The 70595-nt window shown below is 47.7% G+C and overlaps 2 protein-coding genes across 5 annotated transcripts in view; one reads left to right on the top strand and one right to left on the bottom strand.

Annotated features, from left to right (window-relative positions):
* MAP1LC3B (microtubule associated protein 1 light chain 3 beta) overlaps positions 1 to 12079 on the bottom strand; it is a 12620-nt gene extending 541 nt beyond the window's left edge. Inside the window, exons 1-4 of the mRNA XM_037040225.1 lie at positions 11912 to 12079; positions 5638 to 5693; positions 1881 to 1987; positions 1 to 1261 (exon numbers count right to left, since the gene is read on the bottom strand). The exon at positions 1 to 1261 is cut by the window's left edge and continues 541 nt beyond it. Coding sequence (XP_036896120.1) covers positions 1087 to 1261; positions 1881 to 1987; positions 5638 to 5693; positions 11912 to 11951 — 378 coding nt within the window. The 5' untranslated portion in view covers positions 11952 to 12079 and the 3' untranslated portion in view covers positions 1 to 1086. The remainder of the gene's footprint in view (positions 1262 to 1880; positions 1988 to 5637; positions 5694 to 11911) is intronic.
* A 6389-nt stretch (positions 12080 to 18468) lies between these two features.
* FBXO31 (F-box protein 31) lies at positions 18469 to 53080 on the top strand. 4 transcript variants are annotated; one of them, XM_037040226.1, is made up of 10 exons: positions 18469 to 18852; positions 31839 to 31910; positions 35695 to 35781; positions 39417 to 39493; positions 41437 to 41604; positions 42201 to 42275; positions 46188 to 46297; positions 46869 to 47022; positions 48142 to 48461; positions 50723 to 53080. In XM_037040226.1, exons 1-10 carry the CDS (start codon positions 18504 to 18506, stop codon positions 50943 to 50945), a joined length of 1635 nt encoding a protein of 544 aa, XP_036896121.1. In that variant the 5' UTR covers positions 18469 to 18503; the 3' UTR covers positions 50946 to 53080. The 4 variants fall into 4 exon arrangements, with proteins under 4 accessions (XP_036896121.1, XP_036896122.1, XP_036896124.1 ...); XM_037040227.1 differs by lacking the exon at positions 35695 to 35781; XM_037040229.1 differs by lacking the exons at positions 18469 to 18852; positions 35695 to 35781 and having other exon boundaries at positions 31882 to 31962.
* Positions 53081 to 70595: the final 17515 nt, after the last annotated feature.

The following is a 70595-nucleotide window of genomic DNA, read 5'->3' on the forward strand; positions in this document are numbered from 1 at the left end:
TTTGACATCATTATCTGTGAAGAGAATGTTATCTCCTTTTACTGCTTTCTTCACAATTGACATGCACTTACAGTGCGGGAATTTCGGCAGCTGTTTGACCTAACAGTGGTAACTGAAATATTCTTTAAAATGTGGTAGCTTTTTAATCACATTTAGTCACACACCTAACATAAAACATGGATCATCTGCAGCCTTAAGCCTAAATGTAGAGGAGGTGCATCTGAATTTTAAACGCCTTTAGTTTGAGGATTCTGTCGTTCCCAGCCCTGCCCTCAAGAATGAAACTGATACAATTGCTTGTTGAATCACCAAAGCAGGCACTAGTTTGAGCTTTTTGATCAGAGAATATCTGAAACAGAAAAAATGTCACCTTTTTTCTCTGGGACTTTTGAGAAACTAGACCAAAATAAATTATTCAAAGTTCCTACTGAGCAGTGATATTTTTCTGTGTGTGTTACCGCCTGGGGAACAAACCAAGTAAAAGCTTTCTAACACTCAAGAGCACTGACTTCGGGTGTACTCGCTAGGAATCAGGAGGAACCTTTAACAGCAGTTCACAGTTTTCTTACACACCCCTATTTGGCCTCCTCCTTGCCAACTATTCCGGCAGATGTGATTTTGGGGGGGGGGCTATGCTTGACAAGTTATGCTTAAAGATCCTCTTAGAGACCTCTCTAGTTGGGTACAAACCCTTCAATTAAAATGTTGGCAGGTTCTGTGCACCTGAAGAAAAGATTTATTGTCTCTGCTCAAAATGCAAGTTCCTGTTGTGGAAAGAACATTAAAATAACTGAAGGTCTATTTTACTGGTAACTCAGAACGCAAAGTATTTTATTTTTAAACTTCTAAATCTGAAAACAAGACAGCCTAGGTTAAATCATATAGTTTTCCAAAGATGAGTGCGCTCATTTGGAGCCAGGTTTTCTGCTTGAAGTACAAAAACAACTTTCTAAAACTCCCAGGCAGGAACACTACTGCTTTGATGATCTGTGTTAGATGAACTGATCAATCTCAGTTGGTAACATCCCTTTTTCTTCCTGTTGGTAAGGGTTTAAAACATTCTAGAGTGGATGCATTTTTCTAGTCTTACACCAACCATTTCATTCCAAATGTCTCCTGAGAGGCATACACCATATACAGGAAGCCATCTTCATCCTTCTCACTTTCATACACTTCTGAAATTGGTGTGGACACGCTCACCATGCTGTGCCCATTCACCAGCAGGAAGAAGGCTTGATTAGCGTTGAGCTGTAAGCGCCTTCTATGGAAAGAAAGTGTGAAAAAAATACATCAGTAAGTAGGGAGCATATGTAAAAAATATCACCCCAAATGATTTAAAAGCATAACATTTTCCAAATGCTGCTTCTGGCAAATTAAAGTGTATACCTTACTGATTATGATCACTCTAATATTCTCACAGAGCACAAAATATTTTCTATGATTATATTCATGACCAATATTAGTGATAATCCTTGACAAGTTATTTTTATTACCTTCTTGAGGCCAGTTTGAAACTAGTTTACTATCTGAAGAGCCATTAGTGTCTAAACTGTGAGAAAAACAGTTCAAAACATTTATAAACTAAGACCTGAGCGGGTACAATTTATTCCCATTGTACCAAGTCTACACTCTCTTTTATTCATGGTGCTATACAAAACTGGTAACTTTTCTGGTTAATGGACCACATCCACACTAGCTGTCACGAAAGGATCAGAAGGGACATGAGATTAAGCAGGTAAGAAATATTAAAAAACGGAGAAATGAAGCATCCTATAGTCTTATTAAGCTTGCATAATTTTAATCATAACTAAAGATCTGTAAATGGGATAAACAATGAGAAGTTACTGAAAGAAATAAAAAATAAAGAGAAGATTAAATACCTAATTATCTTGATGAGTTCACTCATGTTGACATGATCAGGTACAAGAAACTTGGTTTTATCCAGGACAGGAAGCTGCTTCTCACCCTTGTATCGTTCTATTATCACCTAGAAATGAAGCCAGAAAGGTGATTTTAAAATAGCCATCAACAGAGAAAAATAAACTATTTCCTATACTGTAACTGGCACATGCCAAAGTGGGGTTTAAAATAGCCTGTTGGTTAGTTTCCTCATAGCTCTCCTGTGAAGAGGGATCATTTATTAGCTTAGACTCTCCTATAAAATGGTCCATGAGAGACAGAGTAGCTGCCTCCGGGGACATGAGCAAGGTGGCTGCAGGGTGGAGGAAGAAACTGCTGTGTATTCTTTTGTTATTTGGAACTGTGTTGCAGCTGATCAAGGCCTGATAGGTTCATGGTATTCAGGCAAACACAAGAATATTCACAGAAGGCCCTGGCTGGCGTAGCTCAGTGGATTGAGCACGGGCCTGCGAACCACACGATCACGGTTCGATTCCCAGTCAGGGCACATGCCTGGGTTGCAGGCCAGTTCCCTGCAGGGGACTCACAAGAGGCAACCATACATTGATACTTCTCTCCTTCCCTTCCCCTCTAAAGATAATTAAAAAAAAAAAATCACAGAGCCATTGGGCTGTCTGACATGCCTTTATTCACCAGTGGGCCAGCCACGCACGCTGCAAGCCACATGTCCCCCTGCGTGTCTCTGTGTGGCACATGTTTTAGCCCTTGCTCCCCAGTGTGGCACAGGGAGACCCTAGCCCCCTTTTAATACTAGAACAAAGCTGCTTTTAAGACAGAAAATTATATAACAGCATAATTCTGTGTATGAGAGCCCACTTCATGTTCTGGGAACAGTTTATCGGACCCAGTCTCAAGCCTATGAGAACACCACTGATCAGGCCCCCCAGGGCTATGGGAACACTGCTTCCCTCAGCTCCCCAGACACCTGGGTGAGGAAGCCAGACTGCCTCCACTTACCCTCCAGGAACCACGAAAATATACTACCTAGTCAGAAAAAAGACCCTAAGTTTTAGAAGAACAGAGAGGCTGGGTAGCAGCTTCAAGTGTAAAGATCTGAATCTATCTATATCAATTGTAAAACCACCATTTCCTGTGACATGGAAAGGAACCTTAATAAAATTGTAAATCTTAATTACAGCAATAAACTCAGTTTTTTTAAATACTAGAGACATATTTCTCTATTTGACATGAAAATAATCCTGAATCAATATTGGCAAGTAGAGATCATGATTAGCTGGTTCCAGGGACAAATTTGTTACCTGAGGATTTCTTTCATTTTGGTAAAATATTCTTGCTATTCCATTAATGAGTATTAAAGTCAAGAATTTTGAGCTATGCAAGAAACAAAAATAGTTTCACATTATGAACTGAAATAAATCCATTAGCTCCTTGCCATACTTCCTTTCTACAGAAAAAAAAAAAAAAGAAATAGTTTTTTTTCCAGTTCTAAGCCATATAAAAGCTCTGACCACATGCTGGCGACTGCCTGTGAGACTCATTATCATCTCTTTACCAAGTACCACAGACATCCTTCTTCATGTACAGCAACTCTGACCTGTAACAGCATTGAGAAGTTGAGAGATACCAATAGAAAACCTTCACGTTTCTTTGGAAAAGGGAAAATGCTTATCTGTACTTTACTCTATGGGACCTACATGAGGTTCTGTGTCAGGGCCAGGTCAAGCTGTCATCACCTCCCTTGCCAAAATGAAGAGCTTATCCAGTACAGCTGTGTATTCAGAACATAACATCCACAGAGTATCAGTAGGCAGACTACCTGCCTGGGGTTAAACAGTAGCAGAAATCAGAGACAATACAGAAATCTGAGATTCCTGGCCCAGGAAGAAGCAGAAATAGAGAATGGGAAGAAAAAATTCAAGACCTTAGAATCCTTCCATTAAAGGAACACACCGCAGCCTAGGAAAAATGCTGGATAAGATGACCTCGGGTACCCGCTGCTCTCAGTTGTGAGTCTGGGCTGTTGGGGAGAAGCTACTGTAGCTGCTCCTACTCACCTCGTGCCGATCTCCATGAAAATACAACCATCTATAAAGGCTTGGTTTAGTTTTCAATCTCTAAAAAAAATTTTTCCCTTTAATTCTTCTAATTTGGGAAAGCAGATGTATAACCCACCCATAGAATAAAGTATCTGACTAGATCTGAAAAGTGCCTCCTTGATACTTCATTTAGATGGTGGGGCTATGGACAGGAACACAGAAGAAAAAGCCACCACTGGGGAATGGAGAATAGAGGGCCGGGGAACTGCCTATGTCTTGTCTGTCCCCCTGTCCGTTGTTTGTCTGTGCACCCATCACCTTCTCAACATGTGAGTGGCTATGAGTCTGCTTCTCAAACTTGTTCAGCATGTCATAAGCACATGCATGGAAGGACAAATATGTGATTTCTGCAAAAATAAGTAAATAAGTAAATAAATAAAAATAATCCCTGAAACTACCAGCAGAAGGTATGGTTTTTAATGTACACATAAATTCACATTTCAGAAGGAGTCTGTGGAACAAGTCCCGGCAGCCTGTGGGGCTGGCCGTTCGTTTCTGGGGGAGTGCCTTTTCTGGTTGAAGGACAACATCTATGTGTGCGACACCTGCTGTAGCAAACAGATACAGTGGGTGCTCCAAAGTAAAGGCAAACCTTAAAATTAAGGAAATTCCCCAGAAGGCTCACCTCTAAGCCATATGTTGACCCCCAAGGCCAAGGACATACTGGGACATTTCCAACCAGTCCAAGCAAAACAGAACGTGTCTTACTAGGGAATCCTACAGGTGGGAAAATGCCGAGCAGCCCCATCTTATTCTCTTGTCCGTGTACCTTACAGCCCCAACCCCATGGATCTCTCATCTTCTTTCCCCTACTTCAGTACGAGATCACCAGTCTCAAAGCCAAACACGGAAACTTCTGCAGTGTTTAGCAGTGCAGCTTCTTTGTAAGTGGTCTGTAAAAGTTGCAGGAGTTAATAACCACGTACCCAGAAACTTGCAACTCTTTCCAACAACCATATGCTATGGGGTTTTTCTTCCCATTTTACAGATGAGGATATGGCAGGTCCTCTCAGAATTTTACTAACTAGTCCAAGATCACTTAGCAACCTTGACCCTAGGGGGCCTGAAACCAAAAGTTCCTTTTGACAAATTCTCTCTAGACCAGTTAGTGTCTTAGCAGAAGCTTATTTAAGGTCCACCACGAAAGGACTCAGGGAGAGAACACGGCTGCCTAGGCACGACAATGAGCATCTGAGGCCCCTACACGTGACAGGAGTGACCAGTATCTTTCCTCCGTCTCCTGCAAAGAAGCCAAATATAAGAAGAGACTTCTCCAGGGCATCAGAAGTCAGGCAGCTTAGAATACAGTCACACTTAAATCCCGAGAGCTGCTAATCTGCCCGCAGCAGTCGTCCTTGCTTTCTGTAGAAGAAAGTGGATATATCCTTCCATTGATAAAATACTAACAGTTCTAGCCCATCTTGTCCTGTCCCCCCAAAATACATTTGATGTGTGAAGTGTGTAACATTAAGACGGCAGACTTAGGAGGAAACAGAATATGATTATATTAAAAACTAGGTTAAGAGATTTCAGAAGTAGGATTCCTATCAGGCAGTTGCTGCAGCAGCACCGCATTAAAGCCACACTTCAGCAGGGCTCTCTGCTTTACACGTCGTTAACCAATGAGACACACATAACACAGGTACCTGACACTACCTACCGGGATTTTGGTTGGATGCTGCTCTCGGATAAGTCGTACGTCTTCTACTCTTTGTTCTGCAATGAAGAGACACAGGTGTTATTGGGGCCCAAATGCAGCTTCTTGCCTGCACTTCTTCTGGTGACTTTCATATCTGAATTCATCTCACCTTAGCTGTGGCAGAGCAAAGCAGTCAGTAGACACATCTTTCCTAGAACTGAGAGAAACCAAGCACTAACACTTCGTATCTGGCAAAGCTTAGTATGTAAGGCCAAAGGCAATTATATGAAAACTAATATGCAATTACATGGCTCTATCAGCTGGTATGACATAAGACCAGGGGAAAAAGAATGCCCTATTTAAGTTTTAAATGGTTTCGTACAGTGCCCAAAATAAAGGTTTAAAGCATAAAGCCTACTGTTGAATACTTTGAGAATTCTCTGTATTCTGCCCCTTAATATAATCACTTATTAACATTTTCAAATAAATGTACTAAGCTCTCTGGGGAATACAGGAAAAAAAAAACCCCAAACAAGCTAAGTCCAGTTCCCAATAAGGTGTAATTTGAGATATGTCATATATAAAGCGATACATGAACATATATATGATTAAGATGGCACTAATTAAAACTGAAAGCCCTGGCTGGGTTGCTCACTTGGTTAGAGCATGGTCCTGATACCCCGAGATAGGGAGTTTGATCCCTGGCCAGGGCACATACAAGGATCAATTAATGGATACATAAATAAGTGGAACAACACATTGATCTTTCTCTCCAGAATCAATATATATTTTTTTAAAACCTTCTAAAAATCACCTTGATTTACCATGGTAGAACTCATTCTCATGATATTTGCAAATAAATGATCAATGTCATGAACTTCCCGAGAAAGTGCTTACGCTGGCGGCTCCAAAAACGGCACCAAGAACTTATTCTAATTCTGTTGCCAATTTGGTGTGGATTCAAAAAAACATTTTAGTAGTCTTCACAGAAACTACTGAAGTAATTCCCATATTCAAATACAAACATATAAGTTCTATTTCTATTCTCCCATCCAACATTTCTAAACCAGCTGCTAAGATAAATTATTAAATATATGCTATAGACAAAGAAGACTGCAAGCTCATGGGTTCCTACCAGTTAATTCTTCTTTTTTTAACCCTTACCCGAGAACATTTTTTCATTGCTTTTTAGAAAGAGAGGAAGGGAAAGGGGAAGAGAAAAAAAAAACAAAACCCACAGACTGATTGCCTCTTATAGGCTCCCCAGCTGGGGATAGAACCCACAACCTAGGTACATGCCCTGACTGGGAATCGAACCTGCAACCTTTTGGCGTATGGGACAACACTCCTACCAATTGGGCCCAGTGCACATTTTTATTCAATACATGAGAATAAACAAATTTAGCTATTGTTAATAATAAACTTAACCTAGTAGTTTTCATCTGTTATATTGTTATTTATAACAAGAAATGTATACTTGGTCCTGGCACAGAGCTCCCAAATCCCTTAGAATTCCCTAAGTGATAACAAAAGGTCCTTCCTTATTCATAGCAAGTCCCTTTCAACCACATCTGAGTTTATTTTAATGTGGTAACTTTGGGAAAGCCTTAAGGGTTGGGGCTAGTTGCCAGGGGCACTAACAGTGATTAGAGGGCTGAAGCTTTCAGACTCACTCCCTGACCACCTGGGAGGAGAAAGGAGCGGGAAGAGGCTAAATTACAATGGCCAAGACTTAAATCAGCTGTGCCTATATAATGAAGCTCCATAAACATCCAAAAAGATGGGTTTGGACAGCTTTTGGGTGGCACACACCTATTCACCCCAGAGAATCTCCTGGACCTCATTCTGTGTATGTCTTCATAAGCTTGTTCATTCAAATCCTTTAATATCCCTTGTCATAATTTGGTAACCTAATAAGCAAAAGGTTTCCCTGAGTTCTCCGGCCATTCTGGCGATTTAACAAAAAGTGAGGGGGTTGTGGGAACCTCTGATTTGTAGCCAGTTGGTCAGGAGCACAGGTTAAAACCTGCACTTGCAATTAACGGTTGTACCGTTAGTGGGGGAGGAGCAGTCTTGTGGGACTGAGCCCTCAATTTGCTGGATCTGAGGCCCACACTGGGTAAATTGTGTCAAATTGAGTGAAATTGTAGAACACCCAGCTGAACTGCTTGATGTGTAAAAAACCCATGTGTGTTGTCAGCAGTGTGTAGGAGGGTACTCAGAGTAGAGGAAGCATAGAGGAGGAGGAGCATTTCCTCTGCATCATCCTTTGAATCCTGTTTCTGAGGGTGTGGATGCTTCTTCATTGCTTTAAGACCTGTCCCCATGACTCTCCTAGCCTAGAAAAGGTGCTCGACTATCCAGACTTAGCTGTCAGCCCTCTTTACAATAAAAAGCTCCATTTTGTCAGGGTAGATTCTTTCAGAGGCTCAGGGAAATCAGAATTTATTTAATTTACTCCAGCAAATGGATGGCAATTCTTTAATACACCCTGAAGAATGTGCCATATTTAAGTTTATCCTAATAAACTTTAACTAAAAGGTAAGCAGAAACATTTAGGTACAAGAAGAAGATTTTTTTTTACATAAGGAAACGGGTTTATTTTGGTTAATGAAGAAGGAAAAAACAAAATAGACTCTAAATGTGAAACTTCAAATAAACTATAGCATCAAGTCTTTTTTATCTTGATTTATCCCTAAAATATGGCCCTAAAAAGAAGCCAAAAATGATTGTTTTTATTAAAGACAAGAGATGTCTTAAGCTGAAAAGAGTAACATAGGAATGTCTTCAGTGTCTTGGCCCAGTGATGTTGAAGCAATTAAATATGGTACATGCCAATCAATACCTTACTCTTTTTGATTAATTATCTTCAGCAACCACGGGTACATTGGACAGGAGCATGCCAACAACACACGTCAAAGACACATAAAAAGAGCAATTCATTTACTCAATTATTTTCTTAGTGCTTTAAAGATCTGCTTATCATTTGTCTTCCTCAACAAACTGCCCCTGGCAGTCGAGGACCCAGCTCTAGTCATGTCTGTATTCCCTCATGGCCCAGGCTTATACATAGAAGATGGTTAATAAACACATGCAAAATGAAAATACTGCTCCAAATGCACATTAAGATATGCCTCCTCAGATTCCTTTTCCTCCTATCTCTGAGAACCCTTATAAGCCTTACAGAAAGATAAGAATAGGAATCTAAGGTATGTTATTTTACCAACACATTTGTCCATGAAGTTGCTTTGAGATTCCCCAGAGCAATTAAAGTAAAACTTCACATATGCATTTTCCAGGATTTATGTCACTGAGTGAAAGAGAAGCATAATAAATATTTCCCCAATATGTCTATAAATCGTAAACGTAACATCCAACCCATCAATGAGTGCCACAGTTTGCTAAGTTCACGGAGCGCTGCTATCTAGCTTTTGGCATAAGTCTCACTCTCCAGTCTACCTATTAGAACTGTTTATTCTAGACCAACACATAAGCTTCCCCTGAGATGTTCAAGCCCTTTCCTATCAGTGGAGGAGCTTAAGATCTAAGTTTACCATCGAATCTCAGCAGAACAGTGTCTGGGAAACAGTTCTGATTTTGAAGAAACTGGCCAGCCCCAGAAGAAAATGGAGTGAAACTATTATAACATTTGAGAAGACCAAATCCAAAATTGTTCGCTCAAATAAACTTTTAAAAAGATTGTATTTATTTCCAGAGAGTGAAGGGAGGGAGAAAGAGGTGGAGAGAAACACTGATGTGCCAGAGATACATCAGTTGGTTGCCTCTCATACCCCTCCAACCAGGGACCTGATCCTCGAGCCAGACATGTGCCCTGACTGGGAACCAAACTGGTGACCTTTTGGTTCACAGGCCAGCACTCGATCCACTGAGCCACACCAGCCAGAGCACTCAAATACCACCTTTTAAGTTCATTATATTTCTCAAATCATCTGCAAGGATACACTACGCATCTTGACTGAGAGTGTGGATCCACTTCATGTATTGGAAATGATGGCTCCCTATAGAGGATAGAAGAATTCATCTCAGAAGGTCAGAAGTGCAAGTCCAGACTCTGCCACTAGGTGGTCCGCGATCTTCACCTCTCTGGGCCCCACCCAGTTTCTTCAGCTACAAAGGAAGGGGTTATTTGGGAGGGGCGCTAAGATCCATTTCAACCCTTTCAATGACCGTCTATCAAAAGAACTATATTCAACTTTAAATGTATGTAAACTCACTCACTTGGAAAGAAAGAAATGCTTAAGCTAACTGGGATTGGTCTTAGATTCTACAAAGAGGTTCTCCCCAAAGTGGAGAGAACTGGTTCCCCTTAGTATGCTACAAATTTCTGAAAACTATCAATTGCCAGCGCTGTTAACGATAATCAGGAGCAAGGGAAGGCAGAAATCATGAAAAGGTATCTGATACTTTTCTGCAACATTACTACTAAAGATATCTTAAATGGTGGGGAGGAATGACAAGCTTAGGGGAAAGCCCATATACAATAAATGGAGTGGACAAGAGTAGGTCTACAGTTGCTCATGTGAAAATGCATGTGGGTTATGAGTATTACGGTAATTTTGTTAGCTCAAAAGGCTGTCACAATGGCACAGTAAGACAGCACTACTGGGGGACAAATGGGACATTGCTGCTTGTTTACTCCCAGAGCCATAGATTCCTGGTGAAATCCTCCTAAGTTATCAGAAAGCACCTTTTCGGCGTACCGTAAAGATACCTTCAGCAAAGGAAAGGATCGCGGTAGTCATTGCAGTCATGAGAAACGGACATCTCTGCCACACAAACGTGCCCAGTTAACACTCGAATGCAGGACTAGCAAGGACGGAAGCCGCTACAGCCGATCTGCTTCGAATGCCGCTCTCAGGGTTGCACAAAAGCTAAACAGTATGAGGAGTTCACCAGGGCCACCGAGGAGAAAATGCCTAACAAAAAAGGCACATCCAAGTCTTGCTGACCAACTGCCTCAAGACGTTGATTGAGGACATGCTGGGCAGGCCGACGCGAATTTCGCTTACTGAAACTCCCCAACTCCCCAGGCACGAGAAATCAAATACTTATCGATAATGAGATCTGGAAAACCACATCCACGCTCAGATGAACGCGCACCTCTTCCTAGAGGCCCGAATCTGCACAAGGGTGCCACTGCTTGAGATGGCGCACGAGCGTCGCACGGAAACCCGCCGAGCGGCGGGAGGGACCGGGACCCCTGCTCCCCGGTGCTCCCCAAGCCGCTGCAAACAAGTCCCACACAGACATCCACGGAGGCCGCCCGTCACTGCAGAACTTTCTTGCTTAAAAGGAGCACTGATCCCTCCTTTCTTGTCATTTCTGTGGAGGAGCCAATATCGCGATGCTACTTTCACGGTCCACCAAGTGCCGGCGAGCCCACCCGGGGTTTGCCGTCCAAAGCGGAGGAGACCTGCCCTGAGGCACCCGCCGCGGAAGAGTAAGAACGTCCTCGCCGGCCTGGAGAAGAGGCGACCCCGCCCGCCGCGGCTCTCCTGCCACCAACCGGCACGAGACGTCCCGGCACGTCCTCTGCGCAGGGCCCGCGCCGGGACGCAGAGACGGCAGATTCGGGGCTCACCCGGGTTCACGCCTCGGGGTCACGGCGCTGACTTGCTTACGGCCCTCAGGCGGTGAGGACAGCGCACCTGGAGGTGACTCACGTGCATCCCGGAGCCACCAGCCACTTCGGAGGACCTGGCACCGCCGGCGTCCCGGACGGCTTCCCCAGGAGTCCGACATTTCTTACAAGGACTTGCGCTTCTGGGACGGACAGTCACCCCCGCCCCTTACCGGGAGCACGGATCGGGGGCGCTGGGCGACCCCCACCTTTGCGCAAGCGCGCCCGCGGGCCCAGGTGTGAACGCCCCGCCCCCCACCCCCCGCAGGCCCTCCCCGAAAACCCTCCGCCCGCCGGGCCCCTCGGCCTTTCGCCACCCAGACCGCAGCCCCGCGGCCCCTCGCCCCCGGCACCTCGGCCTGCGGTGCCTGGCCCTCCGTCAGCCCCCGGGCCGGCCCGCCGTCTCGGCTCCTCAGCCCTTTCGGGCGCCCGGCCCTGCCGGGGCCGGCCCGCCGTCTGGGCCGTTCAGGTCTCCCGGGCCCTCCGTCAGCCCGCGGCCTTCAGCGCCGCTCCTCGCCCTCCCTGGCCCCGCCAACCCCCGGCCGTCTCGGGCCCGGCCCGCCGTGTCGGCCCCTCAGCCCGCTCCGGCCCCCGTCAACCCCGGGCCCGCCGCGTCTGCCCCGCGGTCCTTCCGGGCCCGGCCGCGGCACCCACCGAAGGTGCGACGCTGCTTGAAGGTCTTCTCCGACGGCATGGCGCGGGAGGCTCAGAAGGGACGGCGAAGCAGACGGTCCCGGCAGCTTCAGGTGGCGGCGGATGCGACAGTGGCGACAGCGGCGACAGCGACTTCTCTTGTGTCTCCTCAGCCCGCAGCCGCGTCAGGTGACTAGCGCACCGCCCCTGCAGGCTGGGCGGAGGGCGGACTCTGCAGCCGCCATGTCGTGCGTGGCGGAAGCGGGGCCGCGCGCGTGGCGATTGTCTGTGTCGGCAGCGCCGGGTGGGGACGTGTCCTCGTGGCCCGCGGGAGGGAGCGCGGAACGCGGCCCCGCAGCCCGCCTGGCCCCTCGCCCCACGGAGGGGCGGGGTGCGACCCCCGGGGTCCCTGCCGCGCCGCGCTGTCCTTCGTGGCCCGCTGCTCTGGTCCGTGCACCTATGTTTCCAGCGCCCGGTGCTGGTGACTCTCAACGATTCCGCCCGAAAAACAGTCCTTTCGCGCTCCTGCTCTGCGAGTATCGCCCATCCAGGAGCTGCTGGTTATTTCTGAGGTGTAAAATCTTTGTCTTCATTGGCCTTCCGGATCCAGTATATTCGGTTGTGTGTGTATGGGTGTGTTTAATTTTAAGAATCTCCACTGGTGACTTCGGTCACACGTTGTCCGAACTAGGAAAGACCTGCAACTGGTTATTTCAGGTTTTGTTTACTAGAATTTACCCTGGAAGAAAGTCTAAGGATAATTGTGTGAGCGTAAGACCTTCCCACTGGGTGAATTCCTCTTTGGACCGGACGCTGCAGCCCTTGGGTGACTTCGGGAGGCCTGGGCGTTTTGGGGTCTCCGTGTGCCTGCCCCTGCTTGGGGCAGAGGGCCTGCCCAACGTCGCCCCAGCGCTGGTTTCGCTTAAGGGGGATTTTCCAGTCTCTCAAATGCTGAATCTTACTCACTTCAGCCATTAACGAGCTGAGCAACCTTGAATAAGCCATGTTTCTAGTCTCAGACTCGGGTCAAGGGGCGATATTTTAGAACTCCAAGTGATTTTTGAGGAGCAAGTGAAAGTCTGTAGAATCCAGATCACTGTGCAGCGTTTAGTTGTCAGTTCAGTTACTGCCCATCTCAACATCTGATGCACATACATCTATCTCATCAGCGCTTGATTCTTTGGCTGATTTTGCTCTGTATTATCTAATACTTTGTAAGATCAGCATTTTTTCCAGGCCCCCCCCCCCAACACTTTAGTTTGGAAAAGCCTGTCTTATATGCCTGTTTAATAAAGACATTGGATTGTGCTAATACACATTATTATACAAACGTACACAACTTTCTAAGATGCTTTTCTCCAAGTGATTTTAATACAACGGGGTTTCTCTCCTTATAGAGAAGCAAGTGTGTTGGCGATCCTTGTGTAATTATTTATCCCCCCCCCCACCCACCAGAACAATGATGTTAGTTGTGGCTCTTTATTCTCCCACTGCCCACAACAGGATAGTACATCTGTGCATGCATCACTTTATTTCCCAGGTGTTTTTCCCTCTTTCTGTCACGGTTCTTTACTTTCAAAATCTGATAATACTTAGATTTCAGCTGGTTTCCAGGGTTCCAAAGGAAGGTTCTAAGCTCCCAAGTGTACTTTGTTGTTTTGTGTTTATTCTGTGAGGATTGGAAAAAATGTCTGTGAGATCCAGTAAGTGCTTATTATGTACCTATCTTCTACCAAACATAAAATGATCAGTTTAAAGTCAGAAACGATTTTTTCTGATATTAAGTATTGGTGAGTAGTTTCTTGGCTTCGTACTGTTTTTTAAGAAATGGACTTCTTGTTCTCTTGCTGGACAACTGTCTCAAATGCAAGAAGGAGGGGGGGATCCATTATCTGGCATATGGAGGTGGGGAGAGGGGCAGGAGGGCTTCCTGTTTTCCTAGTCCCTTGGGCATCCATACCAAATTACTAGAGGCCTTGGGTTCACTGTCATAGCCTCAGGGGATTAGCCTCAAGGCCTGTGCTAGTGATGGGACTCCATTACTCGTGAGTTTCAAGCACTGAAGTCCACATTCACAGTGGCTGTGATAGCCCTGCCCCTAACCTTAAATTCCTACTTTAGTCTAAAACTACAGATCCCTACATACTTCTCAGAAAATTATCCTGTACAGTTGATGTGTAAAGGTGTCTCATAAACATAATCTCCATTTTAGACTAGCATATTCAACTAAATAACAAATTACATTTAAAGTGTATTACTTTAGGCCCTGGCCGGGTAGTTAGGTTGGTTGGAGCATCTTCCTGACACACCAAGGTTGGGGGTTCGGGCACATAATAGAAGTAACCGACGAATGAATGCGTCAATAAGTGGGACAACAAACTGATGTTTTTCTCTTTTTCTCTCCCCTTTCCTCTCTCTAAAATCAGTAAAAAAGAAAGTAACTTCATGTAACTTTTGAAAACAAGTGTGCTTTTAAGCATATGGTGAAAAATTTCTTGTGTCCCAGATTGCAATTTAATGGAAGTGTGATGTAGTTAACAATAGTCAGAGTGGTAAATTAATTATTCATGAATTATTTTATGCTAGCTAATATAAGTGTAATATAATTAATTTTTAGAGAAATAAATGATTGTTCCTTAAAACAATCCACATAAAAGGGAAAATGCAAAGCACATCTTTCATTGAAATTTATTTAGTGTTTTTCCAGGAATCTCATGGTGCTTTTAAACTATCAAATAATCATTGTAGAAAGCCAAGCATTATCAGTTTTAAATAACTCTCACCCTATTCTTTTTTTCATAACATTAAATGACCATAATTGTGGGGGACATAATTTAACTGATAAAAATGAATATGACATCCCAGAGTTAGTGATGTCACATGGCTTAAATCATGCCATCTAGCTATTTCTAAGAATCTATAAAACGGGGCATGAGACATTAACCTGCAGTCTAGAACACATGAGCTATTTTTGCCACACTCAATATGGAGGGCAAGTCCCACTGAGAAGCAGTTCACCTCCTCAGGCTTGCCTGGCCCATCCCACCTCTCCTCTGTGCGATTGGAAGACGTGTTTCACCCTGGAAGTTGTCTGGACCACTATTGGCCAGTTGTCCAATCAGTCTTGGTGTCATCCCTTTGCTCTTTACAACAAGTAAACAAACAAGTATTGCTCAAGAGGAGTGCAGGAGCTATTCTCAGAAGGGATTCGGTCAGGAGGATTTGGGAGTTGGCACGCCAAAGGTGCAGCGCTGTGGGAGTGTCTGCACTGCCCCCGGGAGATGTGGGGAGGCCGTGCTTCTCGCCCTGAAGCTCTGCCTCTGGGGCTCAACTTCAGAAAACAGCAACCTAGTGCTCGCAGGAAAGCCACCATAAATCCCATATAACTTAACTTTATTCTTAAATAAATGAGTAACTACTGATGGAACGGGGTGACTTTCCACAGGTTTTTTGTTATTGTTGCCTGTTTAATTCTAACATACTTCAAAGGATTGCTGTTTTTTTCAGCCTTTGCCCATATAAGGGATGTAACTGTTCAGACTCTCCTTTTAAACTATGAACCTCTTGTTTAGCCTTTGAATGTGTTCCCTTCTTTCTAGTCACCTTGACTGTTTCTGCTGAGCAACGATAAAATGGCACTTTTCACATCTGGATTCTGAGAAACAGCATGAGTAACGTGAACATTGTTTACTACCAATTGGAAAATGCCCTCCCCTGTATTCTGCTTATTTCCTTAGATGTTATCAGTTCTCACTAATAAAGAGATGATCATTGTAGTCTCATAGTGTTCAAACAAATGATCTTTTCTACCTAGTTTTTCCTCACTTTAGAATGAATGCACCCTCCTCACTGTTCTTTGTAAAGGATACAGTTGTATATAAAGGATTATAAAATTGTTCAAGGGCAAATAAAACTTTCAGGGTTCAGCCAATAACAGTTCTCTGCTGTGTGCAGAGTCTTTCCCTCTGGTTCCTCTGTGCCCACGTGGATCACCCAAGCTCTGACAGCTGTCTTTTTCTTTCTGTTCTGGTGGTCTGCACCAACTGAGTCCTTCAACACCTTTGTGAGTTATTGTACACAGACTTCCTGCTGTAAAGAATACATAGGTACACTTTTTAACTGTATAGTTGTATATTTCAAATTATCAGCATATAATAGTTTAACGATTCTACTAAAGATGGACACTTGAGCAAATTATTTTGGACATTTTAATATACTCTAAGCTCCTCTAGAAGAAAATGGTATTTTATTAATAGGGCCTAGTAGGGAATAGATATATTTTTTAAAAAACTGACTGAAATGTAATAGTGGCAAGGATCATGCTTTAGAATCTATGGATCCACACAGAACATAGCACCTAGGCTTGTCAGGCATTCTGTAAGTGTTTGTTATGTTAGTTGATACAGTGCTGAGATACTTCTTAGCTTAGATGGTGATGGTGGTAACCCACCAGTCTTCTCTACATCTGTTGGCTCCTGTTCTTCCCTGCATAATCGTTTACCCAGTTTGTTTTCATTCAACAAACATTTAGTCAGTAAACATTCCTTTATTACATGAAACGTTAGTATACCTATCATGTTACAAAGGATACATTAATAAAGCTGGTTCCAAAGGAAGCAAATGTTTTCAATAAAATATGATGGTGCTGTAATAAAGGGACTGGCCTTCCTAGAAGGGGGTACCTTAGAGGACAAGAGGAAAGAGGATTGGTTTTAATGACACAGACTGGGGAGATGGGACTTCCTGGCAGAGGAGACAGCTTGAGCAAAGTGACAGAGATGTGACAAAGCATAGTGAATTATGGCTAAGGAATCTGGTGGCTCCCATTGAAAGATGTGTGTGGGGAAGGAGGTGAGTGAGGTCAGCCTGGGAAGTTAGGACCAGACAGTAAGCTACTTGGTGTGACTCAATCAGTCAGTGGGCCTGCTAAGTCCTTTTAAATGGGATGAGTCAGCTTTTGTTTGTTACTATTTAGTGAGTTCTGATAACAGCACAGGAGGGACTGAAAAACCTAGTTGCAGGGAGGTCACTTTGCTGTTGTTTTTCAGTTATGTGGACCTGAGAGGGTCAAAATTTGAATTAACATACTGTTAGTTTCGTCAGAAGATGTACTTCCCGTTTATGGAATTCTGTGGACTAGAGTAGGCTCCCCTCTTTTCTGCTCCAGATTTCTTTATAGAGGTAGTACTGGATAGCCAGGACTTTGTGGAGACTGGACCCAGGGGAAGTGGCAAGCTTCCTATTTTTTTTTAACTAGATTAGCAAGACCCCACACTTGACCAGAAACGCTGGGGTGGCCTGTGGATTCTTGGCTTCCATTTACACCAGGGGTGTCAAACTCATTTTCATGGGGGGCCACATCAGCCTTGGGGTTGCCTTCAAAGGGCCAAATGTAATTTTAGCACTGTATACATGTAACTACTTAACTAGGGGCGAGGAGCTCAGCGCTGCCACTGGGTGGAAACAAGGTGGAGGGTCGCCTTGTGTTTGCCACCTGTGCTTTAGATTCTGGGCAACTTCTCCAGCACTTCAGGTCATTGAAGTAAGTCTGACCAGAAAGGAGTTGGGTTCACACCCCCTGGCCCTTCTCTCTGGAGACAACTAATAATAACAGTTTCTTGTTATGAGCAATGTAAGGTGAAGCCACTGTCACAGGTGGCTTTACAGATCCTCTAGAACGCACCTGCCCTGGAGCACAGTAAACAAGGTAACCAGGGTATAACAAGGTCCCTGAGAGATGACACGGGATTTATCAGCTAGCATGATTTCCCCTTTCGCTGTAATGAATGAATGTTAGTTGTCAGATAAAAGAGCTGAATTCAGGGTTCTATTTTGCTTACCTAGTTTGTAGGGCTTTAACAGTTAGCGCTGGTTCCTCCTGCCACTTAATCACACCTTATGCATGCAACAGCCCTTGGGGGTCATCTAGAACTTTCCAGGGGGGGTGGGGTTTCCAGGGGAGGAAGGTGTTTCGGGGGAATCCTGGGGGCCAGTCCCAGCGGCTGTCCTCAGGGGAAGTTGAGGTGGGGGGGGTCCTCGGGACCATGGGGGTTGGGCCTTGGGGCTATCCTCGGGACTATCCTCAGACGGCAGACACATCTGAAGGCATTCCAGGTGAGGGGTGGCTTCCGCGAGCCCGGTCCATGCAGCGGGGAGCGCGTCAGCCCCAAACTCTGGAGGTGGCAAATTTGGTCTTCACGTGCCGCAGCAGACAGTGCGCTGTCCTGCTGCCCACCAGCAAGCATGTCTTCCGTTGGGAAGGGACAGCCATCGTGCATTTGTGGGTGACATTCTTTACCTGTGCTTGGTCCGGGAGTGGGACAGGAGGCCCTAAGACCTCAGGTGGGGCGAGGCCAGGGTGGCTAGGAAAGGGCCCCACAGATGGCCCCCCTGGGCAGGCGGGGCTTTCGGGGGCTGGTACTCCGTGGGTCCCTCCTAGGGGGCGGGGCCGATACTGATGGAGGGGTGTGTGGGGGGGTGGTAAATGAGGCTGGGCTGTAAGTGGGCGTGACTAGGCCCTGGGGGGCTGGGTGGGCTAGCTGCTGGGGTGGGGCGGGGCGGCTCACAGCTGCGCGGCGCACGCGCGGCGGCAGCAGCTGTTACTCTGACCGGCATGGCGGTGTGCGCTCGTCTTTGCGGCGTGGGCCCTTCACGGGGATGCCGGCGACGCCAGCAGCGCCGGGGCCCGGCCGAGACGGCGGCAGCGGACAGTGAACCGGACACAGACCCGGAGGAGGAGCGCATTGAGGCTGGCGCGGCCGCGCTGTGCGGTGGGGGGAGCGGTCGGAGCGCGAGCCCCTCGCCGCCCCCGCGCTGCTCCCTGCTGGAGCTGCCTCCGGAGCTGCTGGTGGAGATCTTCGCCTCGCTACCAGGCACGGATCTCCCTAGCCTGGCTCAGGTCTGCACCAAGTTCCGTCACATCCTGCACACCGACACCATCTGGAGACGGCGCTGCCGGGAGGGTGAGTGCGTTGTATTGGGGTAAGGGCCTGGAATGGGGGCTCGGAGGTCGCCCAGGGCTCTCGACGGGGACCTGCCATAGTTCGGGGCCCCATAGGCGGGATTTCGACTGGGCGAGGGGTTCGGCCTGGAGGGGACTCGGGGTCTCGGGTCCCATGGGCCCTGAATGGGGACCTGCCACAGATGGGGGTTGCAAGGGACTACCCGGCTGTGCGGAGCGGGGGTGGAGGTGGGTGGGGGGCAGGGGTCCCGCAGCAGATCCAGGGCACGGGGTGTGGGTGAAATATAGTTCCTGGTGGGCATTGGTGTGCCCAGAGAGGGTGGAGTGGTCTTTCAGCTGCCAGGACTGGACGCAGCGGAGCCAAGGGAAGTGACGCGAGCTGGGGTTGGGGTTGAGGGGTGGTCTCTGTAGGTGTGAGACCCTAGAGGTTTAGGCTGGCCCGGATAGTAAGGTGACGTCCGCTGATGTCCGCCCGCGCCCTCCGCGTCCCCAGCCTTTTGGGGGTGGGTGTATGTGCGGGGGAAGCTGAGGAGAGCCTGAGGGTGAGCTTGAGAAGTAGGGAGCAGAAGGGGCCCAGTGTTTGGAGGGTCTCCTGAGGAAAGGGGTGGGTCTGCGTACAGGTGAGTGGAGCAGGCAGTGCTGGAGGGGTTGCTGTCCCACTCAGGGGTGCTGGTGGCAGTGGTGAGGATAGTGAGTAGTGAGTCTTGTAACAAACCCTAGAAGGAAAGGTTCACTTAATTCAGAGTAGAAGGCTCTCTGCGATTCAACGGTACAAGATCTTCGATATTCAGCAAGCTCTCATATATTGGTAAACGGGATAGGCAGGAAAAAGTCTGAACAACGCAGAACTGCAAAAGGATGAAAGCAAGAATCATCAGGGAACATTTGAAGTCTTGCTTCCTTGGCATATATCATCAAGTTGGCTCAAATAAACTTATTTTTCTTTTAAAGTAAGAATCATCAGAGTCCCTACAATCACAGATAAACTCTTAAAATTTTGGAAAACATCTTTCCATATACAAATATAAAGTCATGTATGTGTTTTTACTTAAATGCAATCATACCATATGTATTTTCTTAGAGACAGTTTAGTATAAAAAAGCTTCATAAAATTATTCCCTTGCATACATAGGCCACAGACCCTTACTGGTAGGTTGTTGGATTTGCAATTTTTTCTTGTCATAAACAGTGCTATCAAGACTGCCTTTGTGCATTTCATGGGAATTTATGAGACTTCCATGTATCCTCTAGGACTTCTGAGATTATTTTCTTAGTGCACATTTCCTGAAGTGGGGTTGTGGGTAGTAGGATGTGCACATTGGTAGTACCTTAGGTACCCATTGCCCAGTTGTTGGAATTCGCACCCCCAGGGAGGCTATATAAGAAGGCTTCTTTTCTCAAATCCTCCCCAACAAGGGGATCAGCTAGTCATCTCTCTTCTGTAAACCTCAATGGCCCACACTCTGGATTTAGAGTCATGGGGCAGGCTGTGTATCCTCCGAGAGATCCTGGATAGGCTGCTTCACCTGCCCGGGTGGTAGTGGGAAGTGCTGTCCTGTATGATTCAATGAGATGAGGCCTTGGAAGCCCTCATTCTCTAAATGGCAGGTGTTTAGTTATCATGGCTTTTCGCCATTTTTATTTCACCTCCTGTGAATTTATTTGTGGGTTGTTTTTTTGTTTTCTCTCTTGTCCTCTTAGGGATTCTATTATCACTTTCTTTTTTATCTTTAAATAAGGACTTTTTTTTCTATTGCTTTTTAGAGAGAGAGAGAGAGAAACATCGATGTGAGAGAGAAACATTGGTTGCCTTCTTGTATGTGCCCTAACTGGGTATCAAACCCACAACCTGGGTATGTGTCCTGACTGAGAATTGAACCCTTGACTTTGTGGTTCATGGAATTACACTCCAACCACACTGGCCAGGGCAGGGAGACTGTTGTCTTACAAATTTGTAAGAATTCTTTGAAAATTAGCAATATTAACCTTTTGTCATATATGTGGCAAGTAAATTTTCTTTGGCATTTTAAAATAGAGGCAAAAAAAAGTACCATTTTCTCTTTATCTGTGAGTTCCAGTTGCTTTGTTTTGTGTTTTGTACACCTGTAAGACCCAGATTCAGCCCTGCCTGGTGTGCTTAGCGGATGGAGTGCTGGTGTGGTTCCCCAGTCAGGGCAGGGCACACACCTGGGTTGCGGTCCAGGGCCCCAGTTGGGGGGTGTGCCAGAGGAGACAGATCCATGTTCTCTCTCGTGCATTGCTGCTGTTTCTCTCCCTTTCTTCTTCCTTTCCTTTTCCTCTCTCTAAAAATAAATAAAATCTTAAAAAATAAAAGACCCAGATTCATTACAGATGTTCCATTGTGCTTTGAGGAGTTTCTCTATCAGTCAAGCAGACCTGTGTTGTGGTCTCTTGGGAACTATAATGTATGTGTGTGTGTCATTCAGCTCTAGGAACAAAGGTAACAGAAGACTTTTGTGTAATTAGAAAACTCAAAGGCATGTCTCAGGGTAAAATTAACTGGAGTTATAATTCCAGGTAAATTCCTAGGATTGTTACTGGAAATATAAGAAGTGCAGATGAAGTTATGGAAGGAAGTGGAGCAGACACGGAAGGACCCTGAGTTCCTCCTTCCTCTCTGCTGCGTTGTTCGGCTCAGCTTTCTTGGGACAACAGACATGGTGGAGGAATCCCACCATCTTGTTCATCCAGGGAGTCTGACATGCTGGGGGAATTTCCACTTTGAGAAATTTAAGAAATGAAATATAAAAATAATAAAACACGCACATTCCTAGCCACCTCCCCCAGAAAAGTCTTGTCATATTTACTTTTGACTCCTCTACCTTTGTTAGGAAGACATCTCAGCTGAGACTCAAGTCCCTTCTGATCACCACTCTCCTTCCCTTTCTGAGACGCAGCCACTGCTGTGGGTTTAGTTTGCCTGTATATACACGTGCCTGTGTACATCCCCAACATTATATTGTTTGGTGGTGGTTTAAATTTTAGCACTATATCATGCTGTATGTATTGTGCATCTTTTCCCCCTGTCAGCCTGTGTTTATTTAAGTTCTATCTATGTTAACACACTTAAGTCTGGTTAAATCTTTTTAAATGCTATGTGCCAGTTCATAATTTGAAGAGGCTACACTTTCGTTCCTTCCCTTTTATAATTTTTTTTATTATACCAAGAGTGCCAGTGAACAATCTCTGATGCATTTCTTGGATGCAGATAAGTTTGGAAATTTCTCTATGTCCAGGAGTGTGGCTGGGCAGTGGGCTTTGAAGTTTGCAGTTTTACTAGATACTATCCAGTCATTTCTGGAGTGATTTTACCCCTTTATATACCTGTCACTGGAGCATGAATAGGCAGGTCACAAAATGTGAAATACGAATGCCCAATATGCATCATTACAGAGTAGCTGCCTTCTGTGGTCCAGGTTATTTCATTTAATCCATTATCTGCCAGCTACTCTCTAATGTGAATGATACGGCTTTAAAAATGTGTGCCAGCACCGGCCAGGTGGCTCGGTTGGTTGGCGCATCCTCCTGTGCACCGAAAGGCTGTGGGTTGAATTCCTGGTCAGAGCACATACCTAGGTTGTGGGGTTGTGGGTTTGTTCCCCCCACGCCCCCTCCCTCTTTCTCTCTCTCTTAAATCAAAAAACATGTTCTCAGGTGAGGATTTAAAAAAAAAATGTGTTCCAATCTGAGGGAGAAGCAACATCTCATTTTAATTTGTATTTGCCTGATGACTAGTGAGGATGCACATTTCAAAAATATAATTACTGGCCATTTGGATTTTTTTTGTTTGCTTATCCTTAATCTTTGCCCTCTTTTTCTGTTGTTATTTTTCATATTGATTTGTGGATTTTATTAATTTAATCTGGATAGATTTTTGCTTAATATATTGTAAAACATTTTCTTGTAGTCTGTAGTCATTTGCTTTTTGACTTCATTTATAGTGACTTTTGTGCACAATGTAAATCAGAATTACAAAATTTTAACTATGTAATAATTGAGTAATAATTAAGTAAAAATTGTCATTCCAAGGTTATGAAGATGGTTGACAGCTAGGTTTCAGTTTCACTCTTTTGTTCTAATAGCTTTAATTTCCAGTTTATCTAGTCAATAATTGGATAATCCCATGTGGCACTCATAGATGGCTCATAGAGATAGTGTAATTGTGTTTGGATTAATATATAAGAATAGTTGTGTATGAGACAAATGTAGTCTTATTTCTCTGAGCCTCAAACCTTCATCTTTCCTGAACTAGACATCTGGTTGTAGTGGGTGTGGTGAGGCCAGAGTGAAGCCCCTGTGGGCACAAAACCAAAGCTCTCCCAGCCGTGGCGAGTAGGAGACCAGATCTCTGGCTGGTTGAGGAGGTGGATGGTCCTACCTCATCAGACTTTTTGGAACAGCCTTGGGGTCTGGCCTTGGGAGGGGTATAATGGTGGCTCCAGTTTTCAGTGTCTTGAAAGGGTGAGTGAGACTAAGTAATGAGTTTGAATGAGTTTCAGTGTTCACATGTTTGCTTTCTACATTTATATAACTGGATTTTCCAGAACAGGAAATAAACCACAAAAAAATGGGAGAGGGGAAAGAGGATACCGTGTACCTGTGTAACCGCTTCAAAGAATTTGGGTTGTGATTGCCTTTCAAGGTACCAACAAGGCACGTATGTTTAATAGCTCTTCCTAAAATGATGGGATGATTTGGGGGCAGTGTGGAGGGAGATACACCAGAAACTTAAAATGAGGTGTAATGTTTGGGGAGAAGCTCACAATTTCCAGTGTTCTAGCAATAATAAGTTAGTGATAGTAAATCAGTTATTTCTATAGAAACTTTTATAGGGCCTTTCTAGCCCCCTGCATGTAGTATTTTCTAGTGGTATTTCTCTGAGCAGGTAAAAGGGTTGCTACTGAAAAGCCAAATCTGTTCTCCTGATTTGGGGCAAGTATATGACCAATAGGCGATATTTTTTCCTCTTACAGGAACCCAAACCAAACCCAGTCGTGCAGGCAGGGCAGAGAGATGGAGGGTAAACACTTTTTGATGCATCATTCCTTTGGCTACAGTCCTCCTGCAGTTACTTGCATGTGGAGCTATAAATAAGTCATCATTTCTCAGAGTACCCAGGGTGGAAGCCAAGTGCGTTATTTTGCCTTTGACCCGGACGGGGCTTTTTCATTTAATACTTTACCATTTAGTTGGTGAATTTTGAAATGCTTGCCAATTTTAACACTGTTCATTTATGTAATATTTTACGAAGTTTACCTAAGGCTAATGAGTTTACAAAATCCAGGCCATAGTTCTGAATCAGAATATTTAAGTAATAACAGAAGATAAATTAAAAACAAAGGAAATACTTATACACATATTTTTCTGTTCCACACTAAGCTCTAAATATTGAGTCACAAAAGTTTTATAGTTTTCAGTTCAGTTCTTGCTGCCAGCACCAGGTTTTTAATTAATATATAGTTTTTCCATTTCTTTCTTTGATGGTAAGTGGTTTTTTATGGTGAGTATCTTTAGTGACACCTAGAATAATATTTTGTATAATAGTTTGATCAGTAAGTCTAAAGTGGATTTACTTTCCACCATACTCAGAAATATCTTTTTCCCATAATGTGTGGTCTTTATGACAGAAAGGCAAATTAAAATCAATATTTAATTGTTTTGTGCATGCAGAAGAAAATGCTATTTCCATTCTGTTTGATGTGTTGATGCAAAATTTGAGTAATGTGGCTTTTGTTAAATATGGCTGAAATTGGAAGAGCCATCACGGGAAGAGGGGAAATGATCAAGTTGTCGGCCACTACCATTTTTTGGTTTTAAGGTTGGCTTGAGAAATATTTTTTGATTCCTGCCGTGTGGGTGCTTCTAGAGCCTACCAGTTTTGGTGTTAGGGAGGGCAGGTTGGCAGTTGGGTAAACAAACTGTCCAGGTCATAGAAACGTGTCTCAGCCTTGAGAAGAGGAAACTAGTCCACCTCCTGGACATACACCAGGATCTAAAACTCTAGGGAACACCTTTATTCTTTTCTTCTGCTTTGCTAACTGAAAGGACAGCAGTCCTCTGTTATATTTGCAAGTTGAATCTCATGTGCTGCTTCATGGAGAAGCCTATGAAGTAAAGTAAAAAAGGATAAAGAAAAATGGTGTCCCTTAAAACTTCCTGTTATTTAACTTTAAAAAAGAGAGCTGGAAAGTGAATCTGGTACCCAGAAAGCATTGCGTAAAGATTTTCCCTTGGCCCTGTTTAATTGGTCAGACACTGGTGACTTGCCAAAGAGAATTGATTGGTTGTTAGAGGTCCAGGCACTGCCATTTTTTACTGTTGTTTATAAAGTGGTTACGTAATGCATTTGAGGATCTGAGTTTGTCTCTCTGGCTGTAGAGGGCATGCAAATAAATACAAGGGTGTCTTTGGGCCTTTGGAGAGGAACAAGTGTCCTCCCCCAAATCAGGCCCTTTCGGGAGATGGCTTGGGTTCCAAACTCATGAGTCAGCATCCTTTGCAGCGATGCCATCACTGTCCACCCAGTGGCAATGGAGAGTAAACCTGGAATCGCCAGGCCTGCTTGTCTGGTATTAGAGGAATAGGGATGTGTCTGGAATATTAGAAAAAGGCCAGTGTGAGATGATTGCAGTCAGACTCGTGGGCACATCTGGTCTCAAAACGGGTACCAAGAGAGAGCAGGTGTGCGTGCACTCAGGAAGAATGGGTGTCTGGGATGACAGATGGGCCTTAGCCTGACTAGGTCTCCTGTGGCTAGGGGTTGCCTGTCATGGGAGCCGGGTGAGGATCAGAGTCATCTAGCTGGAAGAGTGAAGTTTCTCAAGGTTCCTATTGGCACTGAGACTGTTTATCTTTGCAAGGGTGGAGCTTGTTGGGAATGAAATCACATTGATAACGTACGTGGTTTCAGCTATCCTCGGGAACTGTTTGTTCAGCATCCTTTACACAGTACGGGCATCATGGGACAGGAAATGCGTGGTGAGGGCTTGGCAGCCCCAGCAGTTTGGGGCAGCTTCGGTGTTGACTTGACTCAGGCGAAACCACTTGGCAAAACATCTTCCAAGTAGCGTTTTGAAAAATTCTGATTGGAATATTCAAAGTGGCAACTTAATTGTTTGTTGTGGTAACATAGACCTAAAATAAAATTTACTGTTTTAATCATTTTTAAGCATACAGTTGAGTGGCATTAAGTACATTCACGTTTTGGGGCAGCCCTCACCCTCCATCTGTCTACATAGCTCTTTCCATCTTCCCAAACTGAAACTCTGTTCCCATGAAAATTAACTCCCCATTTTCCTTCCCTAGTCCCTGGCAACCACCATTCTCCTTTCGGTCTCCATGAATTTGACTCCTCTAGGGACCTAAATGTAAATGGAATCATGCAGCATTTGTCTTTTTGTGATTGGCGTATCTCACTCAGCATAATGTTCTCAAGGTTCATACACATTGTGGCATGTGTTGAAATTTCCTTCCCATTTAAAGACTGCATAATATTCTGATTTATGAATGGATCACATTTTGTTCATCCATTCATCTGTCAGTGGGCACTTGGGTTGCTTCCACCTGTTGGCTGTTGTGAGAAATGCTGCTGCGAACGTGGCTGTACAGGTATCTCTCTGAGTCCCTGCTTTCCACTCTGTCGGAAGTAGAATAATAGCTGGGTCATGTGGTAGTTCTGTGTTTTGTTGTTTGAGAAGACACATCAGAATAAGAGCATTTAATTTTATAAATTTCCTCAAGTCCAGCTCACCCATTTTTCTCTGCCTCCCCAACTTTCTGATACTTCGTTTCCACCTTTTTATGTGGACACTTTCAAAAAGGAATTTCGTCAGTTGCGTACTAGATTAACAAGGAAACGTTTGGAATTGACAGCCTGCAACAGGAAATCCCATACTTAAACAGCAGCAATATGCAGCATGGTTTGGTGTGCTTTTAATCATTTCAGATAGGTGTCTACCGAAGGACGGAGTTAACACTCGCTAGTTTTTCTGGAAGGAGGATATGTGGTACTGGCAAGTAAATTGGCCTTAAAGCTATTTTCAGGGCATTTTCCCTTGATGACTTATGGGAAGGTTTGTAAAACAACCAGATGATGTAGAATTGTTCTTAGCCACTCTTTAAAAAAAAAAAAATTCCATCAAGTGGAAAATACCGAGCATTTCTTACAGGAACATTGGGTCAGAGTGACATTATTTCATTCTGGTGGATTTATTGTGCTCTTTTGGGAACATTAAGGAACGTCTACTAAGGATTGCTATATTCACTAGCACTACATAATAACTTTGCTCTTCTGATTGTTAATGGCGTGTTTTGTGGATACGTTATCTGATCGTGCAAGTTCATCTCCTGTATAATATTAGCAATACTATTTGTTGACAAAGTATACAGAGATTCATGATTTGGTCATCCTGGCTAAAAACCTTAGAGTCAGTCTGCCGCCTAAGTGATTGGTGAGGGGTACTGGTATTTTCTGTCAGGTTAGAGTATCTGTTGGACTCATGTAGAAATCATAAAGCAGCCCTGGTTGGTATGGCTCAGTTGGTTGGAGCATCATCCTGTACACCAAAAGGTCATGGGTTCGACTCCCGGTTAGGGCACACACCCAGGTTGGGAATTCGATCCCCTGTCGGGGTGTATACAAGAAGGCAGCCAATCCGTATCTCTCTCCCCCCTCCCTCCCTCCCTTCCTCCCTCTCTCTAAAAAGCAGTGAAAAAAATGCCCTTGGGTGAAGAATAAAAAAAAGAGAGAGAGAGAGATCATAAACCAAGTCACCAGTCTTCTGCAATCTGAGCGCAGAGGAATGCCCACGAGACAGTCCCAATGCCTCACAAAAGGCCTGGATTTGATTTCAGGCACCATCAGCAACAAGAGCACAATGTATTTCCAGCTCTTGCCCTGTATGTAACTGTTGGTCTGCACTAACACATTTAAAAAGTGTGCAATTCAAAGGAAGACACCCTCCCACATCCCCTGCCCCACAATCAAGCTACTTTGCTTTGTCAGCAAGGCAGGAAGAGGATGACCCTTGGCTGCTTCATGCATTGGTAGCCCTCTGGAACTGAGGAAAGGAACTGGCCTTTCTTTTTTTAATATAATTTTTATTTAATTCTTGTTCAAGTACAGGTTTCTGTCTTATATTCCCAACCCTGCCCGCCCCCCGCCCCATGCTCCCCGCCTCCCTCCCCTTTCCACCCCCCACCCTTAGTTATTGTCCATGTGTCCTTTATACTTGTTCATGTGAGTCCATTCCCTTTTCCCCTATGATTCTCTCCCCTCTCCCCTCTGGGCCCTGACAGCCTGTTCCATATTTGAGTGTCATTGGTCGTATTTTGCTTGCTTGTTTGGTTTGTTTAGAATCCTGTTAACGGTGAGATCATATGATATTTGTCTTTCACCGCCTGGCTTATTTCGCTCAGCATAATGCTTTCCAGTTCCATCCATGATGTTGCAAAGGGTAGTAGTTCCTTCTTCCTTTCTGCGGCATAGAATTCCATTGTGTAAATGTACCATAGTTTTGTGATCCATTCTCCAAGGAGGACATACAGAGGATACATAGACACATGAAAAGATGCTCGATATCGCTAGCTATCAGAGAGATGCAAATTAACACCACAATGAAATACCACTTAACACCAGTCAGAATGGCTATCATAAACAAAGAAACAAACGACAAGTGCTGGAGAGGTTGTGGGAAAAAGGGGACCCTAGTTCACTGTTGGTGGGATTGCAGACTGGTACAACCACTATGGAAAAACAGTATGGAATTTTCTAAGAAAACTAAAAATGGACGTGCCTTTTGACCCAGCAATTCCACTCTTAGGAGTATATCCTAAGAATCCTGAAACACCAATCCAAAAGAACCTATGCACCCCAATGTTCATAGCAGCACAATTCACGATAGCCAAGAGTTGGAAGCAACCTAGATGCCCATCGGTCAATGACTGGATCACAAAACTATGGAACTGGCCTTTCAAAGCCACAGAGAAAACAGACTGAAGCACAGATATTGCTATGTGGGTGACAGTTTTGAAGTGCATCGTTTGTACAAGAGAAGGACAAAGTGTGTTTACGGAGAGCTGGACAAAGTAGTGAGGACAACTGGTGGTGTACTAGAGGTGCCCCTTGGCATCACAGAGCCACAGGCAAGTGTGAAGGTAGTTAATATAGAGCAGAGATCTTCTCAGTGAGAGTGGGGTAGACTAATTGTTCCTGTTGTTCCACCGACCAACGGTGATCTGCAAGCATTTTGATGAACTGTGCTTTCTCAGGTTGCTGGTAACTCATGTGACATTGTTACATGCCTGCATTATTTTATCCCTGCCCTAGACTCTCAGACAGTGTATTTCATGATTTGTGTTACTTTACAAATGCTTATAATCTCTCTAATTCTCTAGAGTAGAGTCCACATTCCTCTTGGCATGAGGATAAAGCGGGTGTCTTTTGCCTGGAAATGAGCAAGGCCATGGTTTTAGGTCTTTAAACTTTATGTGTGTTCATCAGTAGTGGAGTAGGGGAAGCAGGGCCCCCAGGCAGGCCTTATCAGATTGGTGTGCAGAGAGAGGAGTAACCCCCTCGCTGCAGATAGCTTCTCCAGCCTGCGTGCATCTTGGCTCTACTTTATGTACTGTCAAAATCCTAATAGTGATGGGAGCATTTGAGGTAATATCATCCATTTTATTGAAAAGACCGTTATGCTTGTACATACAAGTATAATGGTTGCCTCAAGGAAAATAATGTATGGTTGAGTTAAAAAAAAAGAAAGAAAAAAAGACCAGATTTTAGGGAGATTCAGGCATGATTGAAAGCGGTGAGGTGAGGGACAGTGCTGTATGGTTACTGGCCAAATGACTGCTGAGTCACCAGTGTTCTCAGGCCTCAGTCCCCCCTACTATAATGCAGGCACAGTACTGGACTTAGAGGTAATTGTCAGGATTTTGTAACTAGGCTGTTCTGTGAAGCCCCAGTTGAATGCCTGCACCTGGGATGAGCACGGTGAGAGTCCTGGTGGTTATTACTGTGTGATCCCAGGGCCCCCTGTTATCGTCATTAAACGCTTGCTGAGCACACACCTATACCAGGGCTGCGTTCACTGCTCTGAGATGTTCCCACATCCAGGCTTTGATTCTGGGTCTGCCATCACAAGCCCATGCTTCTTTCTTCAGAACAGTCACCTCTCTTCCCCTATTTTTTTATTTGTTAAATAATTTTATTATTTGTTAAATAATAAATATATATATATATATATTTATTTATTTATTTATTTATTGTTAAAATGAGATGACTGTAGTACCTCTCTCATGGGCTGCTGGTGGAATAGACTGCATTGGTGTCTGGCAGGAGCTTGGCATGGTGCCCAGCATGCACAAAGGTTGGTATCAGGCAGGCATCGTCATTATTAGCTTTTGGCCAACAGGCAGTTCTGTATTAGTGTGGATTAGTTCAACTACAGTTCTTTCCTTCCAGTGCCTTGCTGAGACCTGAACAGAAGGACCCGAGGTTTTGGTTGAGAAGTTCCGGCATGGTAGAGTGGGGGGAGGGTGATTTTGAAAGGTGGGGCATGGTGGGGTGAGATAAGGGGGAGGGAGGAAGATGTAGGGTGTTGGAAACTACCCTTCTTGGTTTCAGAAGCTCTAATCCCCCTGGCTAAAGCTGAGTAAAGGACCTTGGACCATAAGCCACTTAGGAGACAAAGCTTATCTTCCTTGCAGGCGCACTGCCTCTGTGTCTATCCGCTGCCCTCCCCCCCAATCCACCTCACCCTGCTTAGCCTTGGGCAGATGACTGGTTAGCCAATGACAGGTAAGATTCCTCAAAAGAGGGATGACCTAAGACAGGCATGGTTGAGAAGGGGCCCTCAGGGAAGGACTTGGGGGCTATAGAAAAAGGGGGTGATGGACCCTTGCCCCTTGCCCCTTGGCTTTGACGTAGCCTGAGTTCTCATTCTGTCTGCAAGAAGTCCCCTAATCTCTTGGCTGCCTTACTTCCCCTGCTTGATTTAAGCCTGAAACAATGCCTGAGGTGGGTGTGGCCCTGTTCTGGAAAGGGCAGGATCCCTGGGTCCATTAGGCCTAAGAAAGAATATCTAAAATTCTAAGAAACCTACTTTGCTAATACTCTCAATTTAAATGATAAGGGTTTAAGCTTGAAGTGAGTTTGTTCCCCAAAGTTTTATGGCCCTTTAACTATTGACCCTGACTCAGAATAAGCCCTCAGAGTTCTTTGAATGTTCTCTATTGTGTAATCATTTCCGCCTGACAATGACTGATGAACTACGTTCACTCCCTGTATTCTTATACAAATAAACCCAATAAAAGCCTATTGAGGAACAGGTTACTGGTCTTTCTCCTTTGAGAGATGGCCACCTTTCCTCCCCAGGCAGATCTTGTCTTGATACACTTCTTTTCATCCGAGGGGATGGGGACTCTGCGGGCCCCCTCCACAGTAGAGGAATGTGTGCTGTCAGCCAGTGAGGGGGGAAGACTGGGAGGTAGGGGGGTGTCAAGGATCTCTCCTTACCAGTTTTAATTCTAAGGTAGCTGGTGCAAAAGGGCAGAGAGGGTCCAGTCTTCCTTGCAGCATCTTGCCTAGGTCGTTCGTCATAGGAACTGCTTTTGTTTAATAGAATTAGTAGTGTGGTGAGCCAAACTGAGGGTTCAACAGGTTTTTGTGGAACCCTGACACCAATGACAATCGCATTTTCATGGGGACAAGCATCGTTCCAGACCATTGAATTTCTGCCAAACCATATTCATAAGCTGGGGATTGTCTGATTTTGGGATTGTCTGATCAGATTAACCAAGGATTAGGCATGCGCCCTCCCTCCCTCCCTCCCTCCCTCCCTGTTTCCCTCCCCCAGTCTTTCCTCCCTCTCCCTCCCTTTTTTCCTCTCCCATCTATCAGTGTGTCTATTTCTGTTGCTTTGTGATTCCTTTACTGTAATGTCTAGCAAATGTCTCTTGTTACAGAGTACGGAGTTTGTGAAAACTTGCGGAAGCTGGAGATCACGGGTGTATCTTGTCGAGACGTCTATGCGAAGCGTAAGTTAACCTAATATCATCCATCATTAACTTCGTTCCAAGAGCAGACAGTGTGAGTATCAACGATGGATCATAAATTCATTTGACCCAAACCCAGTCTCCTTCTCAGACACCTTAATTTTAATGGCATAATTGAACTTTAAAGACAGCACAGGGTGGGGGGCTCTCCTCTCTCCTGTTCTGGCCAAGGCAGTACCCTTACTTTCAGCCCATCACAGGTGTCGGGACCCTTAGATCTGAGAAACGTGTCTGCCCTGGGAACAGACTCTGGGGTGCTTCCAGGGGTCCCTTCCTGGGGATTTTGGGCCCACAACCTGGTCGGACGAGCAGCTGGCTGATAGGGAGTGGGACACGAAGCCATGAACCTCCTGGCTGCCTGTGGGGACCCTCCTCCCTCCAGCTGGGCACTGGACTCCAGCTCTGTTTTCAGTCTTCTCTTCAGTTTCCCCTAGACGCGGTGACCCTCCTCCACCTCCTCCGCCTCCATTTCTGAACCTTGCTGTGTTACTGTGCAGCATGTCAGCAGCACTCGCTGGGCGCTCCAAGTCTCCCTGGCCCGCCTACCTTCCCAGCTGGCCTTTCTCAGTGCCCCTGTGCAGGAGGCCGTGAAGGCTCCGGTTAGCACCAAGGTCCCCCAGGAGCAGTGGAGTCACAGGGAGCAGCCTGCTCATTCACCACCCCAGTGGGGTGTGGCAGGGATTGTTAGCACCCAGGACTGGGGATCAAGAACAGAGTGAGAAAGACATGGTGACCCTGTTTTCTTTGGCCTAAAGTTGCCCTGTTGACCTCTCTGAGAAGGACCTTACATGCTCATCTTAAACCCATCTGAGAAGACTGGTTTGCCCATTCTGCAGCACTTTTCTACCCAGGTCTGCATTGAAAGCAGAGCAGGGGATGTCTTCCTACCAAGTGCCTCACCCAGGAACTGAGGGCCACGCTTCTCTATGGAAACCTCTGTGTTGGGGCTGGGGGTGGGGGGGCAGGTGAGAAGCAGGCAGGCAGGGGAGTGGGGCTTCGCTGTGGGCCAGGCCGCGGCCTGTGGGCTGAAGTGCTGCGAGCTTTATTCCAGGTCCGGGGGCTAATGGGTGTCACCGTCTGCATTCTGTCTTTCCGTGAGGGGTCTCTTCCTGTCAGAGTCCCCTTCTGAGGGGCCCCTCCTCCCGTGTCTGCACCACCAGCGCAGGCAGAGGGCAGCATTTCTGCAGAGTGGCTGATCCGTGGGGAGACCCCGGGTGGTGTTCAGTCCCTGAATCTGGGCCACGCTCATCTTCTCCTCGTTTCCTCGTCCCATCAGAGACTCCCCGCGAGGACCCCACGGCCATTTGCTGTGCTGGATTGGCTAGTGTTTCTGGGTTAGAGTTTGTTCACCTTTGGGGCATTTCCTGTCAAAAGTCTCCAAGATCTTCACAGGCCTTCTTCTTCCATCACGATTCTTGGTGGCTCAGCTGTGCCCTGCAAGCTGTTGCCCCTCCCTCCTGCCTCAGGGAGCCTTGGAGGGGACCCAGGGTTGTAGGGACCCCTCTGCCCTGCCTAATTTCTGCCCCAGTTCTGCCAACTCCCAGCAGCCCTGGCCCCTCCTGTGGGCCTCAGGCTTCCCCTTGCCCTCAGGCACAAGCCTCACACAGGCTTCTGCCTCCTGCACTGCTGTCCCAGCCCTGGGCTCCACTGCAAGGCTGCTCTGCTAGGGACCCCCCGCCGCTCCTGCCGCTGCAAGTCCAGACTTTCGTTTCTTCTCCTGCTTCTGCTTCCCATCTCACTGACCCAGGAAGACATGCGTCTCTCCAGGGAAGTGAGTCGGGGGACCCGAGTGGTGGCATTTCCCGGAAATGCACCCTCCCTACCCTCTTGGCTCACTGGTGAGAACGGTGCCTCTGTGGTTCTGCCAAGCCCAGAGTTTCAAGGCAGGTAGTTGGGTGCTCCCCCGGTCCTCCCCACCCCTTTATCCTGTGGGAGCCCGCATGGTCTGGGCCGTACCCTCCGTTCCTCCATCGTTTGCCCAGAGCTCAGTGTCTTCACGCTCATCGGAATGAAGCAGCCTTGCTCTTGGCGTTGGGGTCGGAGTCAGAACCAGACTCTCGCTGTGACGGACGGTCTCTGTGCACATGCGCTGGAGAAAGGCTTCATGGCCCTTGGGGGTGGCCAACTGGCTTTGACAACTATCTAGTGGGACGAGTGCTTATCTTTGATAACTGCTTTTTGAGTGTTCTGAGGCTGTTTGATAACATTCTCCTAATGCAGCATGAAGACTGTTCTCTCTTTAAGAGTTGCGAGCACTCGAAATAGCGTCGTGGAGGGAGGCAGGTGCTCACACGTCCTGGGCGTGACAGGCCGTGACACCCAGAGGACAGCACGTGTGGTAAATGAGGCCCCCACAGCTCTGGGTGAGGGTGCTGTCCGGGCCCTCTGGCAGCTGTCCTATAGAGGGGACATCTGGGCGCAGGTGGGCAGGCACGTGGTGTTTGTACACGCAGACCCAGGGAGAAGCCCCGAGATGGGAAAATTTACCTCTGTAAGGCAGGGGTGGAAAGAAACTGAAGAGAGAGGCTGTCCACTGCAGTCTGGTAATTAACGGGGTTTATTGGGGGAAACTGAGGTACCTGGCATGTCTGGGGCAGCTGCAGGATGAAGTGGATCCCCTCACCATAGGACAGGCACCAAAGAATTACACAGGGAAGAGGGGTGCTAGCCAGAGGAACTAGTATGTGAAGGCTGCCAGGTGGGGGAAACGATGTGCTTGGCCTGGGGCGGCGGGGAGAACCACCTGTTCCAGGACCAGTGCACAGCAGGAGGCTGATTTATGTCTGAACAAACATTTTTGATAAGCCAGTTTGTAAAAGGGTTTGCAGAAACAGCCTGTGTTTTGGCTCAGGTCCAACTTGCAGGACAGACACAGTCGTATCAAGGGAACAGTCTCTTCTCCATAGGTGTGTAAGGACTGCCAAGGAGAAGGGGCTGGTGTGGCCAGTGGGAAGTCAGGAGGTGGGCAGCAGACTGGGGATGTGGGCTGCGGGGGGTGAGCACACACGTAATGGGGGCAGGTGGGCAGACCGAGGGGGGTATCTAGAGATTTCTTTTGACTGGTTATTAGTCACCCTGTGAAAATGGTTGGGAAATTCAGAGAATAATTCATACTATCTTTATTTAGTACCCTAAAGAGTTTCATTTATCACCAGCTAAAGCAGTTTTCACTGTTCAGGAGCATGTTTTTCTAAGTTTGCTTTGAGGGCCTTATCCATGAGAAAACTACTTAGCTTCTTGGCTAGAGAGTACAAGAAAGTCAACCTAAGCTGGCATAGGTGAGAGTGAGCCAGCCTTGTTTCAGAAGGGACGGGTCTGAGTTGAGAGCTGACAGATGCTGTCCATAGTCTGAAGCAAAAGAAAACAAACACAAGCGAAGGAAAACATTAGGCGCACACTATACAAGCTGGGTATCCTAGCTGGGGCACCAGGGCTCCCAGAAGAGCCACTCCGAACATCCCCTGCCGCCCCCTCTGCTCTCCTGCCTCAGTGAGCTCCGGTGATCCCTGACAGCTGTGGGATGGGTACCATGGAGAGGGCCCCAGGGCTGCCTGCCGCCCTGAGTTCCTGGTGTGAATCTGTCGATTCAAAGGGAGATACAGCACATTTCCTCTCTAGCCAGGCCTCTCATTTTGGCCAGTGTTTGCCTCTGAAGGGGGTTGCGTGTGATGGTGGAGAGGGAAAGAGTGTTGAGTCACATGAAAACTGTTCATACCGTTGTGAAAGCGGAGCCATCCTTAGCCCTTTCCCTGCTGTGTCTGTTCAGGCATAAACCCTCGTGTGAAGTCGGGACCTTTCATGAAAATTCCTCCCGATTACGAGCACGTGGAGTACAGAGATGTGTGCACCTGCCGCATGTCCCCCCAGCTGCTTTGGCTTTGGCGGGGGAGCACGGGGACAAGTTCGGTGGAGAGGGACCTCTGACTCGCAGCACGCGGATGCTTTGGTCCTAAGAGCAAGCTGACCTTGGCTTTTGCTGTCTTTTCAGCTTTCCTCAGCATCCTCTGTGGCTCGGCCATGGCCAGGATCACACCTGAGCAGTGGCCTGGGCCAGGTTTCCGCAGTATCTCTTGTGTTTTGGGTTAGTGCCAGTGCGATCACTCTATTGACACACATTTCAGCACTTAACCATTTATTGAGGCTGAGAGGAGAGAATAGAGTTGAGGCCATCAAACCTTTGTATTCCAGAATGAAATGTAAGTGGTTTACTTCTAGGCTTCAGTAGCCAGTCATGTTTGGACAGCTTATGTGAATTTGAAAAAAATGACATACACCTGTACCTGTATACACATGAGACAAAACTATGTTGGAACAGTTGATTATTTAGAACTTGATTCCTCTTGATTGGCATTACTTGGGCTCTGGAAATTTTCCTAAGCCATATTCCGTTGTGGTTAAGGGTATCCCCACTTCTTACTAGGTTGAGCTGAGATGGAGAGTGTGAGTTTCAGTTTCCAAGAAAGACGTTAGAAATACCTGCTTGCAAGGACCCCCTGCTGCTTATTACCTCATCTCTGCTGAGTGTGCCCTGTGTTGGCATCCCCTTAGTGGACCAGACCCACTTCTAAGTCTTATAAGGGCACAGTTTCTAACAAAACCTACTTGGAACACAAGGAATAGAGTTATTCATGGAATTTCTCCTTACTCCTGCCAGGCTCTGGATGTATAGTTTAAGTGCTTGCTGGTCCCATTTTACTTACTCCAGAGAACCACCATGGAGGCCGTGTGGAGATGCCAGGACTGGTCAGCGTGCCTGGGGTGGTGTCTGAGCCCTGTGCACAACTGTGAATGTTATTCACAGTGTTTGTGTCATCAGGCCCAGAGCTGAGCTGCCTGAGTGGAGACAGGGTCGCGGGGGGAGGGGGGTGGCGAGGGGGCTCGTTCGGAGAGTGTGAGCAGTCAGAGGAGCCAGGTGGCTGCAGTTGGGCGGCAAGGGGGTGAGTGGGCCAAGTCTGAAGGCATGAATTCTTCTGTTCTTTTCCAAACCCCCTTGCAAGTAGCCTCTCTAGAACATCTTGTCATAGACCAAACCCCGCCTCCCTGCTTGGTGGGCCAAGTCAGTGAGCCAAGGTGCCTTCTCCGGGCTCATGGGAGAGAACGTGATGTAGCACTTATTGATGAGAACCATCAATCAATCGCCACGGCTGTGCTGACGGGAACAGCCTGGCGTGGGCTTTTAAAGACAAGTGGACAAGCACTTAGAGGCTCATTAAGTCATACATTTGCGGCAGGATTCTTCTAGAACAACAGTCTATGTGAAACTTTCACCTAAGACTGAGAATGGAATTCTGACCCACCTCTGGGAGGGTGGCTCAGTGACTGGGACCTAGGAAGTGCCTAGGGCTGTGTCAGGGGTGTGTTCTTTTTGTTCCCAAGGGCTGGCTGGTCAGAAACTTTCTGCAGCTTGTAAGGATGTGTCTTGAGTCCAGAGTTTTCACAACTTGCAGAGCATCTGCACTGTAGCCACGTATTGGATGTTCCCCAGCTGCGGGTAGCTGGCAGCTTAGAAGAGACTTGCTCTAATTGGAGACTGCTGTCCTCTCTAAGGTTTGAGTGTAGGTATAAAAATGTAGCAGTCCTTGTAGAAAACTTGGAAGATCCAGAAAATATGTGAAAATATAATGTAAGCATTGGTTGCATTTCTCTGTGGACATATTTAAACTAAGTGGTCTGTTATCTCCATGACTGTAAGGAGAAAAAAATTACATGTGTGAAAAAAGAGAAGTCATTTCAACCCCAGTTTCAAACCTCTGTGCTCTGGTGTTTGGTATTCCAGTGCCCCTAGAATGTTCTCATGGAGTGCAGCTTAGAATTTCTTCTCTGCCGTTAGCCAGACTTCCCAGAAAAGTCTGCTGTGACGATTGGCTTGTGAGGTGCCTGGGACCTTGCACTTTCTTCCTCATCCATTCATGCTATTCCTGGAGCTTTTGAGAACTTGTGTCCCCTGGTCTCTTAAAAGCCTCTGGGCCATGTTCTGTGGGAACAGAGGATCAACAGTCTAGAGTGCACAACGCTGTCCTGGGGAAAAGCAAGTCAGCATCGTCTGAGGATGCAGAGTCTGGCTCTTAGGGGTGTTGTGACCTCAGATTATTAGCAGTTTTTGCAGTGTCACTTTTGTTTATTTTTCTCAATATTGGGCCATACGTTGCTTTGTATTCTTGATAATTCATGTCTATAAGAAGTTGGAAGCATCATAGGGGATGTATTGTCCTTACGACATGTCTAACACATGCCCCTGTGTGCAAATTGATAGTGACTGTTGAAGCTCATTTTGAACTTAAAAATAACTAACTCTAGGGCTCTGGGTTTTGAGGTTCTGACCTAGAACCCTGGCAGTTCTCCACATCGCTCTAGTGGATGCGAGATATTTGGTAGAAGGTCACTCACCACACAGTGAGGAAGTGAACAAGTCACTGTTTTACCCAGTCTCCAGCTAAAGGTTGTCAGGCAAGAGGAAATTCCCTCGTTTGCAGGAGTTAGCCTCCTACTGTAGTCAGGGAGAGCCCACATTTAGAGTTCAAGGTTAGAGAAAACATATCTCAGCTCTTGCAGCCAGGCAGGAGTGGCTCCCTCCTATTAGTGGGAGATCAGCCTCCTTCTGCCTGGGGCCTCCATCTGATTGGACGAGGCCCCCTACACTGGGGAGAGCAGTTGGTTTTGCCAATGTTAATGTCAGCCTCAGCCAGAAACACCCTCACAGGCACATCCAGAAAAATGTTTTACCAATGTCTGGGCACCCTGTGGTCCCTTCCAGTTGGTGTGTGAAGTTAACCAGCACACTCTGCCTGCACAGAGACCCCAGGCCCTACTCCCCCAGCAGTCAGGGTCTTGTGTAAGTTGGTTGCCCACTAATTCATTGACTTACTCACCCAACAAGTGCATGTGCAAAGGCAGAGGAAACTGAAGGGAAGGACATTTTCCAAAACGTTTTCTGCAGCTCATCATTGATGTGGTAGGGTTTCAGGTTGGCACTGGGTTTCTTTCTCTCCAGTTGTCTTCAGTGAATGTGTGTGTTGCTTTGGAAATAAGATGGAAGTGTGGTGCTTTTAAAATGGTGAGATGATCCAGCTGAATTCTTAATATCCAGTCCCATGATATTGTGGACTCTGCCCCACCTCTTAAAGGAATCCCACGCTTCCTCAGCTGTATAAATGGACAGGAGGCTCACCACTTCATAACGGCGCTCAGTCCGCATCTTACAAGACAGCAGTTCCCTGTCACTGGAGCTGCTCACGTTGAGGCTGGGTTTCAAAAGGACCCCATTGTCCATTTACTTATGCTTTTCAAAGACATCTTCATTCTTAGAATTCTTTAGAAACTTTTGTAGGTAAGTTTTGCTTAAATCCACATTTACTTACAAGGCTCTGTTGCAAGCCTTTGTCGTTTCTTCATAGTTCTGTCTTCCTCCTCCTGCTCTTTCCTCTGATGTACTTAAAAGTGAGGACTGGCTGGCTCTAAAACGAAGACCTGCTCTCTCTCTCCCTGTAGTGCTCCACAGATACAGACACATCTTGGGACTGTGGCAGCCAGATATCGGGCCCTACGGAGGACTGCTGAATGTGGTGGTAAGTCTGAGAGCCTCGCCTGTGGATTCTTGTGAAGTCAGCAGGGCCAAGCACTAGGGCCCCCTGGGGAACGCTGGTGTTCTGCCCCTGCTTTCCTTCTCATTGGCTCATGCCGGAAGCCCAGTCCAGGAGACCGGCTCCACATCTTGTAACAGCAGTAAGTCTGCTTCACAGGGCAGCCTCAGTGTGGCTTTTCTGAGCCTGGTCCAAATGGGCCACCTAGTGACTCGGGTTACTGTCACTCTGTATATTTTGCTCACCAGGTGGGGTTTGGACAGGAATAAGTATTAGTTTATAATCTTTGTATTTGGTGGCAGCATTCATTCAGAAACACACTTTACATATGTTACATTTAATTTAATATCACTGGAGAAAAGCCTGGCTCTTTTTTTTTTTTTTTAAAGATTTTATTTATTTATTTATCTTTAGAGGAGAAGGAGAGAAACATCAATGTATGGTTGCCTTTCGTGCATTCCCTGCTGGGAGTTGGCCTGCAGGGAACCGGCCTGCAACCCAGGCATGTGCCCTGACTGGGAATCGAACCCTGCTCCTCTGGTTCGCAGGCCTGTGCTCAATCCACTGAGCTACACCAGCCAGGTTAATATCACTGGAGAAAAGCCTGGCTCTTAAATTATTCTTTCATGGACAACCCAATGGTTCCCAGCATGGGCATATTTTTTTCCTTTTAGTTGGGGAGGGTGATAAATGTATCCCATGACTGAACCATGGCAACCGGCTCTCATCTCAGACCGGTCAGCCGCAAAAGTGAGTAAATTCTCTCCTCCTGTTGCTAGAGCTAGAAGTTGTGGATCTAGGCTCTCCTGGGAAGGCAGGAGTGACTGCTGGGTCATTTCAAATAGGGTTGTCCCTGTCCCTCCACTGAGAATGTGGCGCCTTTGTGCTAATAAGCATGTGTGTGGGACTGCGTGTCCTTTGATCTGAGCTCTGCCACTTTCTGTCACTCACTGTTTCAAACACACAAGAATAGCGGGAATGGTAGAGTGAATTGCCAGTGCCCACCGCCTGGATTCAGCAGCTGTCAATAGTGCGCCAAGTTCGTGGCCTCTGTCTCTGCCTCTTGGTGTTCTGTTTTCAGGAAGTTTCAAGCAAATCCCAGGCCTGTGTCATTTCATCTGTTCGTACTTCATTGTGGATCTCTAAAAATGCGGGTGTTTTCCTACATATCCACCAGTTCTACCTTCCAAAAGTAGCAGTAATTCCTTGATGTTACCTGAGACCCAGTCCCTATGTGAGGTTCCCTGATTGTCTCACAACTGCCTTTTTTATAGCTGGTCCGTTCAGATTGGGACCTAAACCAGGCCTGACATTGTATTTGTGTGTTTTGCCTCATGACTCTGCTGTTGAAAGCAGCACCCCCATTTTTTCCTCAGGTCAGTTGCCCTACTTATTGGGTATCACTTTCTGGATTGTTCCGCTTCTTTCTCATGTCATTTAGCTGCCCCCATCCTCCACTTTAGATCCTGGAGTTCTCTCTTAAAGGCTTTCCTAGATTCAGGTCTAACAACTTTTTTTCTATCTAAAAAATTATTTTTTTCAGGTTTATTGAAGTATTGACAAAATTGTAAGATTTATAAAAGCATACTTCACGGTCCCACTATCTAGTTAATTCATGTATGCATCATCACACATTCAAGTTCTGTTCTCAGTAAATTTCAGTGATCAGTCGACTGGTATTAACTATAGTCACATTGACTATAGTTCACTAGATAACTACTCTCTAGTTAACAAGCACTTGGTGGTGGGGCTGTGCTTATCCCACTGTGACAGATCAGGGGCATCTCGATGCCCGTTGGCCCTGAGGTTCTCCGTGGGCCTGGGGTGTGGAGACGTGGGTGGTCATTGTGGACAGCCTCGGGTGAGGCCCTCTGCCTCAGTGCCTCACATACCCTCACGTGGACATGCGACCTTTCTCCTCACCACAGGTGGATGGCTTGTTCATTATTGGTTGGATGTACCTGCCTCCCCACGACCCTCATGTGGATGACCCAATGCGATTCAAGCCCTTGTTTAGAATCCACCTTACGGACAGGAAATCACCCACGGTGGAGTGCATGTACGGCCACAGAGGGCCCCACAATGGCCACATCCAGGTGAGTGTGTGCTCAGGCTCCCTTAGACACGGCAGCCACATGCAGGTGAGGGCGAGGGCGAGGTCTCCTCTGGTCTTCCCCATCCTGGGGCCAGCTGAGTTTTCAGTGGTGTCCATAGCTACAAGCCTGTGTCCATACAGATCAGGGGAAACAGGGCTCTGTGTTACTACCCCCCATCCATTCTGTGTATTATTTATGCGATGGTGCTGTGGTGTAGCTCCCCAAAGGATCACTAGCTGGACCCCTCCACTAGTTCTGCATTCAGTATCCAGTTAAAACCATTTGTTGTTTCCAACCACACCGTTCCTCACTGTTCTTTTTATAAAACCTCTAAGACTATGAAATGATAGTCCCTCTTTCCTGCTCTAAAAGTCCCCTTAAAAAAGCACAAATACCTCTCTCTTGGGTGCACCATTCCTCCAGAAGGAAGTGCTTGCTCAGGGTGGTTCTGAGCTCCCTTCTCTGGACTGGTCACAGTTGGTATGCATCCCGGCTCCTGCGGATGAGTGGGGTGCGTCGGGGAGGAGGGGCTCATTGTTTGATTGAGGTGGCATGACTGATGTGTTCCCCTCGCTGCTTTGTCATGGATGCTGAAGATTGTGAAGAAGGACGAGTTCTCCACCAAGTGTAACCAGACGGACCACCACAGGATGTCTGGTGGGAGGCAAGAGGTGAGCCCACACCCCTTCTGTGCACGGGGAGCAGACGTGAGGCTGAATGGTTTGACACCATCAGCATGCCACCAGCATGAGGGCCCTCTCCCATGGTTCATCCTCATGTTGTTGGCGCAGAAAGCGGGTCTGACCCTTTTGTCAGAAACGGCCTCATGTGGATGTGTGTACACAGCATAGGTTTTTGTTTCCCCGCCCACCCTCAGAATGTGACCAAAAGGAAATAGTTTTCACTAGGTGGTTCTCCTTCCCCGCTTTGTCGAAGCGATGTGCCGGGCATGTTTCTTCTTGGAGCTGAGTTGCAGGGAGACCAGAGCGCTGTTCTCAGAGCTGCCCTGTTTTCCCCACAGGTGGACCTGGTGATTGAGATTTTCAAACCAGGCCTCATGGTGGGTAAACCTGTGTGTCAGCTATACCAGGAGTTTTTGTGCTTTCTTTTGTTTACATGAGTAATTTTACTTTGTCTTTGAGTTGTAGGTTTCTGAGGATAAGTCGTATTGCCATTTCAAAATATTTTTATTTCTTAAGAAAAACTTAATGAGTCTACTTATAGTAGACTCATTATAGCTTTTATCTACTTGTCGGGTATACATTTCTCAGGCAGTTTTTGAGTCTCTGGTAGCTCATGGTGGCTCAGGGTTGGTCCCTTTAGCATCCTGCTCATGAGGAACCAGTGAGTAGTCCTGCCTAGCCCTTCGCGTGGGCTCCACACTTCATTGGTACCAGAAGCTGGCCCTGTAATGTCATAAACTGCATCCACGGGGCTTGACAACTTTCCCACTTGCTTGCATGCAAACTCTAGGCCCAGGATTGCTGCCAGCTCTGTGCACCTTTGAAGGCCAAGTTCAGGCTGTTCTGTGAGGAGTAGTGTAGTCCTCAGGCTGCCCCAGACTCTGCCTCCCCAGTGCAGACACTGCCTGGCTTGTCTTCATGAATGATGGCCAAGGCCCAGCCACCGCCACGTCCACTCCAGGCCTTCTTGAATCCTGGGGGCTGCAGGGAGGAGCAGAGGTGGGTAAGTAAGTACCCAGTTACTAAAATGATGCCTTATTATCATCAAATACGAAATCAGCAGAATCTGAAGGGGAAAGTGCTGGCACAGCCCTACCTAGGAGTCGTCTAAGCCTATTTTCAGCCTCTCTTTATGTTTTTTGGCATTTCTGATGGAATTACGGTTTTACTCTCTCAGCTGGATTTTGTAATCTTGTTACTCCAGAGGTATTTTCCAGTCTCATTAGAACCCTTCATAAGATTTATTTTTCATCCAGCATAGCATTCCGTCATCTTACTGTGATGTAATTGGATGTAAACATTCTCCTGTAGGTGGCTTGGGGTTTGTCTCAAATGTTCATGTTTCTCCTGTTACCCTCTTGACCACGTGTGCTTGAGTGACTTACCCTCTGGGAGCCTCAGTCCTTATCTTTGAAATAGAGGATATGATGACCTGTGCACCCAAGTGATTCTGGAGGGTTGAAAAGGTTGTCACACCAGGAGAATGCCAAGTGTCATTGCTGTCATCCCACTATCTGAACTCTGTCTAAGCTTTATGTGGATTTTGCATCATGCAGAAGTGGGATTGCCAGGCAAACGCGCTGAAGGTGTTCCACATTCTTGTTACGTGTTGTCAGTTTGATGGTCCTTGTGTACAGATGGTCCTCCAGGGCGGTGAGCCCAGCTCCCACACTCCTGTTGGCTCTCCTATTGGCCTTGCTAGAGGCAAAACCAGTTAGCATATGGACTTGGGCTAGCTTCTTTTCTGTCACTCACTAGCTGGGTGGCTTCGGGAAGGTTTCTCTCCTTCTGTAAGTTCTGAGCCTCTGCAGAACAGGGAAAATGTTAGCGCACATCTAGGCCGTTTGTGCAGGTTTGGACTGATTGTGTGGTGCTAGCACAGGGTGAGTGAGCCCCAGATAAATACTACTCTGGCTCTTGTCTCATAGGATCTGGGCCCTGGTGTTTGTCCTTACGTATATATACCTTATAAGATGATTTTGTAATAAACATATGTGTTTAAAAGTTATTCTGAGTAATTGGGTCTGGCTGATATAATGACTTTGACCTTTTCATGCAAAGTAAACAAGATTATGACTGTTCACAAGCCATCTTCTCTTTGGCATTTAGCTAGAGTCTGATTATTCATCATGGCAACATTGAAATCCTTGTTCATTACATTCATTTGCTTCCATTTTATCTGTTATTTGTCTATTTGATTTTTAAGGGCCTTCCTTCCATGAATTGAGCCATTAAGTGGAAGCTTTTGATTTTAGTGAAGTATAATTTTTAAAATTGTTTTATGGTTATTGTTTTTTGTGTTCTAAAAATCTTTGCCTATTTTCAAGTGACAGAGAATCTCTCTCTCTCTGAAGCTTGGTAGCTTCACATTATGTTTAGGTCTGTAACTCAAATTATTTTTTGTGTGTGGCATGAGGTGGGGATCATGGTTCTTTTTCTCCATATGCATGTCCAGTTGTTGGAGTACCATGTGTGGAATAGACTTTCCCTTCCCCACCAGGTGGCTAGGTCAGCTTTGTTAAAAACTAGCTGACCTAGTGTGGGTCCTTCAGCTTTATTCTTTTGCAAGACTGCTTTGGATGTTTAGGTTCTTTTCATTTCCCTATGAATTTCAGAATCAGCTTGTCAGTTTCTACAGAAAGGCTAGCCTGGTGGGGTTGATTGACATTGAATCTGTAGGTCAGTTTGTATAGAATTGCTGACTCAGTGCTGAGTCTTTCAGTCCGTAGAGACCTCTGACTATTATTAGGCCTATTTACTTTCTCTCAGCAATCTTGGGGTTTTCAGAGTGGAGGTCCTGCATATATTTTGTAATACTTATTCCCAAGTCCTGTGGTTTTGCTTTGTTTTGTTTTAGGCTATTGTAAACAGGATTTAAATTTTTTATTTGACAATTTCGTGCTGCTAGTATATAAAAATTCAGTTGATTTTACATATTGACTTTGTAGTTGTAACAGTTTTGTTCAGTCACTGTAGTAGTTTTTGTTCTTTGCCAGATTTGGGCCAGTAACATATTAAAGCAGTTGACAGATTGTAGCTCTTTTGTTGTTTTGGTAAATAGCTTTTGCTTCTGTTTATAGAGCTAATTCTATATAATCATTAGAAACACTATATTGAGCTAGGAAGTCAGTTCTCTGGATTAAGTTAAATGTGCAGAGTCAAGCAATTAAGCACTAAACATCCTTCAGTGTTTGATTCCATAATGAATTACTGAGCTTTGGGGACTCAGTACTTATAAAAGCTCCCTTTTGGTGCATATACTCACTGAACATACAGCATAACTATAAAGACACATTTGAGAAAGGAAAATCCACCCAGTCTCTTGACTCCAGCTGAATCTCTCATGGTCCTCATGGGCAGCTGCAGGAAGCAGCTCTGGCCAGCTCACCCAGCACGGGATTTAGCGACAGAGTCCTGCTGTGCCTGCTGTTCTCCCAGAAGACTGAGAGCTAGGCTCAGGTGCTGTGCAGTGCCAAGCCAGCTCCGTGTAGATCCCTGTTGTTTTCTGGGTGGGCACGAAGTGAGGTTCATGTGGCTCTTCTCTGGGATCTCCAGACATGGACTATGGCTCCAGCCTCACCTGAAGGGACCTCATGTCCCTGCTTCTTCCCCTGAAGTCTGGGCTTGAGTGTTCTGGGAAAGCAGGGACCAGAGCCCCTCATTTTTCACCAGTGGCATGCCTCCACAGGAGGGGAGGCCAGGTGCTGGGAGAGCAAACATATGGTAGATTCCCATTCTCCTGCTCAGCCCCGTCTTCATGTGCCCACCCAGGTGGATTCCTTTGTCCTAGGTGTGCCCGCAGCATCACCCACAACTGTAAAAATGTTGCTTTGTCCACTCGGCATGACAGTGAGTGCCCCTGTGTCGTGGTGGTTTTCATGACCTTTGTTCCCTTGGAAGGAGTTCCGGACGTGGCTGAGGGAAGAGTGGGGGCGGACGCTGGAGGACATTTTCCATGAGCACATGCAGGAGCTCATCCTGATGAAGTTCATCTATACCAGTCAGTATGAGTACGTGCAGCCTCCCTCTGTGGGTACCGTGGGCACAGTCCCCATGCCCACCCTCTCGCCTGCCCCCCATAAGTTTTCTGTCTTATTTATCATCAGCATCCACCAGCAGGATGCGCTAATTGCCCTGCTGTGTGTACCTAACCCTTGGGGTTGTTTTCCCACCTCCACCCTGGGAGGCCTGCTTTCCCATCTCTCTATCCCTTGGCCCTGTCCCTGCAGCATCTGTTTACCTCTTTGCTGTGTCCCCTGCACAGTTTTGGATTCTTGCCCCAGGGTGACAGATCAGGAGTGTCATTCCCTTCCCTCCACTGTAAGTTCCAGTCCAGCGGCCTTGGGGCGCCTGGCAGGGACATGTGAACCTCTGTTAAGCCTTGTTGGGATCAGAGAAGGTGTGAGGGTGCCCTGCACATGTGGGTGGGTGAGCATGCATGGCTCAGGAACGTGGGGTGCCCCTGCTCCCCACTGACCTGGCGGTGCTAGGCTACCTGCCTTGCCCGTGGCGGGGCAGGGAGGTGTGGGCTCTGCACTGCGGCAGCTCCGTGCGACTCTCACACCACCCATTCCCCCACAGCAACTGCCTGACCTACCGCCGCATCTACCTCCCGCCCAGCCACCCAGATGACCTTATCAAGCCAGGCCTCTTCAAAGGCACCTATGGCAGCCACGGCCTAGAGATTGTCATGCTCAGCTTCCACGGGAAGCATGCCAGGGCCACGAAGATCACAGTAAGTCTTGGGGCTGCCAGGCCAGGTCCAGCCCTGTGTGGATTTCTCGGGCCAGCCTTGGTATACTGTGACTCAGGCTGCACCCTGGCTCCTCAGTAGGGCCCAGACTGTATCATCGCTTCCCCAGGGAGCTGGTTGGGAGTGCAGATCCTGATGCCCCACCTGGACTCACCCAACTGGGGCCTTGGGATGGTGAGCACTTCTTCTTTTCCTTACTGAGATACTTGAAGAAGTTGAGAAAACATTGATGCCCTTGCTCCACCCTACAGGTTCTCATTTAATGGGTAGGGGGCTAGGTAAGGGCTGCACAAGCTCCTCGGGTGACCCCAAGGACCTCCCCATTGGAGACCCCCTTTGGTAGCACACAGGCCTCACTGCCTGTTCTGGCCTCAGCAGCTTGAGAAAGCAGCTGGAAGGTCCTTGAGCAGAGTCGGCCCTGTGTTGCCCCCTCCAGCGCCGCCATTCACGCTGTGCTCACCTGTCATGTGCATAGTTTGTTGGGGTGAGTTTCTGGCAGATGCAGTAAAGCATCCTGAAGAAGCAGCACCATTTCCTAGCCCTCATACAGTGCTGCTCTTGAGCCTGTGTCCTCCGAGGTCCCTCTGCTTTGGGGAAAGCTCCTATTGAACAAGAGCCTGGACCCAGAGCTTTGTCCCTGGCATGCTGGGGCTCTCCTGGGGGGATCTTGGCGTGCCCCAGGACTCCTGTAGAACTGCAGGGCCTGGGAGATCTCCTGGAGTTCATGCTTAGGAGCTTCTGTGTTCTGGGCAGACGTGTATGGGCTGGCCTCTCGGGCCTGCTGCCCTCTGCCTGGCCCTGGGAAGGGGTGAAGTTCTCCAAACCTCTGTCTCTTCAACTATCACAGGCTAGTTCCCACCTGAAGTCTTTGAGTGCAGATAAGCCATTGTGCCTGTGGACCCTTAGCACGTCCCTAGTAGATGCTGTCATTTTCTAGCCTCAAAGACCCCTTTACAGATGGGGGGACCTGCTCTATGTGCTAATTTTAAGGGCTTCTAAAATATTTTTAGAGTGAGCTCTTCTGGCCAGAGGTGGGACCTAGGCTGGATGTGTCTCTGCCGGCCTCGGAGCCTTGCTCACTGCCACCCACTCACTCCGCAGGGTGACCCCAATATTCCTGCGGGGCAGCAAACGGTAGAGATTGACCTCATGCACCGCATCCAGCTGCCTAATGTCGAGAACCTCTGCAACTTCAACGAGCTCTCCCGCATTGTCCTGGAGGTTCACGAGCAGGTCCGCCAGGAGCAGCAGCAGCAAGAAGACAGGACAGAGGACAACGAGGGTGCCAGGCCACCCACTGAGAAGGTCTGGGAGCCTGGGGACAGAGGGGCTGCAGCTTTGAAGGAGCAGCCTGTCCAGTTTGTTCTGCCTGTGGGTGTGACCTCAAGGAACGAGGACTACCCCCGAACCTGCAGGATGTGGTAAGGACGCGATGGTGAGCGAAGACTGGGCTTCAGGGTGGGCCTGTGCTCTGACAGGCTGGTGTGGGGGCTTCCTGCCCTGGAATGGGAGCCTCTGGCAGCTGGGTCCAAGCCCCAGCGCAGACCCAAACAGATGGCACTGTTTCCTGGGCTGAACAGTCAGCTGTCACACCCCTTCCGCGAGCCTCGGACTGGGCTTATTAGAATTGCCACGTGTGAAGCCTCCTCCCAGAATCCCTCGTGTCACGTAGTTACTAAGGTGAAAGGGATATGAGGCAGGATGTCAGGTAGCATTGAAGCAGACAGTGAGGAGGAGGACTCTCCCTCAGCCCACACCTGTCCATGTAGAAAGCCTGCTTGGAGTTCACCTGGATGTCCTTGCTGGTAAGGCCTGTTTGTGGGTTTGCCATTCATCTCTTAATGGAGGTAGTTTGGACGTCAGATAATATTATTTCTTCCTGTGATTTCTTCTCTTCCTTCCTTCCTCATTTCTGTGATTTTTCTGCCCTCCTCGGCTACTTTTGGCCAGCTCCTAATTGGCCACCAAAGTGACTCCCAGCCCAGACAACATGTGGTAAGGGGCTGGCATTGCTGCTCCCCTGTGTGCAGAGGTCAGGATCCCTGCTCCTGGGACAAGACCTCCCCCAGGCTGCCAGCTCCTCACCTGACTTGCTATTGTTACAATTTTGTCTTGGGTCTCTGTTTTCATCCACTCAGTCCCAGCCCTGCCATTCAGGCCATTCTCTGGCAGATGGATTACGAGACCCTCGCCCCAGTTCCCTATACTTTGGGCTACTTAACTTTCGCTAACATCAGTAAAATTAAAAAGGTCCTCAGTTGCACTGGCCCCAAGAGCTCAGCGTGTGGCTGATGGCTACCATATTGCACATGCAGGTCGAGGACATTCCATTAGCACAGGAAGTTCCATGTAGTTGCCTTAGTGGATATTTTGAGGGAATAGTCTGTCAGCTACCTGGCATTACAGCGGACTCGCCACCTTTTTCAAGTTATATGCAAGTCTGTTTCCCTTTGTCTCTGGGCCGACTGCTGGGCCGACTGCTGGGCCGACTGCTGTGCCGACTGCTGTGCCGCGTGCCCACAGTGGTCTGAGCGGCTGTTTATGGACAGACTAACAGTGCGCACCGCACGCCAAGCTCCCTGAAGGCGGTTTAGGTATCTAGTGGGCTTGGCAGAACATTATTTCGTTTTCTTCGTTTTCTTCTTTCGTTATACAATTGTGATACAAGTGACTGAATTTAGCTTTTCCAGAGGGAGACATGCAAATAGCATTCCAATATAATTTCATCTGATGTAAATTTTTTGTCAAGTTTTAAAAATTTTAAAACTATAGTTGACATTCAATATTATATTAGGTTCAGGTGTATAGCATGGTGATTCGACATCTATATTCCTTACACTCTGATCACCAAAATAAGTCTAGTAACCATCTGTCACCATGCAGATCTGTTAGGGTAGTGTTGACTATTTTCCTGAACCTAATTTTCCTGACTATTTTCCTGAGCAGCACAGGCTGCTCTCCCCTCTCCCACCCAGCAGAGCCTCAGTGTGGCAGGAGGAGGTGGGGGGTCTCAGGTGCCATTCCACTTGCTGGGAGATTCAGGCCAGCCTCTGACTTCTCATCTTGAGCAGAAGCACCGAGTTCTTTATAAGAAGGACAAATGCATTTCAGCCTGACTTAGATCTCAAAATTTGAAAGTTCTACTTTGTGAATTAATGCCATTTGTGTGCCAATAAGTCTTTATTGATTATATTTGAAGTGTTCATATGTTGACGTAACTACCCTGGAAATTAAGATTTTTGTAACCCAGGCCTGCATGATGAAAACATGCTTTGGGACAGATTCTGAGGTGGGGCTGCCTGAGACCCTCCTCCCATAGCTGTGCGAGGTGGTAGGAATCAGTGGCTGGTGGGGTGAGCCCAGCCGTATGGGGGAGCTCAGCATGCCCTCTCACATGCTCCGTGAGTGAACGTCCGTCCCCCACACCCCCAGAGCCCCACCCCTCTGCTACCATGGCTCTGTGTGCTGGACTCTGAGTGGTGCTCAGGGCCCCATGAGGATAGGCTCTCTCGGGGTGCCGGCTGCTTCTTAGCTTCTTGCTTACAAAGAGCGAAAAGTGGCTTGAATGGGAGGAAAGGCTTTGGAGTGCTCCAGCATGGCCGGTTCTCGACTTGGGCCAGCACAGCGCCTTGAAGCTCCTCTTACTCTTCTCTCCCTTGTGCTTTTCCTCTTTCTTGTTCAGTTTCTACGGTACAGGCCTCATTGCTGACCATGGTTTCACCAGCCCTGAGCGCACCCCTGGGGTCTTCATCCTGTTCGACGAGGACCGCTTTGGGTTCATCTGGCTGGAGCTGAAATCCTTCAGCCTGTACAGCAGAGTCCAGGCCACCTTCCGGAATGCGGACGCGCCATCCCCACAGGCCTTCGAGGAGATGCTCAAGAACATTCAGTCCCTGACCTCCTGACAGCCCCTCTCTCTGCTGGGGGCAGCTCCAAACCCCAAGACCTGGGAAGAGCAGCAGCATGCACTTTTGAGATTCAACCTTCCGACCAGAACACCCACCTTCTTGGGGCATCTTGGCTCAGCCACCTGAAATACTTTTTATAGCGTGTGCAACGTAGGCCTGCACATTTGTCAGTAGCTCGTGGGAAAGCTGAGCTGAGCATGTCTTATAACAACAACAACAACAAAAGAATTGGAGAAATCGGGTTTGTCTTTGGCTCACTGACGGTTTTCTAGGGATAACAAATCCTCCTTCAGGGAAGTTCATGCCATAACTCAGTCTCTTGGTTTAGGGGTCCAGTGTGTGGGGTGTGCCAGCCGTACCTTTTGCTCTGCAGGAAGCAAATGGAAGTGGCTGTGGGCCTGTGAGGGCCTTGGCGAGGTGAACTTCTGTGTAGCCTGGGCAGGAAGGGAGAGGCAGTGTTTGTGGAAAGAGAGCCCTAGTGAATTGGGGATGTCAGTCTCGGGACTGAGGACTGAATTCCCATTTCTCCTTTTTTTGCTTTATTTCTGTTTTGTTTTGTTGTCTCTTTTTTTCTTTTATATTTTTTTCACTTTTTTGTGAGTTCCCATTTCTCTATAGACTTACTTGGATTTTGGACAAAAGCATTTCACCCCCATCTCAGTTTCTGAATCAGGGGAATGGGCTAGAGGTAGGTCACTAGAGGAGGTCACTGCAGGCCTTTGAGCAGCTTGGAGGCCTTGCGAACAGCACCCTGGGTCCCCCAGGCAGCACCCATGTGCTTGCCGTGGCCTCTCTCCAGGTTTAGAACCTTCCCTGCAGCCAGTTCTAGTCGGTACTCACTGTGCACAGTCCCCCCCTCCCGACACACACACACTCTCTGCTGTTAGAACTGCAAACTCAGCCACGTGTCCCAGAACTGGGTCAGAGCTGTGTCTTCTTACGACCCTGCAGTTACTCTGTCTGCACAGTGTGCACTGGCGTTGTTCTGGGAAGTGTTCAAGTGTCAGAAGTGGCTGCGCGAGAGGCCTATGCAGCCCCTTCACAGCTGAGAGGGCAGCTTTCTAGAAAAGTCACTGTGGGCATCGGGGTGCACTTTGGGGACCAGGACCCTCCTTCATGGAGACCCTGAGTGCTGACTCTTCTACTGGCACTGTGCCCATATTGGGTTGACAACTACATTTGGGGACCCCCCCTGAGGTCCATGCTGATCTCAGTATCTCCTGAAGAATGGGTCCCTAAATGCGTGCTGGCCTCCAAGAATGTTTCAGCTCTCCCTGTGGCCTGCAGAGGTCCATCTCCACACCACCTGCCCAGGGGGGCGCTTTGTGGGCGGCAGGGCGGAGTTTTGTCCTCTCTTCCTTGCTTGTCCTTGCTGGCTGGGCTGTATTGAGTGTGAGGATCCCCGGGGAAGGGGGCAGCTTCGCGGCCCCTTCATACAGAGACCAACTTAAGGTGTTTCATGAAATGTGTCCTCTATTTTCCCAGTTTCTCCTTGACTGGCCCTTTTTTTTTTAATAAAAAAAAATCTCCACTGCCCTAACTTCAGTTCATTTGGCAACTTTGACCTTCTTTTGCTTCCCAGTGTCACAATTGACAGGCTCTGGGACACATTCCCTGAGTGGCATACGGGCCCTCCCAGGAGGTTCTGTGGAGACCTGGAGAGACAAGTGGAGAAGATGAGGTTCCCCCTGGGCAGCTGTGGGGGTCAGCCTCCCAGCACTGTCAGTCAGATCTCACCAGAGATGCGTACCCAGGGCTCACCTTCCAGGTCCTTCTAGCAGGTCCTGCAGTGAAGTCCAGTTTCCACATCTTTTTCAGGACTGAGCCTACAAGTATCACTGTTCCCGTCTTGCACTATGAGGTGTTTCTCTTGTGCCCAGCGTGGCCAGCCGTTTACTGCACGTGATAGCTGTGGCCATGAAGCTTTGGGGAAAATGAAGATGAAGGACAACTGGACATGCTGGCTCTTGTTCTCAAAGTTTTACCATTCTTTAAATAAAATCAAGAAAATGCCTATTTTGCCCAGAGCATCAAGCTTGCTCTGAAGGACTTCTCCATCTGAGGCCTCCCCTAAGCATTGTAAAGCGCACATGGACGGAAGATGAGCACTTCCGATTATAAACCAATCTCAAGCTGGAATGATGTAACCCGCCTCTGGTGTTTGGGTCTATACCTGGTTTCTACTAATAATGAGTAAAATAACCCTCGGTTTTAGGCTGTTGGCTGTGCTCACATCAGCCCTGTCTCTAGTGTGAGGTGAAGCCCTAAAGCCTGTGGGGCTTGTCCATCTGGCAGTGGCCTGCAGTGACACCAGGCAGGGCCAGCAGCTGTCGTCCAGAGTATATGTTCTCCCACTCCAGTGTGTCTTTTGCATCCGGTTTAGCAGGTGAGTGTGCAGGGGTCCAACACCAGCTGGCTTTCCCTGGTCAAGGGACTGGTCAGGCAGCTCGTTAGAACTTGCTGCATGAATTAACTTCCAGTGAATTAACCAGACCTGAAGACCCACTTAGGGACCAGCAGTGCCCATGTGGTGCTTGATCTGGGGAGAGTGGCAGTTGGCCTCGGAGAGTCCTCAGACATTTTTCCATTGTCGGCACCACCTTCACTTGCCCCCTTGCTGCTGTGAGGTTGGGGAAGGTAAGTCTGTTGTGTGGACTGGGAGGTACAGCTTTATCTCAGCGTACTTGAACGTGCCCTGCTCTCTGCTCCTCACCTGAAGAGGATGTCATTGGATGTTCCTAACAAGTCATTGGAGATTCTTCTGTATTGGGGCTGAATGCTTGTTGCATGAGGCTGTTGCAAATGAACTTTTTTCCCCTAACTCTGTGACATGGGTCTGGCCATATACCCATTTATATCTGCCCATCCAGCTCAGACTGCCAGTGTCTACTGCTGAGTGTGAACAGGTTTGAAGGCCTCCCGGCAGGGGGAGAGTTGCAACTCCTTTTGCAGTCCAGACTGGGACCTCCCTTCCTAACCCCCTGCTGGTCTGGGCATCTGGCTCACTGGCTGGTGCTTACGGCCACAGCTGCCCTGCGCCTTCCTCACCCTCTGTACTGACTGACACCAGGCAGCTCAGGACCAGGCACATCCACCTGGCCAGCACGGAGGGCAGGAGCACCCACAGTGGTGTGACTAGCTGGTGCAGGCAGACCTCCATTCCCACTTCATGCAGAACTAGCCCAGGAGTTCACATGTCAGGCCTTTTCTTTCTCTGAGAACTTGGAGTTAACTGCTGTAGCCTAGACAGCCAACACCCCTCCCTTAGCCAGCTGATTCTCTCCACCCTGAGGACACTCAGAGTGAGTCACCTTTTAGTGCTCATGAACAGTGACGGGAACAGAAACCTGCTCAGGCTCTTTGTCATTTGGGGAACTTGGTCACAGTTATCTTGGGAATTCCCTGAGTTCCTTGTGGCCATGGTGTCCAGTGCATAGACTCCGAGCAGCCCGCTGTATGGCTCAGAGCTTGGAGAAAGCATTCGTGTTCTCTGGGAACCTTTCATTATCTTCATGTTCCAGCTCTTAGCAGTGCAATGAATGTCCTCATACAACCCTGACCTACTTTGAGGAGAAAACACCCCAATTCATGGGCCATCCCAGTGTTAACGTAGGCTAACCCCTCTGTCTTTATTTGTGGGAAAAGATCTGGAATGTAATTTGACTGAACACTCTCAGAAGTATTTAAAGAGTAGAAGAAAGCCACCCACCGTTAGGACAAGGATCTCAAGATCTGAGCAGTTATTACTATCAGGAAATGCTATTTTTGCTAAATGTTAAAATGTAACTTTTTTCAGAGGCAGCCGTAAAGGATGAGCTTAATCAGAACCCAACCTGATCAGTTTAGCCAACTGCCAAGAAGAAATGAACGTGCATTTTACCAAATAGTGTATACAAGCAACTGCTAAGCCTCCCTTCGGGGAGACAACTGTGGATGTTAGTCTCCTGTTCACTTGCTTCAAGTAAATGAGACTAGCCAAGGACAGTCACCATCTCCTTGAATAGAACACCCCAAGTGACAAATCCCTTGAGTCTATCTCCACAATGCCGTAAGTTTGCCTGACACTGGTGTTGGGAGTGAGGTGTGCACACGTGTGCTTGTATTCACACAGGCACAGATCATGTGGCACCCTTCGGGCATTGTGAGAACCAGGGCCCTCCCTCTGAGCCCCTGGGAGTTCGGGAGACTTCCGATGAGAAGATGGCTCTGGCTGCCACGTTGAGAAGGGGCTGCAGGTGAAGGAGGTGGCGGGAGATGTCTCCTAGGAAGCTGCTTTGGGGATTCTGGTGAGGGTTGACAGCCTGAACCCTGGGAAGTGGCAGGACTCTGGGTGAAGAGTTGTGGACTGCTGCGCTGGGTTGGGGGGTTGAGAAGAGCTGACGCCGCTTTCGCCTGTGTGCCGCTGCCCCAAATTCAGTCTTGGGACTGGCCTGCTGGGGGCTCAGTCCTGGAGCCCACCTCACGGAGTCGCCATGACCGCTAAGTAGACAGCTGGTGCCCGTGGTACCGAGAGGCTGTCCAGATTGCTGGGAGCAAGCTAAGGACATGGAACAGGAAAGGCCTTCCAGGGTAAGTTGGTGAACAGATGGGGGCCAAGGCAAGATAGTTGGGGGTAGGGGGGGCGTTGCCAGTGCTCCACCCCCAGCAAGATGGTGGGCAGCAGGAAGTCCTTACACTGAGCACATGCAAGGCCAGCAAGATAATTGGGTAAGAAGGGAAAAGCCCTCCTATCCCTTTCCAGTACCAAATTGGGAGCAGCATGTGCTCAAATAGAAAATTAAATGGTGACAGGGGAGGTGCTGATCCAAGAGACCTGCCAGTCTAGCCAGGGGAGAGAAGGGATTGGTTGGGAGGTGGATCCACCAAAAGCAAAAGCAAGCACCTGGTCCCTCCCCTCCTGATACAGACCCAGGGGCAGGAAGAAAGATTCTTGCCCACCTGCGTTTGGTGTGTGGGTGGGGCCTTGTGGCCCTAGAAGCCACATGGCTTATGGCAGCACTGGCCCCATGTGTGGGAGCAAGAGAGCTTAAAGCTGGAGAGCACCCGGGAACAAGCTGTGAGTCCCAAACGACAGTATTTTAAATGGGAACAGGAACTCTGGAACTCCGAAAAAAAAAACTTCTTTCTTTTCTCACCCGCCTTTGCCTCTAGAGGCAGCCTCTGCTAGCGGCAGGCAGCTGAACTCCACTTTGGTTGGGTAACACCTGGACATTGGCTCAGGGCAGCTGCCATGCCAACCCGGGAACCCAGGAAACAGGAGGAATTCACAGGACACCCTTTTTCAGACAGTCATTCAGAGAATGCCTGCTGAGTACTATGTGGACTGGCCAGGAGGCAGGCTTGGACCTAGACCCAATTCTTGTCCTCTCTGGCTCCCTGCAGGATGCAGGATGAAGACGAAGGCTGGCCGAGCCTGGTGGATGCTCCTCGTCACCACAGAGCTGCCCTCTGTCCCCAGTTTCCATTGTTGGAAGGCACGCTTCTGTTGATGGCCATAGGCAAGTGAGACACTTCTCCGAACCCCTCTTCTCTTAGAGGACACTGGTGATCTCTAGCAAGCACTAGGATGCGGGTCCTGGGTGTGTGTGTGTTGGGGGGCAGGTGGGGGTGAGGTGATGATGACAGGCGTTTGAAAATGAACAGATTCAGAGCCTGGCTGTCTGGCTTGGGCTGTGCTCCTTTCCAGAGCTCTGATGACAGGCAGGAGAAGGATGATGGTGGGTCATGTCTCCTGGTAGATTGCAGGAGGACACAGTGAAGGACCAGGATGCTCAAGTTTTACAGCTCACTGAGGACAGAACGCTAGTCACTGACTGGGAAGTGAGGAGGATCAGGGGCACCATGAAACCTGTGGTCCCCGGAGGAAATGGTGAGGGTTTGGCAGCAGTCTCAGGATGCTGTCCACCAGTGGGGACCAGGCACATGACACAGAAGTCCCCACCAAGGCACACGAATTTTTAAAAAGCTATAGTTCTTAGGTTTTATGTTAAAGTTATGATGTAACTTTGCCCACAGGATTTAGGTTTGTAGAGCTCCTTTTGTAGGCCCGTGGTGGGTCGCTTAGGCTGAAAGCAAGTCCTCCTCGTGTTCTCTTGCAGGCACCTTGGTTAGTGAACACACTGCCCATCTGCACCATGACTCAGGGACTCAAGCCCTCGCTCTGCTCTCCCTTCCCTTCCCTGGGAACTTTGGAAACAAGAGCCGGCACAGAAATGTTCGACAGCCACAGGCTTCTCTGGTCCTACTTCCCTCCCCAGAAACAGTGGCAATGAGCCAACCCTTGGTTACAGCGGGAAGGGAACGGGAAATGGGGGTGGGTTACAATTTTGCCACACTCGGGTGGTGGCGGTTACATGCCTGGCTCTCCGGCACCTTTCTTGCTGTCTTACCTGATCTCGAATTTCCTGTGGGATGTGTTCTATGGTTGTCACTAGTTTACTGATGAAACCAAGGCTTGGAAAAGTTAGGAGATTCGCCATATATGGTGAGTAAGAGGCAAGGCGAGGATTGGGATCAGGGCCCTTGTTATTCTGAACACTTGGGGCAGGGTACCTGGGGTCACCTCAGGTCACCAGCTGGTGTGGTGGTGGATTTGCCTCCCTGGCTTTCAACATCCTACAGGTGGAATCACATACACATTTTGGGGTTTGGCTTCTTTGTCTTCGTTCATCCACTTTGTTGTGGGCTGTGCACGTATGTTCCTTTTATTGTCACATAGTGAATGTGCCATACATTTTTAAAGAAATCGGTTCTCCTATGGACATTTGGGTCATCTCCAGTTTGGAGCTGTTAACAGAAGATTGCTGTGGATGTTTTTGCTCGTCTTCTGGCAGACATAAGTTCTCATTTCTCTTGGGTCTGTACTTGGGCAGGAAACTGCTTTGTTCTCAAGTATTCAAGGTTAGGTTTTGTAACGCCACCAGATTGCCAACACGATCGTATCTGTTTCATGAGCAATGTCTGGGGCTTCTGCCCGCCACATCCTTAGAAACTGGTGTCTTCGGTCCTTTTAATTTTTTAGCCATTCCTGGTTGGGATGGGGACAGTAATGAGTAACTCTTGACATGAAAGGGCAAGACAGTGTCCCAGCAGTAATGGCCAGAGTTCTGGGGGGCATGAGCCTGTCCTCTATGCTACAGCCCTGTTCTAGTGGGCTCAGGAGCACTGAAACAGCAGGGTAGCCAAAAGAGCTTCAAAGGGGGCGGACACAAGACAGCTACCCATAAATAAAACGCTAGGCTAATAATGAGATTCCTGAGTAATTTTGTCACTAGCTATTAAGAGACCAGTGATGACTTTTACAAACACACAGATACAGGGGTTAAGGCTTCAGACATTTAGCAGCTAATATGGCAGGGGCACTGCCCAGTCAGCATGGGTGCTGGCCAGAAGCGCGAGCGCACGAGAATGCGTGTGTGTCCTGGCGTGGGCACTCAGCCCGCTCACAGGTCACCAACCACCTCCAGGGTTAAATGGCGGAGCCGAGAGAGCTGAGCAGCACCTGTGAGTACCCTGTTTGCCCCGCGGCTAGAACACAGCACACTGGGGTGCTGTCCATCAGGGCTACAGTTCCTATTATGACGGTTTGGGCAAATACTAAGATTATTCACGTCAGCATGAAAATACTGAAAAGTGTGTAAAAACACATTGCCAAGAAATACAAATTGAAGCTTGTGACAAACTAAAGGAACACAGAGGCAGAATGCATTTGGTTTTACATAAAGATGTAACCCTGCTTTCGTTTTAGTAGATGTGCAGAGTGTGTACTTGTGCAGGGGAGGGAGGGAGACTACGGGGCGTCACGGGAAAGGGGCCAAAGGGTTTAAAGCGCTGCGGGACCTTCGGCGACAGCTGTTTTGAAGTACACGGCCTTTTAGACTTCGGGTTGCTCAAGAAACTGCCCTAAAAGTCACAATTTGAGCCCATCGGTAGGGGCGGCAGATTCTTCAGTGAGTTAAATGCACAGTTAAATATGAATTTCATTAAAACTTAGAACTTCAAATACAAGCATACGCCAAATCCTTGTGATATACTCAGGCCGAAATGCTGCCTGGCTCGGTGAAACCAACCTTTGGGCCGCGTCTGCGAGCCCCTATAAGGTCGTGGGTCCCACCTCCTTCTTCCAGGGGACAGACCCACCCCCGCCCCAAGGTGGGACGCCCCAGGAGCAACCTGTCCGAAGTGGTGAGTGGGCATCCCAGTGGGAGTTGGAGGGCTTTTCGGGCTGACACCCACCCGTGCTAGCTCGCTGGGCGGGACAAACAAGGGCACGAGTGCCAGGCGGACCAGCGCGGCTCTCACCTCCCCACTGCCCCGGGACTATCCAGCCTCGCCGGACTCCGAGGTCAGTTCTACCAGGAGCCAATCAGCCGCCATCTAAGTGCACAGGCCTGGGTGGCAGTGCTTTATTGGCCGGAGCCCCACCAATCAGCGGGGCAGAGAGGGGCACTAGAGGGGCGGTGGGGCTGGAAGCAGATTCGTCAGAATCTGGGGACGAATGGGGAGCCGTGGGCTACGGCCTGCAAAGTGGGGGCAGGGGCGTGTGTGTGCGTGTGTGCGCGCGCGCGCGCGCGCACAAAAAGGCAATTTCTTGTTTCGCCAAGAATGTCCGGGGAAGGTGTTCTGGCGTGGATGTATCCAGGTGAAGAACTATGGTCAAGGACTGACCATCTCCATCTCAGCTTTGCTTTCCTGTGTGCTGGCTTTTCCCTTGGAGGCAAGATGACCACTAAGACCTCTAAAACCTCATATCCTCAGCAGAAAAGGAGATTGTCTTTACCAGTTAATTATAGCACAAAGTCACAGAGTGAGTTTCGCTGGACTGACTTGGTAGATAAAACCGTTCTGAGCCAATGTCTGAAATGGGCTGGACCAAAGTCAGGGCTGCCAGCCGGTTTGAACCCAAGGAACTGAGGTGGGCGTGGCCCCCCAAGGAAACAACCACGCTGTCATTACCAGCCAGCTGCTTGGATGCTCGGCAGGGCAACCTCCCACGTCCTCTGTGTTTTCAAATATTAGCTGGGTGAGTTGCTCTCAATGACCTGAAGCTATTGCTGTAATAACATAGCAATAATAATTTTGATAATAATGAAACACAGAAACACATATCACACATGTTTTCCATGTTATTGGTGTAATAAAATAGCAATAATTACAATAAGATTGAAACATGCTTATGGTTTGTATATTACAAAACACTTGACACATTCCATTTATGCCCACTGGAGATTCCGTATGGCCAACATTCTACAATTTGGGGGAGAATGAGGAAGAGTAACCCCGAGTCTGTCATCCCAGAGATGGAGCACCCAGGTGTTTATGCTGGAAGGAAGTAAATGTGCAGCATTGACAATGTTTGTCTCCAGTATTCTAAGTAAGCTTTGGGGTGACCGATAAAGCATCATAGGTGTTGCGATCGGCACCTCCATGTCTTGGGAAGTTCTCGCCAGGTTGGAATGTTCCTGTCTTTCCCAAAGTGCCTAGCACAAGTTCAGCTGGAGCGTGCCTGAGCAAGCAGGTTCAGGAATGCAGGATTCCACAGTAACCTGACATCAGGGAACCCCACACACATGATCCTGCACACACCTTCTGTTATCACTCCCCACCCCCTTCGAGGCTTGAAAGGATGACCCCTTCCACCCCTGGGGTTTAATAAGATGAACCAGTGCCAGGAAGGCTGGTCCAGGCCCTTACCCTAGCACTCCTGTCCCCAATTTACAAACAGCCCAGGGCTTTCTAAGCCTTCCTTCTTTTCCAGGAAGATCAAACTTCAAACCTTTGAGGAAGAGGTGTGCCTCACAGATCTTTCGGTAAGGAAAGCAAGCCCTCAGCTACTTTACCCGACCCCAACACACTCCTGGGGTGGGGGGAGCGGAGAATGTGGGTCTAGGAGCATCATCTCGTGAGAGAATGTGCCACACACAGGAGTTCATGGTTGTAGGGGCTGTTGCTGAGCCCCTAAAATCTCTGTTAGGGTCACCTATTGCCTATTCCTAGTCCCCAGTTCCTCATGACACTTTGAGACAGGGATCAGGAGGCTGGGGAGAACCAACACTGGCACCTAAAGTATCTGCTGGGGGCATCAGCACCGTCATCTGCCCATGGAGGGGGTGACTTCCCCTCTCCTTCCTGCCTGTAGGTGTGGGGAGGATCACGTGGGAAGGATGTGGAAGTCTTTGGAATGGAAAGCACTGTATGCACATTGACATGTAACTATGAAGAGAGCAATCATCTCCCCACTGGAGTTGGTTGTACTCCATTTTCAGAGTGTGAACTTGAGACTTGCTCATGATAATACATCAGTAAGTGGTCACCAATCCCAGCTCATCTGTTCTGCAGGCGCTGGCAGTCCCCCTCTAAATGACTTTGGAGGACGAGCCATGGTAGCCTGCCTCTTTCTGAGCTGTAGCGGAAAATGAGGCCTTGTCCCTGCCCTTGGACACCCTGACACAACCCTGGCTCCCTCTGAGCACTGACTTACTCCTCCAGAGAGCTCCTTGGCTCACATCACAAATGCAGCATCCCTTTCAATTCTGTCTTTTCTGGCTCTTGCTCAGATGTGCCCCATCCCCAGCACTGTTCACCAAGAGCCCATGTGCTGTGGGTGCCAGTCTAGATTCGGGGGCTGCCTACAGGTGTCCAGGGCTGAGGCAGCGCTATCTTACTGGATCCCTCTGTCCCTGGGACCCTGAAACAGGTAGGTGACTTGAACCAGAGGTTCTTTACCTGGGTCCAGGGGCACCAGTTATCCCCTCAGAAGCATAAGAATGATCAGTATTGTATGAATATTTTAAAGTTTGTGGAAGGTAGTTTGTGATTTTTATAGCCAGATTCTTTTAAAAAACAGATTTATGGACTTATGGTTGACATATGATAAACTGCGCATATGTTAAATGTACAGTTGCTGAGTCTTGACATAAGGATACACCACCACCACTGAGATGATGTACGTATGCCCAACTCAAAGAGTTTCCTTACGTCCCCTGTGACTCCCATCTAACTCTCCCTGCCCTGCCTTCACCCCCAGGCAACTGTGATCTGTTTCTGTTGCTATAGATTAGTCCACATTTTCTTGAGTTTTATATAAATTTAATCATATAGTATGTATATTTTTTGGTCTAGCTTCTTTCACTCAGCACAGTTATTTTTGAGATTTGTCCACATGGCTGTGTGTATAAATAGTTCACTCTTTTTTACTGCTGCTTAGTGTTCCCACTGTATGAATGGACTATGGTTTATCCACTTGTTCAGTGAAGGACACTTGGATCACTTTCAGGAGTTTTGTCTATTATAAATAAAGCTGCTATGAACATTTGTGTACACGTCTTTGTATTGTATTAACATGCCTTCATTTTTCTTGGGCAAATGTCTAGGAAGGGAATTGCTGGATCATATGGTAGGTCTGTACTATCAGCTGGTTTTCCAGAGTGGCTGTGACATTTTACATCCCTACCAGTGAAGTTCAAGTTTCTCCACATCCTCACTAGCACTTGGTTTGGTCAATCTTGTAAATTTGAGCCATCTTATCTCATTGTGGTTTTTGTTAGTAATTCTATTATGGCAAACTGTCTTGATGTCTCTTCATATGATTTTGCATATCTTATTTGATGTGTGTCTGTTCAGATATTTTGCCCATTTAGAAAAAAATGGGCTGTTTGTTTTTATTATTGAGTTTTGAGAGCTCTTTATATGTTCTGGATGCAAGTTCTTTCCCCGGTAATCAATGAGCAAATATTATCTCTGTGTCTTTGGCTTGTCTTTTTATCCTCTTAATTTTTCAAAGAGCAGAAGTTTTAAATTTTGATGAAGTTCGATTTATCAATTTGACCTTTTCTGGATCTTGCTTAGGTGTGCCCACCCCCAGCAAGCAGTGGATTCTGCTTTCTAAACATTTCTACAAATTTTTGCTTAATCCAAGGTGAGAAAGATTTCTTCCATTTTTTCTTCCAGAAGTTTGATAGTTTACAGTTCATGTTAGTTCCTGTGGTCTATTTTAAGTTAATTTTTGTATATGGTACAAGGTGTGTATTGAGTTAGTTTTCTTTGCATATGGATGTCTTGTTGCTGTAACATTATAGGTCTGTCCAAAAGGTATCCAGCCATGAATTATGAAAAATAGAGACTTTTATTGAAGAAGATACAAGAAACATTGTACACAGGACAATGATACCTCAGGCCCCTTCAAAGTAGGCACCTTGGGACCTCATACAGTTCTCCCAATTGCCATCAGCTGCCCTGTCGTATTTTCCTGAATCTCATCAACAGTCTGAAATCTCTTCTCTTTCAAAGGTGATTTTAGTTTTGGGAAAAGCCAGAAGTTGCAGGGCACCAAATCTGGGCTAAATGGGGGCTGAGTCATCCGGGTAATGTGATGCTTTGCCAAAAACTGCACGAGACACGATGCACAAGTGGGTATGTTGTGGTGATGAAGCTGCCAACCACCAGTTGCCCATAGCTGCAGCCTTCTGACTCATCTGAATAGTTTCTGTGGAGGAACATCCAAGCTTAATGCAATCACCACTCTGTTGTTCAAGTCCATGCGTTCTTTTCCTTTTTTGCTCCATCCTGCTACCTCCTAACTTCCCCACCCCATAGCTGTCTCCTGCTGTGTGTGAGTCTGTCTCTATTTTGCTTGGTTAGTTCAGGTTGTACATTAGGTTCTACATATGTGTGAAATCACCTGGTATTTGTCTTTCTCTTACTGGCTTATTTCACTTAGCATAATGTTCTCCAAGTCCATCTATACTGTCCCAAATGACACAAATTTTATTCTTTTTTATGGCCAAGTAGTATTCCATTGTGTAAATGTCCCACAGTTATTCCACCCACTCATCTACTGATGGGCACTTGGGCTGCTTCCAAATCTTGGTGATTGTAAATAATGCTGCTATGAACATAGGGGTGCCTATGTTCTTTTGAATTACTGTATCAGGTTTTGGAAACAGTAATTTAAAAACAGATAAATTTCCAGAAGTGGAGTTGCTGGGTCAAAAGGGAGTTTCATTTTGTTATTTTATATTTTTGAAAACATTGTTTTTAACATTTAATTTATGATTGCTCATTGTACTTAGAAATACCATTGATTTTTGTATTTTGATCTTTTATCCCACAATATTGCTAAACTCATTTATTCTAGTACCTTTTTTGTAGATTCCATCAGATTTTCTACATAGATGATCTTGTTACCTGCAGATAAACATGGTTTTATTTCTTCCTTTCCAAGCTGGACACCTTTTCTTTATTTTTCTTGCCTGGTGCAGTGGCTAGAACTTGCAGTACACTGTTGAATACAGTGAGGAGGCAAGACATCCTTGTCTTTTTCCTAATCTTAGAGGGTTTTCACCATTAATTATGATGTTAGCCAAAAGTTTGAATGTCCTGCTTGGGCTGAGAAGGTTCCCTATGTATTCCTAGTTGGCTGAGAGCTTTTATCAGAAATGAATGTTGGCTTTTGCCTTTGTCTATTGACATCATCATATGGTTTTTCCTTTTTGGTTTGTTAGTATGGTGAATTACATTGACTGGTTTTCAAAAGTTAAACCGACCATTCCTAGGATAAACCTGATCTAACCATGTTGTATTATACTTTTGAAATATTTGATTAGAATGTTTGCATCTGTATTCATGAGGAATATCGGTCTGCATTCATTTCGTGCTGCCTTTGCTTTTGTATTAGGGTAGCGCTGGTTTTGTAAAGTGAGTTGGGAAGTGTGCCATCATTTTTCTGAAAGATTTTGTGTAAAATCGGCAATATTGCTTTTTTGAGCGTTTGGAAGAATTTGTCAATAAAGTCATATGGGCCTGGAGCTTCCTTTGTAGGAAGGTTTTAACGACAAATTTAATGTATCTCGTATATACAGAGCTATTTAGGTGGTCTACTTCTTCTTGCATAAGCTTTAGTAGTTTGTGTCTCTCAGGGAATTTCTCCATTAGGTCACAGCTGTTGAATGTATTGGAGTAATGTTGTTCATGATGCTCTCTTATTGCCTTCTTAATACAGTAGAATCTGCAGTGATGCCACCTCTCTCATTTCCTGTCTTTTAATAAACTCTCAAAGAAGGGGTCAGTGATGTCAGGATAACTGGGTCATACTGTTCTGGGCAGTGATGAAAGCCTTGGGTCATTGAACCATTTAGCATTGGGCAAGGAAAGCCTCCTCTGGCCTGGAATGCTTTCCCTTCTCCTTCTGCTCCCCGGCATCCTGACGTCTGTTATTTCTCCTGGATGGGGCGGTATAGTGACTCCTACCGGCCAGATGGGGTTTTATATGCTTCTAACACAGTACCTGCCATGGAGCATGCAGCCAACAAGTGCTTAGTGGATTAGGTATAGCTGGCCAGAGTGTCCTCCTCCTGCTGGCTGAGAGGGTCACAGGTGAGGGGTGTCTGTGCTGTGGCTGCAAGAGGTGCAGAGGTGGGGGAGGGTCCCGAGTGCTCCAGGCCTTGTTGCACCTTCTTTGCCTGAGCCCTCGGATCCCTCAGCCCTTCCCCTGCAGTCACCTGCGCTTTGCAGCACATCTCACGCAGGCTGCCTGGTGCTCCCGGCAGCCTTGGGAAGTCCACAGGGTCACTCGGAAGTAGTTTTTGTTATTTTCTGTGGCGAGAGCCTGTGGTTGGAAATCCAGCATACAGAGGAGTGTGATGAACGAAATTCTCCCTCAGGGCCGTTCCTGTTGCCTGGCCCCTCCCCCAAGGCTTCCTGTGCCTCCTGGACACTTTCTGTACTCTTCCCTTTCACCAGTGATCTCTAACAAGTCACCCACACTCACTGTTATTACTTGTGTATCTGGGGAGTCTCTGCTGGGCAGCTGAGCCCCACATGTCCCTGACTCCCTGGTCTTGGGGCCGGTGGGCTTGCTCAGGCGTGGGCTTCTCATGGCAATGACAGAGGCGAGGGCAGCTGGAGACCTGCGAGCATCTGTTGGCCCAAGTCCGTGTCTGGCTGCTGTCCTCCCTCCTCCTGCCGCTGCCAACCCAGTGCCTGGTGGGACCAAAGCTGGGGGTGGGGTCTACCCTGTCGCTGCTGGAAGGAACTGCAGAGTCACGTGGCAGAGGGGAGGCTCCAGAGGGGGGTGAGGAATAGGATAGGACCCACCACAACTCCTATAAAAGCAACATGACAGATATATTCTCTTAAAAATGCAAGTGGTGGCATGCTGTGCTTACAAGGCTGCACTTCCCACTCAACGTCGTATCCTGAGAGACTGGACCACCTTACTGCGGCCAAGGGCCACACTACTTCCTCTTGTGCCCGGTCCTGTCATTTATTGTTCCTTATTGGTGGGCATGCAGGCAGTGTGGTCACCACAGCCAATGCTGCAGTGAGTGTTCTGTGCACACATTTGCAAATGCACACGAGTCCCCTGGGGTACAGTCTCAGGGGTAGATTGCTGGATCAAAGTCAGTCATTTGAGACTCTGGTCAATGTTGTCAAGATGCTGGCAGAGCCCTCTGTATGGCTGAGAATGCTGAGGCTTGGGGGAGCTGAATGTTGTGCCCAAGGGCTGCTCCTGGAGGCCACCAGGCTCGGGACAGAGCCAGGTCTCTGCCTCCAACCTGTGTGTCCTTTGTGACCTGCCCCTGCAAGGTGGTGGGTCATAGGGGCAGGGGAACCATGGAGGTGCTGGTTCTTCCTGCTCCAGAATGTCATGAAGTGGGGACCTGCTCCCTAGCTGGGGGGTGGTTGTACTTGTGGGAGGCATGAAGAGAGGAGCTCACCAGGCTCTGTCCCTGAGGCTGTTTGTCTGGGGCACAGCCCCTTTGGGCCTTCTCTTTCCTTCCTCTCTGTTGGATCTAAAAGATGAAGCCACCAAAGCGTGTCCCACCCAAGTCACCACTTTGGGGGCCACCTTCTGGTGCCTAAGGATCAGGCTGTGATGCTGTACTGGGTGCCCCAGGTTGTGAGGTCTTACCGAAAGGTAAGAGGGGGGCTTTTACAGCAGTGAGGCCTGTGAGTGAGGGTGGGCCTTGGGAGGGACCCTGAGGTGAGAGGAAAGGGTGCTGGCCTCTTACTCCACAGAAGCCTCCACTGGTGCCCTGTGGGGAGGGGTCCTCTGGAAGCCATGGCACTGGCCTCTTACTCCACAGAAGCCTCCACTGGTGCCCTGTGGGGAGGGGTCCTCTGGAAGCCATGGCAACGCAGCACAGAGGCGGCGTGTGGGATGGGGCCGCATCACGTGTCCTGGTGGGGCTTGGGAAGGGCGTCCACTGCCCTCTGAAGTGGGCACCTGTCTCTGCTGCCCTCTTTCCCACCATTTCTCCTGCCACCTTCGCCTCTCCCACCTCCTCCTCTTCCTCTTCTCTGTTCCACCAGCTGGCTTACTTGCTCACCTCCTTGCCTCCTCCTTCGCACCCCCTCCTCCCTCACCCCCTTCCAGCTCTCCCAGCTTGTCTGGGCATCCTGTGCTCCTGGCCCCGGCCCCAGCATGCATGGAGGGTGGTGGTGGGAGGGAGGGTGTCCGGGAAGGACCATTGCCCTGAGTTTCTGCCCTCACTCTTTGCTCCATCTGGCTCCTCCGGAGCTCTGGGTTCCCAGGCAGTGAGTGCAGGTCGGCCAGGTCCAGCACCTTCCCTCCCGTGTGTGTGTGTGTGTGTGTGTGTGTGTGTGTGTATGTGCACGTGCGCTCCCTGGGAGGTGGTTAGGGGCTTCCCTCCTGCCTTCCCCCACGTTCCAGGTGCTGGTTTTCCATCATCAGGCAGTAAACTGTCTCCAGAATTAAAACCCAGAGTCTCTTTAAAAGGAGACCAGGGCTGGCATTTTGCACTGGGAGTACTCCCTTGGGAGGTTTCCAGACCCAATTAGTCCCCCATGGCTCACTGGGGTGGACGCATTTGCCCACGTGCTTTTTTTTTAGGTGGCGAAAAGGCAGTGGAGTTTTAAAGGTATCAAAGGTAAGGCTTCCCTGGCAAGGTGGGGTCTCCTGACCGTCAGGATGGGGACGTGGAGACTCCTGTCATCCCAGATGCCTGTGACACAGAGACACCCACGGACTGGCACACAGGGCACTTCTCCCAGCTGACACTGCCAGGCATCACTAATCACCTGCCATCTTCTCCCATTGACCCCAGGGAGCTGCAGACTCTACCAATCTCTCAGTGTTGGCTTCGGGCTGAAACCAGTTTGCCATCGGGGCTTAGACGATATTTTGTAGTCTTTTTTTTTTCTTTTTGGAGCAGAATAGCATTTAAAGTGTTTTTTTAAAGCTCTAACCATCTATGATTTATGACATCGTGTGTGAGTGTGTTGTATATACATACATTTATGACAATATATTTATTTATATTTTCATGACATAGTACACATCCCCACATTGTCTATTCATAACATATCATGTGTTCTCTCTTTGTACATTCATGTTTGTGACCCCTTATGTACACATTCATACATTGGTGACAAACACAGTACACTCGTATTTGTATGTTCACGATGCAGCGTGTCCCCATGACAGAGTGTATTCATATTCGTACGTACTTGTGGCCCAGTACATAGATTCAGTTATGCACTCACGTCACACTGCACGAGGAGGTGGTGCCTGCACCCTGACCATCCCGTTCATTGTCTGTAAACAAGTGGGTTGGACTTGCTCCCAAAGTGCCTTTCCGGTGCTGATGGCCGACCCATCTGCTCTCCCGGCGTTGCACGTGAGAGAAGGAGTGGGCGTGTTCTGTGGGCTTGTGTCACGTCCTCTCTGGGCGGTCTGCAGCCAGACTGTACGTAGTGGGCACCGCTTGGTGGATTCTGTTCACACAGGAGGGGGCGGGTCCGAGAGGTCGCCAGTGTTCCTGTGATGGGCAAGTGATTTGAGCAGCCCTGTCAGGGCCCAAGAGGCGCTGGGTGGGAGAGTGTTTGGGCACTGAGTGGCCAGGACCCAATACACCCACCTCTTCGTGTTGCAAAAAATTCACGTCTTTCCTTATAAAAGCAACACAACAGGAGGAGTGTGAACTGTCACAGCCTTTGCTGGGGGGCGATTGGAGGCATCTATCCAATTTCATGATGTGGTTAACCTAGTCCAGCGAGCCCAAGACTGAGTCGTATCTGGAGACACCCCCACGTGCACCCCTGTCTGCAGCAGTGATTTCCACGGCAAAATGTCAGAAACAGCATAAGCACCTCTCGGTGGGAGGATGGGCATCAGCAGGGGCGTATCGGAAACGTGGCACCTGGAGCGTACAGCTGTTCGGGACAATGAAATGGGTCTGCTGCACATTGCAACAGAGAAGAACAGAAGCAAGTCTCTGTGGCCCGGACAGTAGGGCTCCATCGGTGTGCGTGCACAAAGAAAGCCTGTTAGGATGGAGCTAAGGGCTGGGTGGTGTGTGTCTGAGCTGACAGTGACTGGTAACCCACGAGGGCGGGAAGAGGGTAGGCAAAGGCCCAGCAAAGAGAGACGGGATGCGTGATGAGCAGAACAGGAAGCGAGGCGTTGGCATTTCAGGTAAAAGAGCCAAAAATCACTTTATTTAAAAAACTCTACACCAGCGGGAGAAGAACAGTAGGAGAAGCTGCTATTCGAACTGTATAATCACACACATTTATGGGTTCGTTTTTATTGGTTGTTTTTGGCTTTGAATGATATTCTGTGTCTTTGAGAAAAGCTAAAAGCTTAGTTTATTATTGAATCATATGCATCAACTGGTACATTATTAAAAAGCAGTATCAGCATTTATTCCAGCCACTGTTTTATACTTCAGGCAGTTTATATTAATGATGTCTCAAGCCCTCAGAGAGGCTCACAGGCCATGGTTGAGGGGTGGTCTCACTGCACAGGGAGAATTAGCATGTGTCTCTTCCTGAGCTGCACACAGAGGAACTGAAAAATGGGTTTCTCTGGGCCTCGTATCTATTTCTATTTCAAAGAGAAAATCCATATTTCCTTTCCAGTATTTTCCTTGTAAAGAGAGGGCTTATATACTTTTCTTTTCTATGCTTTTGCAGTTGAATTTCTTATATGGAAAATACACTTGTTACATTTTATATAAACAGTGCGCCTTTGTACCAGTATAATTAGAGTGTACACTTCACCGTACAGCATATTAGTAGCATAATAAAAGCAAACGCGCTGTAACGCCAGCAGGGCACCTGCTGACCACAGCAGGGCTGGAGCGCGCTGGGGTGCCTCGAGGAGGTGGAGATCCCACTGGTGGTTGTGGTCCCCGTTCCCTGAGTCATGGGAGATTTTAAATGCGCAGATAAACCCACGCTCCCATCACCCTCGTTCAGTCATCAGCTCCTCGCCAACCTGGATTCATCTGAGCTACACCACTCCATTACCCCTCAAAAAAAAAAAAGGTTCATGTGAAGCACATCCCAGCTGAATTGCCTTCTTTCATCCAAAAATGTTTCAGTATGCAGGTCTAAAAGATAAAGACTGAAAACACAGCCAGGGGCCCCTGATCACCTTGGAAATAAGTGAGCGGCTCTCTTTTTCTCCACGAGCGCTGGCTCAGTGTCCACGCCCTGGGGCTGTGCCCTCCCTTGCAGGGACACCTGGCTTCCTGCCCTGGGTTCTGGAGGGTTGTCTGGTGTGCAGTGTACAAATGCAGGGGGGGCCTGTCCTCACACCCAGGCGCGGCCTCACCCCTTTCTCTGCCCAGAAACCCCCTGGACTCACGCTTCCGGCATCACAGATGGTGGATCTGCTGCAAC

Source organism: Sturnira hondurensis, unplaced genomic scaffold (assembly GCF_014824575.4).
Source record: "Sturnira hondurensis isolate 20B ecotype Veracruz unplaced genomic scaffold, ASM1482457v3 Scaffold0002597, whole genome shotgun sequence".
Taxonomy (NCBI): domain Eukaryota; kingdom Metazoa; phylum Chordata; class Mammalia; order Chiroptera; family Phyllostomidae; genus Sturnira; species Sturnira hondurensis.

Excerpts from the sequence above, each read along its gene's own strand:
- FBXO31 (XM_037040226.1), top strand. The coding sequence starts at position 18,504 with ATGGCGGTGTGCGCTCGTCTTTGCGGCGTGGGCCCTTCACGGGGATGC. Across the intron at positions 46,298-46,868 it reads ATCTATACCAGTCAGTATGA|CAACTGCCTGACCTACCGCC; the intron begins GTACGTGCAGCC and ends ATTCCCCCACAG. Across the intron at positions 48,462-50,722 it reads CCCCGAACCTGCAGGATGTG|TTTCTACGGTACAGGCCTCA; the intron begins GTAAGGACGCGA and ends TTTCTTGTTCAG.